General features: G+C 43.5%; 1 protein-coding gene across 1 annotated transcript; it reads right to left on the reverse strand.

Moving 5' to 3' along the window:
* Nucleotides 1-24,209: 24,209 nt before the first annotated feature.
* ST8SIA3 (ST8 alpha-N-acetyl-neuraminide alpha-2,8-sialyltransferase 3) lies at nucleotides 24,210-60,090 on the reverse strand. Its single transcript, XM_082353745.1, has 4 exons — nucleotides 40,520-60,090; nucleotides 38,997-39,116; nucleotides 36,014-36,571; nucleotides 24,210-33,472 (listed from the first exon to the last, which is right to left on the reverse strand). The coding sequence occupies exons 1-4, from the start codon at nucleotides 40,696-40,698 to the stop codon at nucleotides 33,190-33,192; spliced, it is 1,140 nt and encodes a 379-aa protein (XP_082209871.1). The 5' UTR covers nucleotides 40,699-60,090; the 3' UTR covers nucleotides 24,210-33,189.
* Nucleotides 60,091-72,089: the final 11,999 nt, after the last annotated feature.

A 72,089-nucleotide genomic window follows, 5' to 3' on the forward strand; every position in this document is an offset into this window, starting at 1 on the left:
TGGAGAGGAACTGATGCTGGCCTGGCCTCTGGAGTGGTCATTTACATGGGGGCGGGGGGTGGAAATTCCAAGTTTCACAAACAGGGTTCACAAAGGGGGTGCTAGAAACTAATGTGTATTACAAAGGCATAAATAGGAAGTAAGATTTGAAGTGGCTCTGGGAGAGAAAGCTGATTCATAGACTGGGGGTGCTAACATAGATAAAGAGGAGGAGAGGAGGGCTAAGGACAAAAGTCAGCCTTACTCATAGGAAGGGAATACAGAGATTAGGGCTGTTTAAAGGTGAGATTAAATGGAATGGATCGGATTGATGGAGTTGGACTGATCATCCTGATCTGGCATTTGTCTGAGTGTTTTTTGAATTTTGATCTGTGTGTTTCCTTATAATACATATGCCAATACTGAAGTGGTTCAGTGACTCAGGGATCCAAATTCATGGACTCACTTTAAGGAGACAGATAGATGGGTTTCCAACCTTGCAGCTATTTGGCTACATTCAGGTCCCACTTAAGAATATACCCAGATTTAAGATAATCCTCAAAGGATTTTGGTTCCATTAAAAATTCTGAGCACAGGATAGATGTAGTCCTTGATTCCTCATTTAATAAAATATAAAGGGAAATGGGTGCACACACCAGAATCCTGAGATAGCAGATGATTAGAAATAACTTGACTGGAATACTTTCAGACAAATAGAAATACATTTGAAATCTTTGGGTGACTTTTCATGTGGATTGGAGAAATGTAGTTTCTCTTTTCCTTTTGTACTCTGATACCAAAAAAAAAAAATCTCTCTTTGACAGAGTATTATAGAAGCATTTATACTCGCCAATATTTATAGGGTGCCAAGGCCTGGTATTACGGATTCCTGTCTTGAAAGTCAGGGAAAAGATTTTAAGCATCTACCCAGCGGCAAACGCTGCACTAGTTGCTTTGAAGTTAAAAGAACTGGAAGAGAAGGATCCTGTTCTTGTTAAGGAGACAAGTCCAAACCTCTGAAAATATATGAAATATTACATATTAAATATATTGTGCTGTAATCATAATTGCTGGCATTTTTGTACCATGTCACAGTTTCAAAGTAGTTTTGCAAGCTTCTTTTCATTTGATACTAGCCATATGTGGAGTGTTTACTATGTGCCAGATATCATAAAATATTATCTCATTTAATCTTTCTAAGAATCCTCATTCTAAGAATTAGGCAGATACTGTTATCTTTACAGATGAGATCTTCATGGCAGTTCTGATGGTAGTCCGAACAACCTTTTAACATAGTTTAGGAGACAGGCTCATGGAGGTTAAATGACTTCCTTAGGGTTATTTGACCTTTATGACCTAGTCTTTCTTAACCTTTTCTCATAGGCTAGTCTACAATGATACCAGCATGTGAACTTTCTGACACTAAATGTCTTTAATGTACTATCTTTATACCAACACTTGGTTTATATCTTTATATCTAAGTCTAACATTTTATGTTGGAAGAAGCAGGATACTATGCAGTGGATTTATTCAGCAATCTGTGTAGCCTCATAGCTTCAGAATGAGACATGGAGGGAGAATTACTCCTCCAGATTTTAAGAGGGCAGGTAGATTTGATTAAATGGAGAACTTTCTTAAGGAGATGGACCCAAGATAAGAAACTTCTCCCATTATCTGTTCCAGTGCAGTCTGTTTAGGCCATGTGATGATGTGTGTGAGCATAGCTATCTTAGATTCGGTACTTGGAAATAAACTTTGAGACAGAGTTTCATGCAGAAAGTTTACTGCAAATGTATTCAGGAGAGACATCTGTAAGGCAGTGGGGAAGGCAGGATTCAGCTGAGGGAGAAACCTACCTGTAAAATTGATACAGCCATTATGGAGAACAGTATGGAGGTTCCTTATAAACTAAAAATAGAACTACCATATGACCTAGCAATACCACTACTGGGCATATACCCTGAGAAAACCATAATTCCAAAAGAGTCATGTACCACAATGTTCACTGCAGCTCTATTTGCAATAGCCAGGACATGGAAGCAACCTAAGTGTCCATCAACAGATGAATGGATAAAGAAGATGTGGCACATGTATACAATGGAATATTACTCAGCCATAAAAAAGAAACGGAATTGAGTTATTTGTAGTGAGGTGGATGGACCTAGAGTCTGTCATACGGAGTGAAGTAAGTCAGAAAGAGAAAAACAAATACCGTATGCTAACACATATATATGGAATCTAAAAAAAAAAAATGGTCATGAAGAACCTAGGGCCAGGATGGGAATAAAGACGCAGACCTATTAGAGAATGGACTTGAGGACATGGGGAGGGGGAAGGGTAAGCTGGGACAAAGTGAGAGAGTGGCATGGACATATATACACTACCAAATGTAAAATAGATAGCTAGTGGGAAGCAGCCACATAGCACAGGGAGATCAGCTCGGTGCTTTGTGACCACCTAGAGGGGTGGGATAGGGAAGGTGGGAGGGAGACACAAGAGGGAGGGGATATGGGGATATATGTATACATATAACTGAATCACTTTGTTATACAGCAGAAACTAACACAACATTGTAAAGAAATTATGCTCCAATAAAGATGTTAAAGAAAACCCCTACAATTAAGGCAATAATAAAGAAATAACCTAGAAATAGTAAAAAAAAAAAAAAAAAAGAAACTGACCTGTATTTCTGTGGCAACGGGGCCCCAGCTGACGCTACAGGGAGCTCTGGAGCTTGGATGGCCCTTTAACGTTGTCCCATGTTGAGGCATGGGGACCAGACCTTTGTTTCCCTTCATAAGCCAGTCATTGACCTTAGGTCATCCCCTTGGAGGGGCTGTGATCCTTGATGAGGCAGATCCCTGCAGCGGAGGGCAGTCCCCAGAAGGAGCTCAGCAGTGAGTCAGCAGCACCTAGCCGTCTTAGCAGCTGGGGCGTGAGCGTGTTCATCCTGCAGAGGGGATGTGGGTGGAGTGCCTGAGTGCGCACTACCGTCCATCCCTTGTGCTACGCGAATCCACTTGATGTTTATAATAAATTTACCCTATCTGGGAAACTTTTTTTTTAAAGATTTTTTTGTTGTTGTTGATGTGGACGATTTTTAAAGTCCTTATTGCCTCTGTTTTATGTTTCGTTTTTTTTGGCCACGAGGCATGTGGGATCCTAGCTCCCCAACCAGAGATCGAACCTGCACCCCCTGCATTGGAAGGCGAAGTCTCAACCACTGGATCGCCAGGGAAGTACGCTGGGAAACTTTTTTTTTAATCAAATTTTGATTGGTCTTGCTTCCTGGGAACTTACAAATGAGGTTTAGTAGGAAATACTACAGCTCTTGTGGGAATAGTTGATCTCAAGGCTGTAACTAATGCTTGCTATTATCCTTTTTTATCATTCATTCTAGATTTCTCTCAACTCTGGCTAACGCCTCTGCTGGGCTAGGTGGCTTACCTCCCAGAGGGTCCTGAACCCCTGGTTACTGTGCCCTTCTCGGGCTCTGGCTGCTGTTCTTGTCCATTTACCATTAAATGGTAAGCGTGGGACACGCAAGAGACTCCCCAGTGGACCACCTGATTGCCAGACACATTCTTCTCTACTTCCACTGTGTAGCAGAAGCGAAGCTCCCCCTGTGGGCCACGGTTAATTACTCTTGCCAGTATGATTGATTCCTTTGCTTGCTTGCTGGTCTCTTGGCATGAGGATCCCAAAGTAGTCGGGTGGCAGCTGTAGCTTAAAGTTCGAAGGGACTCCTACTGTGTCCCCAGGTAGGAGCTTCCGTTCTCTGCAGAGCCTAGACTTGTGTGGATAGCATGTGGGTTACGGAGGCAAGGGTGGTAAATAGTTCCACCTCTTGGTTCCTGGACCCGTGTATTCTACCTGATGGGGACACAGTACCACGCACGGGGCATTTAGAGTATATACTGAGTCCTGGAGGATCCTGTGCCATCCTCACAGGATATCATCTCCAAGACAGCCCCTCAGCTGTGTCACTAAGAAGATGTTGCACTGCTCGTTCAGGCCAGAGACTTCTCAGTGGAACAGTATGTGATAGGAGCAGCAGGTCCCGTGGTCACACGCCCGCTGCCACAGCACCTCTGTCGTGTAGTGGGTCCCTTGGTCTGAGGTAGTGTTTTGCAGAATCCCTTGTCGGTGGGTCAGATACTCTTGGAGGTCTTTGGATAGTGATACTGTCTACACCTGTGGACAGGAAAGGTAAACACATACCTGGAATAGGTGTCTATCCTATCCAAGTTGAATCACTGCCTTCGCCAGGGTAGAAGAGGTCCAACGTACTTGATTTGCCACTGAATGGCTGGCTGATTTCTTTGAGGGATGGTGCCGTATGTTGGATGTTTGGTGATATTTGGTGCTGGCACTTGGTAAGTGGGAGCCTGTGCTCTTGGTTTCATGCTTAGGCTTCAGTGATCATGGCTGCTGTGTTTCATGCATTGTCCCAGCACTGGGGTGGCTGATGACACAGATGGGTCAGTTCGCTCTGTCCACCTGATTGTTTAATGTCTGCCACCAGAGATGGTCTCTGGTGAGAATTAACATGTAATTCAAAGGTCTTCATTGTTCATGCCTTCTCCCACAGGTCATCCAAATGCCTCTTCCTAAACCTCTTTCTCCCCAAGCTTCCAAATTATCTCCTGGCAGGCCCCTGACTAACCAGCCAGGCCATTGTCCATGAGCTAATGTAAATTCTAGCCTCTGACTGCTTGTCTTTTTGCACAAACTGGAAGACTGGAGTATCACTTGAAGCTCTGCCCTCTGGGAAGACTGCCATCTTCTGGGCCTACTGAGTGGGCTGTAGTACAGCAACATCATTGGGTCCAGAGAGTCCGTCATGCAGCCATAGGAGAGGTGCCGGTGCCACAGTACCGGAGGGCGTATGGATCTGTGCAACTTGCTCACACAGCCTACACGTACTCTCTGAACTTGCTCATGCCTGATCCCTGTTGGACCACTTCCATGTTTTAACAATTCTTTTTTTTTTTTTTAAAAGAGCACTAGATTCTTTTTTTTTTTTTTTTAATTTATTTATTTATGGCTGTGTTGGGTCTTCGTTTCTGTGCGAGGGCTTTCTCTAGTTGTGGCAAGCGGGGGCCACTCTTCATCGCGGTGCGCGGGCCTCTCACTATCGCGGCCTCTCTTGTTGCAGAGCACAGGCTCCAGACGCGCAGGCTCAGTAATTGTGGCTCACGGGCCGAGTTGCTCCGCGGCATGTGGGATCTTCCCAGACCAGGTCTCGAACCCGTGTCCCCTGCATTGGCAGGCAGATTCTCAACCACTGCACCACCAGGGAAGCCCAACAATTCTTTTTTGGTCTCAAAAAGATATGATGGTACCATGACATCTGGGAAAGTTCAAAGACCTAATATATTCTGTATTTCCTGGACTAAAGGTTAAATAATAGCTTGTAAGAAAAAAATGTTGGTATCAGTTACCCATAGTTCAGCTGCATCTGGGAAATTCGGCCACTCACTAGAAAGAGAATTTCAGAGAGTGCCAAAATACCTCCAGTGTCTAAACAGATATGGCTGGCCAAAACTAAATTATGAAGGAGACAAAGTTTGTTTTTTCTTTTTATACAGTTTTGTACTTGAATGTTTTTATGGTAAAAATTGGAAAGTACTTGGGTTTTTGTTTTCAAAAGACATGGATTAAAATACTAGCTCCAGTGCCTTCCAGCTGTGTGACATCAGGCAAATTATTCCTTCCTTCCTGTCTGAGGCTCAATTTGCTAGCTAAATATTGTAATTAGTAATACATACCTCATAGGGAGAGGATTAAATGAGATATTCTTTAAAATCATGCCTGGCATAAAGGATGTACCATTTACATGCTGAATAAATGATTGGAGAAATGATTGTTATTTTGAGCTAGTGTGTGTGGAGTACCCAGTGCAGTACCTGTTGTGAAGGAAAGGTCAAGGGGAAGAGGAAAAAGGAACAAGGTGAGCTGGAGTTGGCTCAAATGTCAGAGTCTCTGCAAGCTGGGAGGTGGCAGGTACTGAGAATGTTCAGGAGCTCTGAGCCATCTAGAATCGTCACCCTAAAATCACTGAGAAATTACAGGGAGATCTGGAGGCTTGTGCAGAGGGGGTGAGAATGATGGGCAAGACCATTTTAAGGGGTGATCCTTGTGACATATTTATATTCCTTGAAACTCCTCTTTTCCCCAAATCTGTCTTGCGTTTGAGGTCCCTCCATCTAGACTTGGTCAACATGATGTCCCACCCCTCCTCAGCCTACTCCCTGGTTTGCTCAAGCTCTCCTCCTCCTCACTTCTCTTTCCTGCACCTTTCCCGGTATGTTTCTCCTATTTGGATGGACCTCATGCCTCTTCTGTTCAACAAAATCCTTCTTATTCCATTTCCTCCATTCAGCCTTCTGGGGTGAATCCCCCTCATGTGAACCCTCTCCTTCTTACTTTGTACCAAATAGTCAGGCCCCCCCCGCAGTTAGCACAGGATGGATCTCTGCTTACCTCATTTATGTATCCCTCATTTCTGTGTGGAGAGTTTCCGGAGAGTAGCCATCACCGTGCTCAAAAAAGAGTACTGGCTCGATACATATTTGCTGGATAATTATCATTTGTCTATTTTTACCTTCCAGCAAATTAACAGGGAAGTCCCTGAGTAGAGAATCCTGATTCATTTTCAGAGTGTCTTTGGGGACACATGTTACTTCCCTGAGCCTCAGTTTCATGAATTGAGAGCATTGGGTATGATTACTAATGTCCTTTTCAGTAAGAAAAGTACATGATTCTATGAAATATGAGGCAGTAACACATACGATATCAGTTCTTTGCATGGCTGGCTTCTTGTCATTCAGGTCACCTAGTCACTTAACATATGACTTCGGCTTTTAATTTTAGATAGTGATAAGTGCAAGGAGGGAATTGCCTTCCTCCCTCTTGCCTGCCTTCCTTCCTTCCTTCCTTCTTTCTTTCCTTCTCTGTTTATTTGTTTATTGTCTGTCTCTTCTCACTGCAGTGTGAGCTGCAGGAGGTCAGAGCCCATGTTTTATTCATGGCTGTGTCCCAGCATCTATAACAGTGCCTAGCAGGTGCATAGTAGGTGCCCTGTAAATACTTGTTCAATGAATGAATGAGGTCCATAAAGTGGATCAATCCAATTATGTTTGCACTGTTAGTGGCCAGACTTCTTACCACTAGAAGAGTTCATCCCAGATCCCACCTAGAGCTACACATAGGTTGGCTGGGTAAATGGGCTTCCTCATGGCCAGCAAGTCCCAGGGTGGGAGCTGCCACAGCACCTTGTTGTTCCTTTTGACTTTATATTGTGCAGTGGCTTCTCACAGCCCCAGCTTTGGGAACCATATGTGATGGCGGCTCTAGCTCTGTGGAGAGGGTTTGAGGATTTGTTTCAATTTCTGAGTTCTTTGGACCAGTCTTCTCTGCCTTTCACAGCAAGTCTGGAACCATAATTTAGTAAACCCTGTTGATACCTTTTCATCTGCCACTGGTTGGTTCATTACACTGTCTGGTTTATATGGGCTCCCAGGAGATTGTCAGCTCATTCGTATAGCGCTTCATTATTTTCAAAGAAACTAGTATTCACCGTTGAGGATGGCTGCAGATCTTGCTCTGCTGAGATTCTGGAGATAAAGCAGCTCTGCAGAGAAATGCTTGCTTGAGGCCCAGGGCTAGTGGAATTTAGTACGTTTCTGAAATTGAGTGTTTTGGGTAGGGTGGTTGTCTGGAAGAGCTAGGACACCTAGGGTGGAAACAAATGTCAACTTTAGTTGAATTGTAGAACAAGGGCAAGGAGAGGGTGGGAAGAATGACGAATACATACCAGAGACTGTGTTATGCACAATTATATCATTTACTCCCCTAGCAAAACAAAGGAGAAAACCAGTGCTCATTGATTTAAATACCTGCCAGTGAATAGATGGAGCTAATGACTCAGCACAGACCTGGCTGACGTCAAAGGCCGTGGCTTTTTTCCCTAGACTGTGCAGTGCCCAGAACAGTGCCTGGTGCCCTGGGGAGTCTTCACTGAGTGAATGAATGAATACCCACCAAGCTTGGTTTGCTTTCTGTGTGACTTCCATTTTGATGCCCTCTTTTCCACTCCAGAACTGTGTGGCTGCTTCGCTGTCCTTCCTGACTTCGATGCTCCCCGTGGGTCTGTCACTCTCTTAACTCTCTGATCTATTTTTCACCTTGCACACCCGGCTCCCCACCCATCCAGACCTTCTGGTCATGTTCTTCCTCTTTTTAGGACCTTTGCTAGGAGGTTGGGAAAATAACGTCTGCCTCAACGTTTACGGTGCTCACTATTCACTTACCTCCTGGAAGAATTGCTTTTACACCAAGGTGCTTCTCTGATGGCAGTCATTTCAGGGGCAGTTGCAGTTCGGTAGAGGAGCTGGACTTTGGGTGGGAGGGAATGCAAATGTCTTTCAAATCATCCTAGACCGTCTGCTGCTTGTTCTCCTTCTGCTGAATGAAGTAGAATTGAGAGGGAAACCGAGGTGCAAGGAGAGTATGTGTTTGGGAGATGGGACAAGGGATTTAAGGGGGTTCCAGCTTTGAGGAAGGAACCGTCAGCTGGCAGACCAGGACTTTTAAGTTTCCAGTGAAGAAGAATGAAAACAAAATCTCTTCTCCCGACTTCTTTCCTTAAAGAATTTAATGAATAGAACGGGAATTTTGTTATCCTAGCCCTTTAAGAAAATGTGGCTCTGTAGATAACAATCTACCCCATCATAAGAACCTGTCCATCATTAACAGGGAGGTTTAGGGGCAGTTTTGATGCCCAACTTAAAGGCTCCAAAACCACGCACCAGTGGTGCCCACTTCACTCCACCTCCCAGCCTCCCGGGGGTGTCTGCTTACTGAAGACCAGCCCCAGGATGAGAAAAGTGTAGAAGCCGGCCACTCCTGTCTCCTCCCAATGCAAGAATCTCTCCAGTAGTTTTTGACGTCATCTTGAAAATCTCCCGAGGCAGCCCATTCAATTGCTTTCAAGCCAACGGTTAGGAAATCCTCCTCCTACTTGTGACTTCCACCCCTTAGGCTGTGCTTGGCCCTGGGGAGGAGAACAGATTCAGTCCTCTGCCTCTGCCGGGCACAGCTCCCCAATCTCACTTCCTCTCTCAGCCTGCAAGAGAGTTCGTTATGTATGCAGCTCTTCAGAAGTACAAAAGGCAGTGTTGAATTAAAGTCACAGAAGCAGTGCTTTCTAGCTGATGTCCTCTGACCCTCGTCCCCAAACACATAAATGTGGGTAAAGTATTCAAATGTGGACCACAGTTTTTCTGTGGACTGTATGACCGAGTCTCTGCCTCTCAGCCTCTGCAGCTTCATTTGGAGTTTCTGGCTCTATGTTCAATGACTCTAAGCACCATGGAAATAATCCCTGCTGTGTGTGTGTGTGTGTGTGTGTGTGTGTGTGTGTGTGTGTGTGTGTGTGTGTGTGTGTGTGTGTGTGTGTTGAGTGGTAGGTTGGGGGTAAGTAAGCAAAGAAGGAAGAATGCCAGAGATCTAGATTATTCTATAATTGACAAAGAAGGAAGACCCTTCTGAAGTTGTTGCAAAGTCCTCAAGTAAAGTCATTGCACATAACACGGCCATAGTCACTAAACTTGATTAATCATCGAGGGGAGGGGAGGGTCCAGCTTTCAAATGCTCTCTCTCTGGACACAGCATCATTTGTATATTCAGTTGGTATTTACTGAATGTCCATTGAATGGATAATCCTATTACTGATTCTACATGGAATGCATTATCTAAGCCACCTGTGAGTTTGAGATTGAGAGAAAAGTCAGTGATATTAGTAAAATCATAATAATATTAGCTCATTTAGTGAGTGCCTACTCATTAGACAGATATTGTATAATTCACGTAACCCCCATTCCAGCACCCCTCACTATAACATCCTTGCAAAGTGGATAGTATCAGAGGTTCTAAGAGCAGTCCATGCCAGAGCTGGGACTGGAGTCCAGGCTTTTCTGACACAGAGGCTTGGTTCTCTCCGTGAAGCCACACCACCTTACCACAGGGACAGGAGCAGAAACCAGTCACAAGGCAGAAACAGCAACTTTGTGCTGCAAACACTGAGTTCAGCCTCACTGAGCATGCAAACATTTCGTGGAGTAGGTTTAGTCTAGGCAGACATCCTGGAAGAGGTGTCTCCTCAGCTAAATCGTACAAGAAATCGAGAGCTCGAATTCACGGGGAAATCAACTTGGGCTTGTCTTGGATTTGGTTTGCTTAGGGATCAAATGCACCTGATGAATGGAAAAGCTACCCCATTTCCTCTCCCCTCCCTTTTTTCCTTCAGTCAGGAGAAGTCTAACTTAAAGGAAGTGGCGAGGGGTCCCCTCTTCCTGGGTCTCTCTTTTTGACTGTGCTGACGTAGGAAAACGCATCTCCCTTTCATCTTCTTCCTCCTTCTCCCCTCAGACGGGAGTTCCCATACTGCACTTTGTGGTTTTCACTTAACGAATGTTAATGAGATGGCATTGTAATCACCGGATTTTATAAATATCTCATCCACAAATTGGACCACAAAACCCAAATGAGCCAGCTGAGCATCTGTATTCTGTGAGCCTGTGTTTTCCCCACAGTCTTAACCAAAAGATGTAAAACATGTTCTTGTTTTGAAGCTGTTCAGGCCCATGGGTGTTAGATGCTGAGGACAACTGCTGTTTGCCTGGCCTTAACTCAAGTGGCTTGTTGGGCATGAGCCTTTCACACAGTCCTGGGTGATGTAAGGGATTTAGGCTTAATCAATTATACCCTTTTCAAGTTAACGCTAGAAAAATGAGAAATTGATTTTTTTGACGAAACAATATTTTAGAAATTCAGGATATAAAAATGGGATTTGACCTCTCTTATCAAGTCAGCTATCATCATGATGATTACAGTCTACAATTATGCCATATTTTGTATGTCATGGCCTAATGCGATCAGCTTGTCAGATTTGTGCGGGGAGAGGGTAGAGCCATGATAAAGCATCCAGCTGTGACTGCTTTGTGGTGTGAAGGGGAGAACCTGGAGGATCCATCTTGTTCAGCAGATCTGCTGGAGTGAGCATCGTCAGACCTAGGCATCAGAATCTGACCGTCCTGCTTAATCTCTCTGCAGAGATCTAATAAGCAAAAACTATACTGAATGATTTTTCTGGCATTTCACGTTTTACCGGATATTTCTTATTTTTACACAATATGCTTCTATTACTGTGCCCAAATCATAATCAAACAATAAGCGAAGAGATGGCATATATTGCAGACAGCCTATTGACTTACTAATAGGTTAACAGCATTTTGAAGGTAGGGCTAAACTTTACTCACTTTAGTATCCTCAGCACCTAGCACAATGCTTGGCCCATAGAAGGGACTTAATTCCTGTTCATTGAATATTTGAAAATAATAGTCTAGCTTGGAACTTTCTGAAGACTAGTTCCCAGGCTTCTCCACTGCAGTAACGTGAAAGAGATCCCAATTCTTAAAAATTTACCGGTAAAAAATGTTGCTTGCTTTGGGTAAGTGACTATGTGCAAGGTGATGCGTTAATTTGAATGACCTGGTAAATGAAACAAAAGGTAAATCTAATGGGAGGAGAACATGAACGATTTAGTTAAAAACCACTACCACCATACCTCTTCATATCTGGGAACATGAATGACTGTCACTTTAACTTTCTTAACTATTCACTCCCAGACACTGGGCCTTTTTTTCAATGCCATTTATTTGCTCACTGATTTAAAATGTCGTTATAATCACATACTGAATTCTTGGATCTGCTCTCAGAATTTCTGTTCTAGAACAGAATATATTGATTTTTTTCTGTCTACTCATTCACTAATAATACACTTTTAATTATGGTAACTTTCTATATGTTTTAATATCTGCCAAAGCTAGTGATTCATTACTCATTGTTTTCCAATAATTTTTTTGGTTGCTTTTTGCATAGATAATCTTTAGGCTGAATTTAATAGTCACTTTGTCAAGTTAAGTTGTTTTTTGCTTGCTCTCTGCCTTCTATTCCCAAAATCTGGTTGGAACTCTTATTGGAACTGTGTTAAATTTATTTATTAATTGGTGAGAAAATTGACTAATTTATGATGTTACATCGCTCAGTTTGTATATCTCCCACTGTGGAGGCAACAATACAGAGTATAGCATGGAAACAACCAAACTAAGAATCAAAGTGTGTGAATTCTAGTATCTGCCAAGTTATAACTCTGTGCCTATTTATGCTGCAGTTTTCTCATCTCAGATGTGGAAAAACATAAATACCCTTACATATCTGAGGTTTTAATACTTCTGGGGCTTTTAATGATGTATTGTCCATTGTTTGATAGAATATAGGTACCCTCCCCTCAATTCTAGGATTTTGTGTTGATAAAAAATGAGATTATAGCTCAATACATAGAGGACTTCTAATTCTTGTTAGGGAGTAGGAAGTTACAAGAGACCACTGCCTCCACCCCAAAAGGTGAATAAGTTAGATAAGCTATAAAATCATAACTTTAAAAACTCATCAGACACAAGTCTCCATGAAAAACTATTAGAAGTAATAAATGAATTCAGTAAAGTTGTAGGATACAAGATTAATATACAGAAATCTGTTGCTTTTCTATACACTAATAATGAAAGAGGAAGGAAGAAAATAATCCTATTTAAAATTGTATCAAAAAGAATAAAAATACCTAAGAATAAACTTAACCAAGGAAGTGAAAGACCTGTACTCTGAAAACTATAAAACACTGATGAAGGAAACTGAAAATGATACAAAGAAATGGAAAGATACCCCATGTTCGTGGATTGGAGGAATTGTTAAATATTGTTAAAATGTCCATACCACCCAAAGCAGTCTACAGATTTAATGCAATCCCTATCAAAATATCCATGACATTTTTCACAGAACTAGAACAAATAATCCTAAAATTTATATGGAACGACTAAAGACCTCGAATAGCCAAAACGATCTTGAGAAAAAAGAACAAAGCTTGGAGGTAACATACCCCCTGACTTCAGACTATGCTACAAAGCTACAGTCATCAAAAGCTTTTTCACAGCAAAAGAAACCATAAAAAAAATGAAAAGACAACCTACTGAATGGGAGAAAATATTTGCAAATGTTATGACTGATAAGGGGTTAATATCCAAAATACATAAACAGCACAAAAAAACCTCAGAGAGCTGAGGACAGAAAGAATCTTAAGGGAAATACAATTCAGAAGTAATAACCTGTTTCTAGGAGGGAAGAGCAGGGCAGTGGGAGGGAGAGAAAGATGCTAGAGGCAGGGATAGGAAGCCAGCTTAGCTTCAGATAACTTAAAAAAATTAAGTGTTTTATTGATCTATAATTAACATACATTTCAAATATTTGAAGTGTAAAATTTGATATGTTTTGACATTATTATATACCTATGAAACTATCACCACAATCAAAATAATGAAGTTTCTTTGTGTCTCCTTTGTAATCCTTCCTTCTCAACACACCCCCCTCACCCTCCTGCCTGCATCCCCAGGCAATCAATGATCTGCTTTTTGTCAGTATGAGATTAGCTTGTATTTTCAAGAATTTTATGTAAATGGAATTAAGCAGTATGAACTCTTTTAGGTTTAATTATAATTATTTTGAGGTTTACCTATATTGTTGAGTGAGTCAATAGTTCATTCCTCTGTATTATGGGGTAGTATCACATTGTATGGCTATACCACAGTTTTTTTCAGCTTGTGTAAGTCTCTGGCAAAATCTTTTTCCTGGAGAGTGGACCTTTGTTATGGATAAGGCTCTGGCTGGGTATATTCAAAATGATCACTCTTCCTCACCCCCTTCTAGAGCTATAAACTGAATGATTCCTTTTGTATGAAGTCTAAGAACAGGGAAAGTAATCCATGGGGATAGAAACCAGATTGTGTTTGCCTCTGGGGCAGGATAATTGACTGAAAGGTGATAAATGGAAATTTCAAGATTGACTGAAAGATTTTATATGTTGCTTTGGGTGTCAAAAGTCATTGAACTAAACACCTAATATTTGTGTACTTTATTATATGTAAATTATACTTCAAAAGAAAAAAAAAGAAAAATCCTGCCTATAGATATGGAAAAACACAGTAATGTTAGCAAAGTGTCTGTAGCCATGGAGATACTGATGAACGGAGATACCAGCACAAGCCTAGATGAATAGCTCGGGAGAGGGAAGTTGGTGCCCACCACTCACTCAGTGAGCTTGCATCAGTCACTTCACTTCCCTGGGTTTTAGTTTCCTCCTCTATGGAAAGAAGTGGCTAGAACAGGTGATCAGTAAGTAGGATGATCTTATATATTGTCCTCATCATGGCATTCTTGAGAGGGAGGTGAAGCTTTCATACTAATGAAGCCAGGAGAAGAGTGGTAAACTGCTCCTGTCCCGGGCAGATGGGGAGGAATTATTATCCTATCAGATAGGATCTCTTAAATGTCAGAGTGACATTTTGTGAGGTGACAGCCTCGGTGTCAGCAGCAGTCTAGATCTAGGAATTGTATCTTATGTGTGATCTCATGGCTTCTGTTTGATCTGATGGTGTGTCAGGATTTGTCAGCCTAGCTGCTTGCAGGTCAGTGAGAGAGGTTTTTATTTAGAAAAGCCTCTAGTTCTTCCAGTCAATGGGCTGCTGCCTTCCACTTCTGTGGAATAATAAAGACTTTCTAGTAGTAAGACATTGACATTTCTAGGTTAAAAACTGTTTTTGAAATGAAGCTAATTCTCAATAGGATGAAAAATGGATCCTGCTTTCACCTGTTCTGATAATATGAAAATAATGGGCCTCCTTTACAACAATCACCTTTTTTTTTTCACTCTTTGGAGGCAACCGATTAACCTGTATTTATAAAACTCATAGAGATTATAAGCTATTAGGGTCACCTCTGTGCTGCCAAAGCTTTGAAGGGACTGAGAAGAAGGTTCTAAGTGACTAGGGTTCTGGCCACTCTGAAAAAGAATAATGTCAGTTTGATGGGATTCAGTTCTCTAAAGGAGACATCTCACTAGAATCCATTCCTAGAAAGAATCCAATGGGTGCTATACACTTGTATATAGAAGTGATAGGAACTAGAAGACATCTCGGAGGTGACTGGGAAATGCTCCCAAAGTTAGTGAGCGTCCCTAAGGTCCTAGGAAGGGGGTGGGATTTAGATAAATAAACAAATGTATTTATAAATAAATCTAGTCTCTCAGATAGTCAGAGCAGGAGGCAGCCTTCCCATTTGTATGCTGCGAAATAGGACCTCTTTGTCCCCACACATGCCCCAGTCGGTGGATCCTGTTTTGAGAATCAGGAGGGGAGATTCGAATTCTGGGTTTGCCCTGGGAAGGTCAGATTGCCTGGTGGTTAAGTGCATGGACTTCATTAGCATGACCTTTGGAGGTTAGTAACCACCTGAGAGGATGGTAGAGGAGATAAAATGAGATGTTTCAAAATCCTTTGGCGTACTCCGTGGTACATCGTTCTGTAAATGCCAGTACTAGAAAGTTAGATTCTCAGGCTCTGCATGGCGGCTCTACAGTCCTTAACCTTTTTTGTGCTGTTGGATGTCTTTGACAGTCTGGTGAAGCCTGTAGACCATGTCTCATAATTTAAAAAATGCAATAGTTATATTGCATATAACTATCAAAATAGTGAAAACAAAAATTTTGATATAGTAATATATTTTCTTAAATTAATACATTAAATGAGATCTAGTGGTGACTTTAATACCCATTTATTTCGAAGTAGTGATGAACATATTTTAAAATAGCTGCTGCAATTTAATGTATTAAAATATCTGGGATTTCTATTGGTAACAGAGTCACAGATACTGCTAATATCGCTGTGATTTGTTGTCTATTTTCATAATTGAAAGCAATTTGTAAATTTCAATTAGAGACTAGTCAAAATAAAGATGTAATCTGTTTTGCATCTAGATTCAGCGACCTCTTGAGTTCTGTTTAGGGAGAACAGCTGCTTCCCAGGACTCCTGGGGGTAGTCCTATGCAAACTGGGACACTTGGTCACTTGGACCCCAGGTTAAGCTCTGGGAGCTTCATAGTAAGATGTAAATTTCTTTCTTAAAGGCAAGATATTACCCTACTATTACCTTTTCATCTATCAGGAGGAATTTGAATTAGCTTCAATGACCAGACTTATCCGATGATATGTTTCCTTTAAATCTACTTTGCTTTAATTAAAAAAAAAAACTTTTTTGTTTTAAATTTGCAGTAGACCCTATTGTGTTTTCATTGTTGTTGTTGGAATGCTGACAAGTCAATCACTAATTACAGATAACAATGGTTGTTTCAAATCTAAGCAGTTGCCTTTTGGTTAGAGGAGTCTGAAAGCCAAGTACAGCTTAGGGGTGGGCACAGAGAAGCCACGCAGCCCACTACGGCAGGGGACGGAGGAGGTGGATGCCGACAGGGGTGCAGGAAGCTGAAGGTGCACTTCGTTTCTGATGTCCTTGTGCTTTTTTCATCACGATCGTGCAAAGGGGCTGAGAGTAAGAGTCAAGGGACTTAGATTGCAGTCTTGCATCTGTCATTTACAAGCTGTGTGACCTAGGAGAAGTCAGTCACTCCTCTGAGCCTCTGAAGTTCCTTCCAATGTTAATATCCTCTGCTTGTCAATCTGAGAAGCCATTCACCTGGAGCATATCATCCCTGGGTGTCCTGTTTCTAGATGGAGGAGAGGAAGTGTGCTGGGGTTGCTTTGACCAAGACATTGTCCTCCTCACTCCCCACTTTGAGCCGGGTCCCAGAGAGCCCTTAGTCGTGGTTCTTGGAGCTGCTGACTCCTGTTCTGCAGGCTCCCCACAGGGAACGCTGTGGAGAATGAATGGGGCCCCACTGGCATCTAGCTGAAGTGAGTTATTTGGGACAATTCTCTGTGGAGATTGATATTCCTGAGTGTGGTTATAAAAGTGTGCAGGCCTGTTGGTTTTTCCTGTTTAGCTTCCATTGTTTGGTTGAACATTAGCTGATGGATAAAGATGCCTCCCTCTGGGGTCCCAGTGCTTCATCCAGTCAGGGTGTTTGCTTATGGAAAGCGCTGGGCCATAGGCCAGGTCCCCACATCCCCTGCGGAAATCTTAAGATTTTTAAAATTGTGTTCAGAATGGAATCATTGGATTTTCTGAGTGGGAGAGGAAAGAAACAAAATAATCAAACATTTTTTTCCCTGATTATAAAAATAAATGTTCATTGGGGAAAATTTAGAAAATTACAGAAAGGCAACAAAATTTCACCATGCGGGGAGAGCCATTGTTAATTAATACGCTGGTGTCTATCCTTCAGGTAGGGATATGAGGGAAATGCCATAATCAAATATCTGAAGGGATTTCTGGATATATCTACTCATGAAAACTATCTCTATTATTCTGAGAGCGTCACGCTGAAATTAAGTAGTATGTGCTGACTCCTCAGAGCTATTTACTTTAGAAGAAAAGCATTAACAACCACAGTAGAATATTCTGGCTGGGTGGGACGGGCCGACCACAGAGGAGTAAACTCCCCTACATGAGGCTGTTCGGTGCTAAGACCATACACGGAGCCGCACTGTCTTCCTGTCTCTGAAGCTGAATGAAGCATTTCCTGTTGATAGAAATGATACTGCCAAGGTGACAGGACTAGCTGCTGCAGGAGCTTCACAGATGCAACTCTAAGGGGAGCCACAGGCAAGTCCGAGCAAGTGTGCAGTTAACAAGCACCGAGTACCTCTTGTAAAAGCGTCAGAGTAAAGTGCACAGAGAAGTATGGGACGTGGTCCCTGCCCTCAAGTAGCTTACATTAGTTGGGTTACAAGGTGCAAAGCAGAAAATACAAAGCAGGATGAGCTAAAGGTCAAAGAAGTAGCAAATACAAGGAATGCCATCAATGGTGGGGATTTGAGGGCAGAGTAGGAGGGAGAGCGATCTCATTCAGGATGAGGAAATGGGAGTGGGGATGGGAGTGGGGATGGGAGTGGGGAATGGGAGTGGGGAATGGGAGTGGGGATGGGAGTGGGGATGGGAGTGGGGAATGGGAGTGGGGAATGGGAGTGGGGAATGGGAGTGGGGATGGGAGTATGGAATGGGAGTGTGGAATGGGATTGGGGAATGGGAGTGGGGTTGGGAGTGTGGATGGGAGTGGGGAACGTGAGTGGGGAACGGGAGAGGGGATGGGAGTGGGGAATGGGAGTGGGGAATGCACAGCTACCTGTGGGAGGTGGGATCTGTACCTGGATACCAAGAGCTTAAACTAGAACAATTTCTATACGCAAACCATCTTTTGGTGATACCCGTTTTTGAAAGTTTAAAGTCTAAGGAATCGTATTCATCTAGGTTATATTTTAGTAATACATTAACCCCCAAATCTCAGTGGTTTAACAGCTTGGCTTGGCTCACTTGGACACTTCTGGGAATGCAAAAATCATGAATAGGTTTCTGAAGATGCCAGTTTTCTATGAGGCTGTTGGGAATCTGTCCACCCCAGCTTCCTGCCCCTCTTCCCATAGCCACTTTCTCCCTCCCTAGAGGGACTAAGTCTGTTTGTCTTTTTTCATCACAGTGCTGCCTCCTATTTTAACCCTTGAGCTTCTTCTGTGTGTCCCCAAACTGGCAGCAGAGGAGGCCAGACTCCTAGTTCCAGCTCCCGGGGTTATCCTGATAACTCTGTACTTACATGGGCTGGGTTTTGGGTGCTGTGAGCCTGCCGAGTCATGTTCCAAGGGCCTGGCTCGGGGGACACCATCACAAGCCGGAGATTATTGTGGTGTGTGCATCTCAAGGGCAATCCCTGGTTACAGAACAAGGTGAAATCTGGAGTTGGCATTACTGTATCCAGCCAGGGGCAGATGAGGACACCAAGCTGGGATCTGAGTGGGAGGGGGACTCTGGGGAGTTAATATGTGAGGAAAGTCAGTGCAGTTAGACGGAAAGGAAACGAGGAACTTCCCTGAAGCAGAATGCTGGGACCGTTTAAAGGAGCTGCCAGACAGTTAACAACACACAACAGGGGAACAGTCTAGGTATTCAGCAAAAGAAACACAGGGAATTACAAAGATGAAAGAGAATGACAAAGTTCTCTGGTCCCTTGTCCCTGGTTGGTAGCTCAGGATTCTCTTCTTTAGATAGTATCCAGATCAACGCAGCCTTCCTCCTTTTATACCAAAGACTCACGGAACTTACCTCTTCCATCATTCATTCTTTCTGCTCCAGTGTTTGCTGTATTCATCACCTGGAAAATTCCCTCTCTTAGTTAGGGCTGGATCCAGAGAGTGAGAATGGACAGATCATGTGGTGTTCACTGGCACCCGTGGATCGTTTCCTGGTCTAGAACATCTAGGTGAGGGTGCGGGGATGTCTTCCATCTGGGAACCCTCCGCTACTAACAGGAAAGACCGTTTAGGCCATTTAAGCCTCCACATTTCATGTAAATAATCTTGTCTCCTAAGAATGAAGCCTCCAAGTAGTCATTCTGGTCTTGACATAATTTAATGCCGAAAACTTTCTTGTATACGTTCCATTCTGAAGGATGTAATGCTTCCAAACTGGACAAAACAAATCTATGTCGCCATTTCATTTTCTGATTTTCTATTTAACTCTGACCTTTCTCTCCTTTAAGTCGCTCAAGCACCCTCCTTTACTATATCTACACTTCATTAAAGATAGTTTCAGTGTGTTCCATTTCTGAGAAAAATATCTCCAGCTAAATTTCCACCATAGGCTTTGTTTACTGCTTAGGTCACAAAGATTTCTGGAAGCTAAATCAGAAGTATTCGTGTTTGTGACTAAAGTTGTTGAGATCTATATCTGTATATCTGTGATGTCTGCTGCAAGATGAGAATGAGTTTTAAATTGATCTTTAAGTGTCAAACAACTATGTCCACTGGAACATTTTAGACATCTCTTCTGAACTTACACTTCATGTCATGGGTTGGTCAACTTTCATGTTTTCTCCTACATGTTTTTTTCTTTCAATGTGATGCATGTACCCCAGCCAGAAAACTCACTTATACAAGACCAGTTTCCCTGGTACTGAGCATCTCCTTGGTGTGGGAAATGAGTTCTTTGTATACTAGGAGCTTTTTTAGAATTTGTTGATTTTGGTGGTGATGTTTGATTTGTTTCTGAATCCACTGTTGGAAACACATCCATTTATTGTCTATAGATTTCAGAAAGCTTTATAAAATATGATTTAAGAACATAATTTCTACCACCCAGTAATGCTGTTGGGCTCTTGCAGTATGGGTTTGTTCATTTTAAAGGGGAATAATGGCACCAGGAGCACATGTGAGTCTGTGCATCACTGAATTGTGTTCCATGGGTTCTTCTCTGTGGATCCTTGAATTACTTGGTGGATGGGGTAATATTGTAAATGGATGTAGTGGGTTGAATTGTGGCCCCTAAAAAATATGTCCACCTGGAATGTGACCTTATTTGTAGTAAGGATCTTTGCAGATGTAATAAGGTAAGGACCTTGAGATGAGATCATCCTGGATTAGAGTGAACTCCAAATTTCTTATAAGGCAAGTCCTTATAAGACAAGAGAATGGGAAACATATAGACACACAGAGAAGGCCGAGTGAAGATGGAGCCAGATTGGCGTTATGTAGCTAAAAGCCAAGGAATGCCAAGGGTTGCTGACAGCCCCAGAAGCAAGTACAGAGACATCAAACAATTCTTCACAGAACTCCCAGAAGGAATCAACCTTGCTGATACCTTGAATCCAGACTTCTGGCAGAATAAATTTCTGTTGCTTTAAGCCACCAAGTTTGTGGTAATTTATTATGACAGCCCTAGAAAATGAATACAATGAAAGTTATCAAATGATATATTTTACATACAGGAAGGAGCATGTTACTTAAAGCAAGATTTGGCAAACCATAGCCCCACAGGCCAAATCTGGCTGCTGCCTGTTTTTGTAAATAAAATTTGTTGGAACACAGCTGTACTCATTCATGTACCATCTCTAGCTGCTTTTGTGCTACAATAGCAGAGTTGGGTAGTTGTGACAGAGACTGTGAGACCCACAGTGATGAATATACTTACTCATTTATTTTGGGTGCAGATACAGATTTACTTAAGAGGGGGACAGTAATAGGGAATAGGGAGTTCTATAGTTATTTCATTGGCTACCCTTAAATCTGCTTTGAAAATCTGTATGTTCTAATTTTGAATTTGCTTTTAAAGTCACATCTCTCCTGTAGAAGTAGAGATATTGATTTTAAAAAGTTCAACAAAACAACTGGTCTATAGGATTTGTGTAGCCTCAAGGTAGATTATTTACCTCATCCTACTCACTTTGACTTCTTGGACTTAATGCGAACTGGAAGCACCGTTGAGTAAGCAGTAAACATACTCTCAGAATAAGGAAAAGCGCCACCTATCGTTGTATTGAAGGTCCGTCTCTCCCAGATGGTCCTGGGTGCTTCTTTTTTGATTAGCAACGAGGATGTGATCGGATGGGCTTTCTCCATTGATGAGTGAAGTTCTCCCCGCTCCCAAACAAGAGAAAAAGTAACTGAATTAAGGAGAACACAACAATAGCTTATTTACTTACCTTAGCATCGTATATAAATAGGCGTTACTCCTCTGTTGAGGAGTCATCCTCGTTGATGAAGCATGCTTTCCTCCTAACCTTTTTGCTTTTTTAAAGCCTTTTCAACTTTTCTTGTGAAACAAAGATTTAAAAATTTGGTCATTGAACTTCTACTTGAACATTTCTGACTGGCTTTGAAAAAGACTTCTCTTACAAAAATTTGTCATACCTCTTGAAAATCCACTTAAAGGGATTTATACAGGGAAACAGTCATTGATGTTCAAACATTCAGTTACAAAGACGTTCATCAAAGCACTGTTTACAGCAAAGAAAAATGGCAAAGAATGCAAACTTAAATTTGAAACAACAATGGAGAATTGGTTAAATAAGATACAGCTTCCATTCTGTGAGCCTATCAAAGAATATTTAATAACATGGAAAGCTGTTCTTGATATATTTTTAAGTGGAGAAAAATCAAAAGAATGCAACAGTATGCATGGTTTAGAACAAACACACTCAAAAACAGGTGAAAGTTTTAGGTTTTTTTAATATTCTTTTGCTTATCTCTATTTTCTAATATTTTTTCAAAGAATATTTTTATAATAATAAGAAAAAAGAGTTAAAATGACCAGATTTTCCTTTCAAATATTATCATTTAGAATTGAGAATTGTTCGTTGATATAAAAATAACTTTGTCGTTTGCGTCCCAGAAAATTGATAAAGTACTTAAAATGTGGCTCGCTAGGACAATACATTTAGATTAGTCACTTTAACTCCTAAGCCTTGGTTTCTTCATTTGGAAACCAGAGCATTGAATTCATTGAATCTCTAAGTTCCTGGTCACCTATGATGTTCTGAGTGGTGTGAGATAGTGTTCAGAGCAGCCTAACTCACTCACTGAGAATAGCATGCTCAAATGGGGGAAACCTCAGCTATTGAGGCTGGTATGGGCCACCCTGGGCCTTTGGACCCTGTAGAAGGCCCGCTGGAGAAGGAGCCCACACGCTTGCTTAGACTAATGCAGAAAGCTGATTGCCTTACTGACCTGGGAGACTTGGGTCAAGTTGGCCCTTTTATGGGTGGGGTTTCTTTAATTTTCTGTCTTGGTCAAGCTGTGGCAGTGCATTTTCTTAGGGAAAAAAATTCTACTTTTAAAATTTAATTTGTACCAATTGGCCCCAGGCAAAGAGAGCCTGCAATAAGCTCGGTGTCAATTTCACGTTTTGCTGAAGTTTGTGAAGTGTTTTGTTTTGTTTTAGGATAACTTAACCGCTTCTCTGTGAGAGGTGATGGGGGGAATCATCAGCTTGTCAAGTAGTTTTCGGAAAATATAAGCCCTGAGTATTACATCTGGTGTCTAAAGTTTTTATTGCCTTCACTCGAATTTAGTGGGGCATCCTTTACTCTGTTTGCCTCTCCTTTTCTCTCTGTCTGTCACCTGCATCCCAACATTCCCTGGAGCTGCATAGGGTAAATGATATTCCCCTGTAACGTGTTGAACTATTTCCCCAGTAAGACCTTTAAGTTCCTTCAGGAGGGGCATTGTGAGTTTGCTCATTTCGTATCCTGTTCCTATCCTGCCTGGCGTCACACATAAGTGACCATTAAGGACTTTTGATTTGAATTAGAGAGTCCTGCAACAAACCCTCTCTGATGCAACCCTGTTTACCGAAGGTGGGGTCTTTCCAACCATACTGTATTGTTTTTACCCTACATAAGTTCTCCTTTTGCTTAAAATTACAACCAGGGTGCGCTTTGGTGCATTAATATGCTGGGACATTCTTAATGTTGGAGCATAGATATTGAGAAAAACAATTCTGGGACTGTTCATTCGTTCAGCCAACAGATACTTATTCATGGTGCTATCTGAGGCAGCAGAGTCAGAGCAGAGTGAGCACTTTTGGTGTCTGTGGTGGAGGCACAAAGACGGGAAGGGAGATAAACATGAGTGGAAGTGATGTTCAGACTCTATGGTGTATCCATCCATCCAGCCAGCCAGCCAGCCAGCCAACAAATATCAATTGATAGCCTACTAAGTTCCTAGCACTCTTATGGGCATTGGGGGCATAGGCTGATTAAAGCAGGCAAATTTATCTGTTTTGGAGAAGGTAGAGTTTATAATATAGTGGGAGACACAGAAAAACTATGAATAAATAAATGCTATCATTTCAAGTGAGGAAAGAAAATACTTTGAAAAAAATAACACAGGGTAAGGGGATGGAGGCTGATGGGGGCATTCAGGGCAGGTGGTCTAAAGAGAGACTGGAACGGTGTGAAGATGCAATGAAAAGAGCCTTGGACTGAGTTTCTCATTTTAACTCTGCCACTAGCAGTGCAGCATGAACCACGTCCTTAAGCATCCCTCTCTCACCTGATTAGTGATGAAATAAAATGATGTATGTGACTGTAACATTCAAGAGTAATGTATTATTATTTAACAATGTTAAGGCCTGTTGCATGATTTGCATTTAAAGGACCTAGGGGAAAATTGGGCATCGGGGAGCTATTAGTATTTGCGGCTAGTTCATGGCTGTAGACAGCCAAGCTCAACCTTTCTGGAGTTCTACAAATCTCCAAGGAGAATTCCTCAAAACACAGGGAATGAAGAAAGGAGGATGCATTTAATGTCTTCGTTGGATGCAGTGTGTTTGTGTGTGTGTGTGCGTGTGGCTGTGGTGGGGTCTTCCGAACGGGGCAGAGACACCGAGCAGTGTTTTCCAGTGCACGATAAAACAGTTTATTTAAAAACAACGCATTCAGTACTGTGTTTGGCACACGAGGCAATGAGGCAGGCACATTCACGCTTAACAGGTACATTTGGGGAGCTGTTGAAGCAAATCACTGCATTTTCTCCGTAAACTACAGTCACAATATACACGCGATTACCTTTACAAAAGAAAAAGATGATTGTCCTTGTTCACCACGAAGGCAGGAGGTTATTTACATGTTCCTCAGTCCAGCATGCTGGCTTCCTTTAGGTCTCCATGGCCCTGTCAGTCTGGCAGCTTGTTTCTAAGAGCAGCTGAGGCTGCCTCTCACAAGAGACGTGAGTCTGGGTCCTAAGGGTTGAAGCTTCTTCCAAAGAGCAAGAGGTCTTCTGATTTAGCTGGGAAGGAGTGAAGTCTTCAATGCCAGTCTCTCAGCATAAAATAGCATTTCCGGAACAAATGCACTAGGTGCGTGGGGGGAGGGCTGCATGGTTATGACAGCACAAGAAGCACTTATTTTCCCTGACACATGCTGCCTCCCCATTTCTTTAATGACTTACATTCACTGTTCTCCTACCTTTTGACCTTTTGGTTCCATCATTACACCATAAAGATCTTTGTTACTCATCCTACACTGATATAACATTCCTTAAAATGATGCTAAAATGAAATGGTGAAACCAAGTAGTTAAATGAGAGAAGATACCATAAACATTCTTTTGCCTTGTTTTCTGATTTATGCTTTCACGATGGATTGTCAACTTCCCTTCTAAAGAACGGAGGCAGTATGGTGTGGTGTAGTAGAATCAGTGGTGGGGAGACCCAGACTCTAATTCCAGTTAACTAGCTGGGCAGATAAGCTTCCTACTTTCTGAACCTCAGTTGTCTTATGTCCATGTTGAAGATGTTCACCTAGAATCTAGACCTGAGTGAATGTCTAGATCTGTGAAGTTCTGCTATGGACTTAGGTGACTGTCCTATGTGAGTAAATGAAGGAGCATTGGGATGCTTCGGTATTTTTGTTCTGTGTCCTGGGTGAATTTCTGTGCTAATTGCTGATGTTCCGTGTTTGGATCTCAACCCATCAATAAACCCCTGCCAGGGCTCTTGGCTGTAAGGCTGCTTTCTGCCTAGTAAGGGCTTAGATCTGGATCTTGAAACGGGGTGAAAGAGTATTTCTCTCACGGATACCAGTTATACTAAGTCTTGCAAAATGGTCTGGATTCTAGATTTCAGAGGGAAATCTCCCCTTCCTTTTTGAAAATAATTAAATGACTTTATTTCACTTACACACATTGACCAAACCTCTGTCCCATTATCTACCAGATTTTCTCCCCACCCTCCCTAGCTAAAGATGTTATGGAGGTGGCTGGTTCCTCAATGCTGGCTTTGCTGTCAATTTATTCATAATAAAATGGGGGCTACTGTCAAATCCCTTCTTTTTGTAACTACGGACTTAACCTCTTTGGTGTCCAGAAAAGAGCCAGAGGATGAAGGCCTACTTTGTGCCCAGGCTCCATGCAAATTGTTCTGAATACAGAAGAAAACATTTTAACATGTACCTGACTCATTTAAAATAAAATGTAGTGTGTTAAGTATAGAGAAACAAGCTCATTTTGGTAACTGTTAAGAAGAACAGAAAACAGAGGCATACCCTGGCCTTTGGAACATAATATAGAAAATGTCCAAGTTGAGCTTCAAACATTCACAGTCTAGAAAGGTTTTACAGAACCTATAGGATATTCTACTATAGCAAGGAAAGCAGATTTGGTCCTTTATGATCTGTTTTTGATTTACTACATGCAGAATAAAAACCTATGGCCACTTATTGTATGTAAGGATTTAAGTACATTTTTTTTCCCCAGCATTACCTTCCAAAGGATTTAATTAAACCCACCTAAGAATGACTTACATCAGAACACCTTTAATTTGCAAACAAAGCTTGTTCTGTGGCTCACTAGGGTATCTGATTTCTAGATACTCAGGAAATAGGGCTTTCACTTATAAGTAGTGGTGAGGAAGAAGGAGAGTCGTGCTCAGTGCCCAGGGACTGCAGTGGCCAAATGTTTTCTGGTAGAGTTTTTTCAGGTTCCAGCTTTACACTAGCTTAGCTAAGGGCAGGGCATCATAGGGTGCCTTCCTTTACAGTTTTCTCAGTAGTATTCTTATTTAGTGGTGTTTTTAGCCCACTAGGAATTTTCTGAGTGCAGATAAAGCCCAGCCGAGTGCACACTCAAGCCCCAGGTATGGGCATGATGCTTAGCTGAGTGTCCCCCTGGTGAGGTAGAGACATTTGAACTACGGAGCCTCTCCAGGTGTAATGGGTCCAGGTAAGCGTATTGGATGTCTTGTTTTTTCCCCTGCTCCTTTGCAGGCACTAATTTCTGGATGCCTGTCAATCTTGTGCCAGAAGGTTGAGGAGAGGACAGAGAAAATTAGAGAACTGGGGAAACAGGCGATGGACTATAGGATGTAAGAAAAGATCAGCCAAACGTGGTTTCAACTGGCAGTTAAAGAATGTTTACCTGAAAGGTCAACTTTAGAAATCAGACAAGCCATGGCTAGTAATTTCCTAAGGTTCTGAGGAGTTTGTTGAGTGCTTCCTAAGAGTCACATGGCTAGGGAATATTTTGAACACCTTAGGGTCCTTAGCCTCAAGGACCAATAATATACTAAGAATCAGTAGAATTGATCAAGGTGGAAACGCCTCTCTGTGCGGAGGGGGGGCCCTTGGGAGTCCCTCCAAGCCACTGCAAGTCCTCCTATTTGGTATCACTGACTCAGAAATTGTTCAGGCAGTGCTGTGCTGGAGCCAGCTCAGAGTGGCTCTTGAGAACATATTGTGACATTTTCAGCTGGTTGACATCAAGTTAGTAGTTTGAAATCGGCTATGATGAGAGTATTTACACCATGGAAACTGGCAAGTCCTACAGATCAGGGCTTCATCATTCTTCATAGCCAGTTGTTAAACATTTAGCAGCACACCAAAGAGCTAAAGCTGTCTCTTAACCCCACAGCAGGGAACTCAAAGGAGATCTTTAGTATCCCTGATGATTCAAGGCTTTGCATGGGCACAGCCATAGTAAGGAGCCTGGCCACAGCTTCATTAGGATGGAGGCACCTCATTCAACAGAGGCTGGCACAAGGCAGCCAGTGCCAACTGGCCACCTCTCTTGTACTCACTTGGTCTTAGAACTTTAGCTTCTTTTTTTCTTTTTTGATTGGTTTCATTTTAACCCGAAGATGTGTGCATTTGGGGCATTACCTGGGGGTTGAGAAATCAGACCACTTGAGGAATATTTTAGGCTCTGGGAATGACATCTAAGTAGAATCTGAATGAATCGTTTAACTTCCCTGTTTCTCAGTCTATCTATTTATAAATATGAGTGACCTGAGATCTGTCTCTTAGTTTGAAATATAAAGAGTGAAATATAAAGAGCTGGCCTTGAGGTAAGGTATGTTAAAGCTATGTTCCCCGCTCTGACTGTCTTCAGGCTTGCATCCATTCTGACTAAATTAACCAGTAACTGTTCACTTACAAATTAGTGACTGGTCAGTTTAGCCAAAATAGTGGAATGGTTGAGTCACTAAGACTGTGTCTATATTGCCATGATAACTCCAGGGAACAGATGTGATATTAACTGCATGAGGAGTGATAAGCATTCAGCTACTTTGGTCAACATGGTATATATGACTTTGCTCTATATTTTTGTTTCTCAAATTGTGGCCACAACAGAATCACCCGGGAATCTGTGTAAGCTGGGCTTATAACAGGACATTCTGAGTCAAAGGTCTGGGGTGGGGAGCAGGGATTGTATTAGCGTCTCCTGTCATTCAGCTTTGCTTGCCGGTGGATTGGTGGCATAATCCACGTCCTTACCCCATAACCCCGCTGTAATCTTAAATTGGAGTCAGTTATTCCATGACGGGCTCTTCACTGTGATTCCATTGTAATTAACAACAAGAGAGTGAGCTTCACTGAGGATAAAAACATCTGTTCAAACACGTATATCTTCAATAATAAGTCATCAGAATAAAAAGAAATTTTAAGAAATACTGCATAATACAATAATGACATTCTAAAATGTTTCCCACTTCAAATGTTATATCTATGTGGCAAGGCAATCAAAGTGTGAGAGAGGCATATTTAGTCATTTTGGTCCTTGGTATCAAGTCACCTGTGGCCTTGATTAATTGGGCCACAGAGCCCAGACAGGTCCATCAGGTGGCCCAGGGGCTCTAAGTCCCCAGCACCTATGATCCTCCATCTGGGCTTTTCAGCCACATACACATAACCCCAACTTTGTAAGCAAAAGCATAGTTCTACACATTCAGGGAGAAGTAGAGGCTAAACAGAAGCTTTTGCCTGGCACATTCAAACAACTGAGGGGCAAAGGACTTAAGGATCCAGAATTGTACAGAAAATTGCTAAGTCTCTCATTTTGCACATGAAGACCCAGCTCAAATTATTCATTATTATTTGCACATCTTCTTAGCATATTGAACTAAATGCAATAATGTGGAGTCTGCTGTTGAAATTACTTATAATATGGGAGGCATTGACAAAATGTATTTTTACCTCAAGAGGCCTCAACTGAAAATTATACATATGGAGAAGTACATAACCATCTTCAGTATTCAGCTTTTAAATTACCTATACATATTACTAAAACACGATTTTATTAAGACGAATAGATTATTAGATAAGAGTCCATCTGTCAACTGGGAACTGTCAGTAACTGAATTGTGATTTACCAGATTTATCAGAATCATGATTTACCAAGTAGGTTTCCTCTCATTTTAGGGGAGAATGTAGGTTATTACCAGTGGACTGTTGTATACCTAGGCAAGCATCTCCTTTTCCATTTTGCATTGAGAAATAATTTTTTTTTTTGGTGGGGGGAGAATCTTTTTTCCTCTTTTACAGCTTTTATAACTTATTTTCTGTGCCTTGTGAACCCAAGACCATAATCACTTTCCCTTTGAGCCCATTTTTATTTGATGCTGATAAGCCAAGAAGTACTAGATGAGGAGTCAGAATCTCTCCACTGATTTCCTGTGCAATCTTGGGAAAATCACTTAGCCTTTCTGTTTCTCCATGTCTCATTTGGAAAGTCAAGAATTAGGACTAGAGCCACTCAAAGGCTCTTCCATTTCCAGCGTCCTAGGGCTCTAGAATTCTGTCCCTGCTACCTTTGCCCTCAAGTCAACACCTCTTTACTGTCTGTGAGTGTCTAATAATTAGTAATTTGCCCTAAGTCAGAAGAAATGCTCTTCCATTCCTCAGCTTCCCCACCAAGTTAGGTTACTCCTGGCACTCACATTCATGGATAACTGGAGGCCTGGGCACAAGGAGGCTGGGGGAGCCTCTTCTTTTGCACATCCTGGCTGGTAGCCCCATGGTCAGTGCCTGACATCAAAGTTACACACAGACAGCACAGCGGTCACAGTCGGCACTGCTAGGCATACACACTACTAAACGCACGGCTCTTGTACAATGATCGAGGACAGTGAAGACACAGGAGCAAAGGCGGAGGAAGCGTAGACGTTTAATCGTCAAATACGGGGAATGTTTTCTGGGTTTGGGAGGGATTCATGATACCACACTTTAACTCTGTCTCGCCTGGATCTGCATGTCTGCACATGACACTCAGAGCAGCTGATGAAAACTGAGGGACTAGCATTAAACAGGTGGCTAAACGTTTGTGGGTTTTTTTTCCTCTGCAAGTGAATTGGTCATTTGTATTGGTGTCATGTGTAGACAGACTTGGGGGCTTTATGGTGATATTTATTCCAATAGCTGGGGGTGGGCTCTGCCGTGAGTATCTGAAAGAGGAAAGATTCTGACAAAAGGATGCACTTAACCTAGAACCAATAAAGCAAGGGCAATGCAAATGCCAGGGGTTTGTATCTGTAGCTGAATCAGGAGGGAGAACCCAAAAGGCCCGTCTGCCCAATTCCCTGCTCTTGACCACACAGCCCCGGGAGCTCTGGCTACTTACACCACTGCCTTTCTAATCTGGACTCATGGGACCCACCAACCCTTTTGGTCGTGACAGTGGTTCTATAGGTTTAATCTTTGAAACGGTCTTTAAAAACAAGAGGAGTTTTTGTATGATCAGCTAGAGGCTGTTTTTCTCTATGCTGGAACTAACTGTAGGTCAAGGGCGTAACTAACAATAAAAATAACAGTAAAAGCTGCCATATATTATTGAGTGCTGACTACATGCCGAAAACTGGGATAAATGCTTTACTCACATATTGAATCTAATTTTTGCAAAAGGAGGATATAGGCTGCATATAAAGAATTTATAATTATGAGAATTGTGGTTAACCACTTTAGGAGGACTTGGGATTTTCTTCAGAGTTTTTTTTAAAGAAAAGGGAAGTATGGTCTTTTTGGATCAGCTCCAGGAAGTCCTACCTGGAAACAGGGGTTGAGCCTGATCTCTAAGTTCTTCTAGTTCTGGGAGACAGGTCTGTTTCTTCAACATTTTGAGTTTTTTGAAAGTGATGGATGAAATGATGTTGGGAGATGGCAAAGTCCTCTCACTCTAGGTTAAAATGGAGCCAAGAGTGAAGTGAGATTTACAAAATCTCCCTAAACTTAAAAAAAAAAATCCCCAAACTTGCCATTCTGATGAGATCTAATTTAAATGGTCCACTAATAGAACAATTAACTGGTTTTAGGGATTGTGGTCTTTTGTTCTTTTAACCTTCCTGGTTCAAAGTGTCTACACATTTATATTTAGTGAAATCTAATGGGCACATTGGGATTAAAACTCCAGAGTCAGAAGCTGGCTCATATAATATTGGCATTAATATCACTTAGCTGTAACCAAATGAACTAAGTGCTTAGGAAGAGCCAACTAAACACTCCTGTCAGTTATCCATCTCTCAGTGACCCTCACAGAGAACAGCATGAGAACTGTAGTACTTTCCTCTTTAAAGTGATAGGGAATAAGCATGTGGTTTCGGTGCCCATCAAATTATACCATTGAATTTTAAAATGTTTTTAATATCTCCCCTTCTAATTATTTCAAGTATCGAGCTGTTTTAGTGTTTCCCATTTCAAAACATCTATTCCTATTTTTTCCTGTCTGTTTGGATGATTGCCGTTCACACAACATTGTGAGATGTGTCACAATTGGTAACACGTTTGAACCTGTATGATTTTTCTTTCACTGGTTAGTACTGGATCTACGTAACCTGCTCTGATTAGCTTTCTGGAAAAAAATTAGAATAAAACAGCCCCCCTTTAGGACCAGGCAGAACATGAGCATAAGGACTGAGTCTTTCCTTACTGAATTTGGCTTGATTTTAGGCGTGATGATACCTTCTCAAGGAGGGGCAGTGAGCTGATTACTGAACTATAGTAATTATTTGAAACAGTATTTGTAACATGACAAGCAATCTAGATGAAGATTTCTGGAAAAGAACAAGCTACCCCACCTAAATGTATTATAAATGTGCTTGACTGGCATTTGGAAAGAAGAAAGAAACTCTTATTAAAATTTAACATCAACTTGGCCAGGCTTTGGGCTGAACTGGAGGAACAAAGTGGTGCTCAGTGAAAAGCCAGGGACAAGAGTGATGTGATTTCTACTCCTAAGGCTGAAATGATGGAAAAGAGAACGGCTAGTGAATTCCTCTGCAGCAGGCCTATACATCTCCAATTCCAAGGGTTAATTTAGTACCAATCTTGCCACTACACAGTGGCTTTTCCTTTCGAAATGCTTAATTTGTAGGTGTATAGATCCAATTTCCGTGGCAAGAGGGAATATCTGGTGTCTACGATTGTCTTGAAGTTCTGGAGCAGTGCTGACGGACACAGTGATACTCAAGATGACCTCGCCTCAGTGCTATTCACATGGGGACCTGGCCAGCCTCAGAGCATCTTCTCTGCTTTAACCCTGCTGGTTCTCAGAGGCCCTAATCATAGTTACAACACTTTAGGGGATACGGGAGCCATAACAACTTCTAAGTATTCTCCTTCCTCTTCTTCCTTTTTCCTATAAGTTCCAGGTTCTTAAGCTGACTCCTTGCCTCTATATTCTGAGAGAATTCCCAGCCCAGTGCTCGGGTTGGGACTGTGGGAGGCACTAAACCCAGGCTGCAATGCCCTGCAGATGTGGCAACAAAATGATCTGCCATAACAGCCCTCACGCCAAGAGATGAGATGCCGCCCATGACCTAGGCTTTTTTCGTGGTAGTGAAAGAGGCACTGTATTATACACGTCTCACCAGAGAGGAACCACACTGCTGTAGAATGACTTCACGGACTAGTGAGAACTTCATAAGAGGCATTTCTTATAAAAGTAATCATAAGGGGATCCCCATCATGATTTGCTCAGTTTGTCATGAAATATCAAAGTTACCCAGAGCCTTGAACATATCAATTACAGATGCAAGACATACAAGCAAAGCTATTTCAATAGGATTCCTAGCAAAAATATTAAACTCCACGGTGGGGGGGGTGGGTCAGGGGAGTGGTTGGGGGGGTTGTGGGGAGAGAGGGAGAGAGAGAGAGAGACAATATACGCAAGCCAGTCTTTTATGTTATCATTTTAAAGAGTCTGATCCCACCCAGGCAAAACTGAAATCCTGCTCAAATTGGCCAGAGGCCTCTGATTACGAGGACTGTATCTGAGCAAAGCTGCAGAAACTACAGCCCTAATCCTCATAAAAAATGGGAGGCAGTTTATTATTAAAATACAAACATGAAAATACTTCAGACCATTTCGTTAGCAGCATAGTTCCAGATGCAACATTCCCTTTATCAATCAAGTTTAAGTCAGGTGGCTTCCAAGCATCTGTCCTGCTAAGACCCTTAAAAGAGCAGCGCAAAAGGGGGAGAGAAGACATCTTTCCTTTTAAGTGGCAGACAATCCTTATAAGAAATTCTCTAGGGTTCTATTCTGTCGACTATTCAGTGTGAGTTGGGGCACTTTTAAATCAGCCATTTGGCACTTTCTGTTCGCAGTTCTTAGGCACAGCGTGACAGAGTCAGCTTGGTGAGCCCTTCCCCGTGCATTCGGTACAACAGCTGAAACTCAGCAGGCAGCTGGTGGGACTCCTGCCACTTGGTAGTAAATTTGGTTCCTTTTTTGTCATAGTAATGGTATGGAAGATCTTCCCTTGTGTTGGGGTCAAATCCAAAAGGCCAAAATCCATACAAGTGGATCTCTTCACATATTGCTGACGCAAGGGTGTACATAAGAATACCTGTGCTCAGCCGTTTGGGTGACAAATGTTTGTTTTTCCAGTACCTGTGGAACAATAAGTACAGGTGGATTCAGAGGCCAGTGTTGAAGGTTTTGGTCAGCTGGGTCACTGTGACTGGTTTGGGAAGTGAATTTATCCAGGTAACTTAACCAGTACTTGCTTTGAATCTGTCTTTTAGACCACAAAACACCTCAGGGCAGGACCGGCTACATAATTTGTGAGACCCCGTGCAAAATGAAAATGTGGGCCCTTACTTCAAAAATTATTGAGAATTTCAAGAGGGCAACAGCAGAGTATTAAACCAAGCGTCGGCCTTTCTAAGCGTGGGCTCGTGTGTTACTATAGAAGTCACACAGGTTTGAAGCCATCCCTGCTCTGGGTTGTCCTAAAGAGTGGTGTCTCTGACTCAGCGGTGATGCCGTAAAAGCCCACCAGTGAGAATGACTGTGCTTCTCACACATAAAGGGCCCTTGGGCTGGGGAGGAGGTTGCTTAATCAAAGGGGGCCTCCTCTGTTAATTCCTTATCCAAACTTAGAGATGAAATCTGTCTTCTTGGGTTTGGAAAGATTGTAGGGCCTTATTTTTTTTCTACCCGCTCGTAAAAAAATCACATTCCCTCTTCCTTTGTCTTAACCAAATGCTCCCAAGCCCTTCTTTGGCGTGCCGGAACCTAAGAAAAGTATTTACACACTTTCTGAATTTTAAAAAAGGCTAAATTATGGTTGTTGTTCCTTCCATGTTTAGATAGTAATTTGAAGCCTTCCTACCTAAACTGCCAAATATCTGAGACTGCTGTGGAGTGTGTGTGTGTGTGTGTGTGTGTGTGTGTGTGTGTGTGCACGCACACACGTGTGCCTTTGTGACTGGCTGTGCAGGCAGAATCAAACTGTTCATGAATCAGGTTTCCATGGACTGTACTTCCTCCAAGTTTTCCCTGAACTAGCATGTTCAAGCCCGACCTGCTGAAAGGCTGGGGGCCAGGTGGGCCACACAGGCTGCTTCCTGAAGGTTCTGTCACATGCAGTTCCTGCTTCACTACCTGAAGGCTACACGTGGACATTTCCCTTCCAGGTGAAATTCAGAAGTTCAGTCTTTGTTTTAATATTCTTACCTAAGAAGTTAGAATGGCTTCTGATGTCTCTTTTAGTACAGCTATACTTACATAGAGCAAGAGGGGAGCAAAACGATGAGGTCAAAAGACCACAGGGCAGGTTGGCAGGAGGCCTGGCTTCTAATTCTGGTTCTGCCCATTTTGGGCAGTGACGTTGGGTAAATAACTCGTTCTTTGTACCTCAGTTAATGCATCTTTAAACTTAGGAGTTGGGTTATATTACCTCTTAAGAAGGTAACCATACATCCTGGGAAACTGGAACAGTCCCAGTTTTTGCCTATTGTCTTTGTTGTAATTCTTAATAGTGCCCTTTTTCTTTCAAAGAAAAGGTTCCAGTGTGGACTGTAAATTCTGGCATCACCCTACCTGTTAGATACATACCAGTTGATTACACGATAATTCCTCCTTATATGAAAGGTCAACTACACAGATCTTAAATTTGGAAGACTTTAGAGGACTACAGGTACACTACTATGTACCCATCTACCATGGGATAAAAATTTTACAATCCTTGTTTACCAGACCTCCTAGAACCCACTCTAACTTGCAGTAACATCTGGACAGTATGTTAGGACACTGGGGCTATTCTCATAGGGGAAATTAGAGTTGAGGCAATTTCCTCAGATTATTTAAAGAAAAAAATTCTGCAATTAATCTTGCTTTATAAAATGCCCTGCATTTTACAGATGCCTGCTCCCAATTCTGGCTGCTTATTAGAATCAGCTGGGGAGTTATTAAGACATACCAAGTGCCTGAGCCTCTCTCCTCCCCCACCAGACAAATTACATTAGAATCTCTTGAATTAGAGCCCAGGCAAGAGTATTTTTTAAATCTCTCCAAGTGATTCTAAGGTACAGCCAGAGTTAAGACTCATCGGACTAGACGAAAATATTGCATCCTGGTTAATCTGTCTTTCAAATTACAAGGGATAACGATGAGCTGATAAAATACTTTTCACATGTTTTGGCACTCAAATCTCGAATTATAAAAGCAGATTATACAATTTTGATTTGTCTAGGTGGTTTTCTAATCTTGGACATCTAAAAAACACCCAAATATCAAATAAAAAGGAACATTTAAAGTCAATTGCATCTTTAAAAAAAGCAATTGATTTGTCCACTTTAATCATTGGCATTATTGGGACACAGCTATCCATTAAAAGAAAATTATTGATTTGTGGTGATTTCCATGACTGCTTGTTAGGCTTACCACCAAGGAAGGGGACAGGGAATGGAGAGGAGAAGCTGATGAAACATCAGTCCCTCCATTTGACACTTGGTTACCAGCTGGGGTAGGAGACTGAACTTCTTACCTAGAATGATCCATTCATTCATTACAAAACATAAGCGTTCATTCTAAGGTACTAAGCTAACCGCAACAACTAACTAATCAGTTCGCTACCACCCCCAAGAGATTACAATATTGATTTGCCATCTGGTAGGGTATGAGTTAAAGGCAATAAAATATACACACCTGTTGACATGTTGCATTATATTTCCAGGCCAAGCCAGTTGGACCTTTAACTGACCTCTGTGTTCAACAAAAAAGTCAACTAGTGTCCTGGTAACAGTTGCTGAAGTGTGGAAAAAAAATGCAGGGATCCAAAGAATGGCCCCATCGAGCTTTTTTAAACTGAGAAAAAAGTTGTTACGGTCCTGAATGGTCAAAAGATTGTTGTAATATTTTTCCAGGATGCTGGGGTTGAAGGTGGTAAGGTTGGTTTTCCTTCCAACATCTCTTTGGAAAGCCTCCGTAGGGGCAAAATTGCAACGGAAAACAAAATCTGACTTATCTATTTGTTGTCCACACCGGCTCCCTGTCAGGATCCCACTATTTCCAACCACAGCACAAATATTATAATGCTTATTCACAATGGGTGACACATCTGGAAGCAGCGATCGGAAGTTATTGCTAATAGAGAAAACATATTTATGGCTGGAATAATCATAGTGCATCAGTTGTCCAATCCGAACACTATTCTTGGTCAAAGAAAAATTTTTTATTACATCGACATGCTGAAGAATTTCTTGCCTAAAATAAAAAGAAATTCATTAAATATATCCCATTCAAAAGAATTGATTTTCCATCTTATGTCTTATGCTATTTCATTTAGACAAGAACCGTAGGCACTGAACCCAAGAAAGATTATACATTCATAATTGAAGGAAGAACTGCTTCAGAATTTACAAACATGTGCTAGTCTCTCAAATTCTGGGTATAGTCCTTTGAAGCTTGTAAATGTTGTAATTTATGGTTTTTAGCTGCCAAGTCTTTGGTTTTCTGCTCTACCTGAAAAGTGTATTTGATCAAGGGGGAGGCATAGGCCAAACTGTGTCAGAAAATACAGGGAGACAATTTACACAGGCCCCAAAGAGCTCACATTAATGCACAAACATTGGTGACTAAGAGTTTGTAACTAGGGACTACTTGTTTGCTATTGGACTGCAGCGTTCAAGGAATATCAAACATCACTGGTGTCCAAATAAGAGCCAAACAGATATGAGTCAGTATGATACTATCTATTATTAAAATATGAAAATGGTAATAGCAGTGGGTGTAGTTGACTAATAGAAATGAGATGATAATCTCATTAACGTCCTTTAAATAATGAAAAAGGAACATTTTTCTACTTGATTATATAGAAACCCATTTAAGTTAGAGAAACCTAATTCTTAGAAAAGGAAGCTATTGTAAATCCTGAAAATGTGTGTATATTCTAAGAATTCAGAGGATAAACAAGGCAAGGGTGATACTTAGCACTAATTTCTGGTTGCTTTCCTGTTGAGCATTAAGTGTAATTAAGCGTATCCTCTTAAAGTCTCTGCTATTTAAAATATTTAAGAGAGACCGGTCATATGTTACTCTGCTCGTAGGTTCTTCAGTTCTAAGAAACCATATTGAACCTCCTGTGTCTTTTGCCTAAAAAAAATAGCAGGAATGAAACTAAATGCTTTGCATATCATCATTTTACCTGGAATCTTAATTTTTAAAAATTACTTCATTTGACAAAATACAGAGAAACATAAACTGAAAGCTTTAAGCCAGAACTTCCAAAGTTACTAACAGTGTTCATTACAGACTGTTACAAAGGTAAAGTAAGTTTAAAGTGATACTGGGAAAGTTAATTAAACCTTACCTAAATGGATTAAAAGGAGGGATGTTTTGAGAAGGCAATATTGTTCTAACTGGTTATTTGGGTCACATGGCCTAGTGTGGGAAGAATATTTTTATTGAGTCAGAAACATGTTTGGGGAAAAGGTATACTGTATTCGACCCATGAAAATTTTCTGGGCTGTCTATAAAATTAATATTGGATTAAAACCACAAAAGTTAAAAAAAAACTTCAGAGTTTTAGAATTAATCAATTATTGTCATGGACTAACTTCTAATTAATGTTTAAAAAATTTTAATCATAATCATGTGACCGTGTGTCAACCTTTCATGTAAACATTTTCATGACACCATGGATAGCTACTGAATTTGTTTTAATTCCATCATTAGATTAAAATAAAAGAGTGCAATAACTAGAAATTCTATGACCAAAACACAACACCCTAAATAGAGTGGTAAAATAAGTATTTGTAAAATAAGTATTCATACCCCTAATGAATACACTAGATGGCTCACATTCCATTTAGCAGCATAATAATCCCACCAAAGAGGAAGGAGAAATGACTTATCTGTGATTCCTAAGAGTTGACCAGATATCACTGAGGAGAATAAATACGTTTGTATAAATCTCATCCTTCTTCCCCCACCTCCAAAACAAAACAAAACAAAACAAAACAAAACAAAAACCCACACACATAACACAAAAACTCCTTCATGTATAAATGAAGCTGCTACAAGACAATTAAGAACAATGTTGGGTAGCTTTTGCAATACGTTAAAAGCTATAAAAGTTTAATGAGAAGAAACAGGTAAAAAACCAAAACCATAAAATACCTGCATATATTTGGGCCGAGATTTTCACTAGTAATTTGTTAGGGATGAAGTGTAGTGTCTTCTGTGTTTCAGTGGGACAATACTTTTTTACTTTATTTAAAAAAAGTTTTTTCTAGTCGGGGAATGAAAATGCATTGGGTGGTATTTTTGTACTTAACTTTTTTTTTTTTTTTTTTTTTAAATAAATGGCTTTGGCAGTATTAGCCATAATGTTAACTATACATCGTGGTGCTCAATTAAGCTCAAGTTAGGGAGGATACTGGAAATATCTTTTTTCCCTTCCATTCAAATTGGTGTTTTTGATGTTTTCTTTTTATGAGAGGGCACTACATATTTAAATTAAAAAAGATTACTAATCAGCCTTTGTTCAGTCAGGCCAAGAAGACAATGCAAATACACCTCGGGTTGGGGTGGGGGGGGTAGATGTTTGTTGTTTTGTATTATTTCGTTTTGTTTTGTTTTTGAGCTCCAGAATTCAGAACACCTTTTGGATCTTTTCCCCCTATCCTACCTTTGATGTAAAAACGCTGTCCGATTAAATGTCCACTTAGGTCTGGCTTGGAGTTCATGAGTCAGAGAATGCGGAAAGGGCACAAAGGACGGATCTAGAAGCTTCAGCGCAAACTGTGACCTGGAGAGGAGTATGAGTACACAGACAAACGTGCTGGCCTCAGCCAGGGGAAGCCAAGGTAGCCATTAAAGTCCAGCCGGTTGGGAGCGGGGCGGGGATGGGGCGCGGCTGGAACACGTACTGGCTACGTCCCGCCCCAGAGCCCCTTCTCATCTGGTCCAGCTTCTGCTCCCCACACACACCCGGGAGGAAGGAAGAAAACGAGGGAAATCCGTCTCCATTGTCCATCCCTGCGGGGGCGGGAAAGACCATAAAATGGCCGTCTTGCGGAGAGCAGGGGCGGAAGCCCGGCGCTCTGCTGGAAGCTGATGCGCGGAGAGGACCAGGGAGTCAGCACCGCGGACAGCGGCCGCACCACGGCTCGCCCTACCCGCGCCGCCCCCGCGGTCCGGCCGGATTGATTTTTGTAGAAAGGGCCGATGAACCGGAGACCCAGGGGAAGGCTGGGGGTGGCTCCGTCCTTAACCTCTTCCTTCCCGAGCCTAGGTCTGGTTTCACTCCCTGTCCCCTGACTGGGGACCCCCCTGGAGGCGGCTGGCCAACTCCACTCCTCTGCCCAGGTGGGGCTTCTCTAGGTTTCGCGTTCTGGCCTGCCTTGGACCACAGGGTGCACTCTGTATTTGCTACCCGCCCCTCAGAGGCTCTGCCGGGGGAGCTCCTAGGGGGGCACACTGGGGCAGAGGCTCTCGACGAGCTGCGCCAAGCTTCGCCCGGAGCCTTCTCAGTCCAGCCTTGCGCCCGTTGGTGACTTGGAGCTGGGGCGAGGGTAGGCGGCCCTTAGGAGGCTCGCTTCCCGCAGAGGGCGGGGGAATTGCAGAAATCCCGGAAAGGCGGGTGGAGGGGGGGCGATGGCGCGGTGTGCGGGGGAGGGAGGGAAGGATGGAGGTCGAATACCCCAGGGGCTTCAGGAGGACAGACCCGCGCATCATTTGATGGGGTGAAGGGTTGGGGAGAGGAAAGGAGGAGAGCGCAAGAGGAGTCCGGCGCCTGCGCCATTAAATCGCCCCGGACCGCCCGGAGCCCGGCCGTGGAGTCTGCGGACAAGGGCGCGGGGTAGGCACTCACCTAACGCATGTCCATCTCTCCATGCCCCTTCCCAAATACACACAAGGCCTCTCCCTCCACCATCATTCTCCTTAAACCCTCCCCCCATTTTTGAAATGGGGGAAGGGATGCCGAAGAAGAACTCGAGAATGCAATCACATTGATTAGGACAACGGCTTTTAGGGGCTTTGGGTTAAAAAAAAAGCACGGGAGGGGTGGTGGTGTAAGAATCAGAGAGAGGAATGGAAGGACCACGCAGTTTTCTTGCCCAAAGTGTCTCGGAGAAGGCAAAACACCCCCCTCTGACCTCCCGCCCCCATAAACCAGATACCTGAGGGCGCTCAGAGGCCCGCACTCACCGGAATCCCGCGTGGAACATGTACATTCGGGGCGCCCCCGGGTTGGCATACTTGGGAGTGGTGAAGATGTTCTCCTTTTTCAGGGACACGTAGCTGATGAGCGATAAAATCAGCAGGGCGACGCTGAGCATAACCAGCCCCAGCACACTGGCGACCCGGGCCATTTTGCAATTTCTCATCCCGGGCTGCGCTGGGATCAGGAAAAGCGGGGAAAGCGGTCCATTGAGCGGCCAGCAGCTCGCTGGCGTGTCAGTGTGTGTGAGTGAGTGTGTGAGTGTTCGCGCGCGCGTGTCAGCGTATGTGCCGGGGGGGTGGGGAGGGGGACCGGGCAGGGGAGCCGCGGAGGGCCAGGGCGTAGGGGCGGGCAGGAGCCCCGGAGAGAAGCCAGGCCCCCAAGGCAGGGGCGAGCGGGCCAGGAGGCTGAGCAGGAAGATGGAGGGTCTGCGCGGCGGCGTGGCGATGTAGCTGCGCGCCGTGCGTCTCCGACCGCCGGCTCAGGCTCCCCAGCGCGTTTCCAGCGAGGCTGCCGTCTCCTCTGCCGCCTGCAAGATAAATGTGATTGGAATAACGTTACAGTTCGATCTAAGCACAGGATTTAATTAATGAACTCTAATCTCCCAAATAACCGGGGGAGGGGCGGAAGAGGGAGGGATGAAGGGGAGGTGGCAGAGGGAGGGGAATTGAGGCTGGAAGGCTGCAGCCCACGTCAATGGCCTTCCCAGCTGAGGGTGCGGGCCAGGAGGTGGCTCTGGCCAGACAGACGCCCAAACTTAGTTCAGTGGACAGTTCATTACTTTATAAGTTAATCGTGGAATATAGAGATAAATAACTGGAGTTGCTGTCCTGGAGGATACACAACAGCTGGGTGCTTATGAGATGCAGGGAGAGTGGTTTTAGGAGTGGAGATTTAAGAGCTTCTCTCCTCACCACAGAGCACAGCCCCGGGGCCCCACGGATCAGCACCTGCCCCAGCACCCCAGCAAGGAAGCCCTAAATAGCGGTTGGGCCTTGTGAGCGCTTCAAACCTCCTTGGAATCTTCCGTAATCTCTCCCGTATCTGCTTCCTGTGCCCAGCGCATACTGCGCTTCTCTCTAAAAGATGGGTGGTGCCTGGCAGAGTTGTAAGGTGAGCTGTGAGTGTGGAGGGCCTGGCTCCGCCTCCCTTTCCTCCCAGTGTCTGACTCCCAGCACCCTGCACGTGGGCAACCAGCATGCCCCGGAGGTAACCAGGACTGGAGCAGTTCCCTCTGATTAAACTCTCCATTGCCCACTTTTCTGACTCATCCCTGTGGCCAGGCCTTCAGGATGGGCCACTCAACTTTGCCCTGAAGCTTAGCTTAGCTTAGACCAGGAGCTGGGGCATCATAAACCTCTGTCCATTATAAATGCCCAGAACTCTCTTTTGGAGGAACTCAAGAACCAAGTAAGAGATGCTGCCTCCGAGGGTGGAAGGAAAGCTCACTGCCTAACACTTTGTGTTGCTGTTTCAATTTGTTTTAGCATATTCACATGTTATCTGTTTTAATATACATTGGAAATAAAAGTTAATTCATTTTCTGTCATGCTGTTGGATGCTCAGAAGGCAACCTACATGTTTCTTTAGCTCTGTCCTCTGCAAGTAACTTGTGACGTCTTCCCCCTAGCTTTACCCTTGGCCTGGTCCTGCCAGTAATGGTCAGTAAGCACTAAGGAAAGAAGCTGGAGGTGAGAAATCAGCTTCAGGAGCCTTTTCCAATAAAGCAAGTTGATGTTTTCCAAGGTGGCTATGATTTCTTTCTCTCTTGAACTTCTGGTTTTATGGGCTTTGGTGGACCTGATGTTATGGTCTGTCTGTGGGCTGTGAATTCTTCAAAGCGGTGAGCTCCTGGGCTGTAAGCTCCTGCAGATCCAGGGCCATGTCTTCTTCTGCCCTGTTTCCGCATACTCCCCGCATACTGTCTATGGAGAGGCAGGCTTAATAAGTGTTTGAGGACCTAATGGGCTGCCTATGAAACACGTCTGGTTGTGGAGAGCAGCACACAGATTGCAGCTGTCTTTTTCCAGTGGAACAGAGAGCTAGTAATTTTGCACCTACTCAAGATATTTTACATCAAAATCTAAAAATGTAGGTTAAGAGGACACAGTCCTTTCCCCATGGGACTTTTTAACTATGTAAAAATTTTAGAGAAGTCTTACATGTCTGCGCATGATGAGTACTTGAAGCATATTTTTTGAATAAATACTATTTTATTTTTTTTGAAAAAGAGCTCATATGAATATAGTGTAAAATGCCAAAGGGGATAAGATCTTATGAGAGCTGTCTGGGAATTACACAGATTGGAAAAACTCTTCTTGAACAAGAAGTAGGGGGACACACCATGGAGGCCAGAGTACTGGTTATAGCTCCAGGCTCTGAAGTCAGCAGACTGGACCTCAAACGCTGACTCTGTGACCTTGGATAAGTTGTCAGCATCTCTGTGCTTCAAGCTCCTTATCTACATAACTGAAATAAAAACCTCCCAGGATTTTGGGGAAAATTAAACAAGGCATGTAAAGTCCTAGGTACAGCTCCTGGCTTGTATTAAGCAGTTAATAAATATGAGCTAAACAGCTTGGGCAAGTTTTTAGTGTCTTTCTCTGACCCCATAAATATCCTGCTTCAGAACGCATAGAAAAGGATGTACTTGGTGAGGCATTTTCCTACGGAAAATGACAAAGATCGAGAAGCTCTTTGGTTCTCTTACAGCATTACAGGCTTTCCTGGAACATATGATATGGACTCATTCTGCCTGGATTTAAAAATTGATGTATTACTTATGCTTAGCACACCTCTGCGAACCCTCTAAAGAAAGTCCTACTAGGATAATTCCCATATTGCATATGGATCACTGAAGGTCATGTGATGTAAAGGAACCAAATTAGCCAGAAAATAAACAGGCACGCAGGAATCCTATGCCAGGCCTATAGGTGACAGTGGATTGCTCAGTAATTAGCAGAGGAAAAAATCTTGGGAATGCTGCTTCAAAGAGCAACTGCAGCTACTGAATATGGTATTTTTCAGGCCTGGGATTATAGCTACTTAGTAAATTAAAAAATAGGGTACTTTTACAAAATATCACTTTTTCAGATTTCTTTGGAAATCAGACCTCTATAGTAGTTCAGGAGGGTAAATACAAGAAATACAGAAATGAAAGACTCCTTTGACTTAATATTTTCTAGGGGAGTTGTTATTTTTGGATACAAGTACTTTCCCACTTTTTGTTTGCAAAAAGTACCCACATTTTGCAAACATGGCTCTGTTGCCCTGTGTAGTTCCTCACCAACCCATGTGTAGCTCCTCACCAACCCATACCTACCAAGAATAATTTATAGGCACCACTTGGATGGGACAGCTGGGAGGGACGGTGTCTTTTGTTAGAAATGACATCATTCATTCATTTATTTCTGTTTTCTTTCATCAATTCATTAAATCAAATGTGTTGGTTGTCAGACACTCTGATAGGCAGACTCAGGGGTTATAAAATTATTCTTGACCTCGTAATGCTTATGGTCTTGTGAGGGGAGAGAGGAGTAAGCATTCTGGCAGTACTATGTGAAGAGCCCAACAATAAAGGATTGATGAGAGAACTGGGTTATAAACTCTGTCTGGAGAGGTTGGTGGTGGGGCTCTTCACAGAGGGCAACCTCTGAGCTGGATTTTAAATCATGAGTGGGGTTCATTAGGTAAAGAACTTTAAAAAGGATGTCCCAAGTAGAGGGAAAACAGGAGGCAGGGAAGATTATGGTGGGCTTGGGGAACAGCAAGGGTGTGAATTGACTGCCACAAAGAAGAGCCCACGAAGACTCCCGATGAGATGCCGTATCTTCAGCAGTGCTCTTCAGAACCGTCCAAAGTTTGTAGAGAGGAACGGATCAATCTCATCTGAACCAAATGGGTGTAGGAGCAGCTGGAGTCAGGCCCACGGAGAGACGGAAACAGCGACTGCTCATGTGGACGTCAGCTGATGTGTCCAGTGGCCCACCAGCCTGGTTTGTGCCTCAATTGATGAATGAAAAAAATTGACCATTTTCTGTTATGAAGCACTCTTGAATAAGGCATCATGGAGTTGACTTTTGGAAGGGCAAGTGACCCCTCCAGACGACAGTCCACTGGGAAACTCCCAAAGAGCAGTTTCCCAGTGGACTGTCCCCAAGCCACATGAGATGGAGTTCTTTCTGTACACTGTTGCCTGACTCCTTCATTTCTACTAGGTCTAACAGTGGCCACAGAGGAAAGATCTTGGGGTCCTCTGGATTTCTACCTCCTATTTCCCCACAGAAGATAAATACTTCATGAGTTCATAGGTGGGAAAAGCCATTGTGGTCAAAGAGAGCTTCATGAAAGCTCTCAGATGGAAATGAAACTAGAAAGATACATGGAAGTTTCCAGAGATGGAGATGGTAACAGGGGCAGGGCAGTCAGGGACAACGAGGCTGAAAAAAGATGCAGAGGCAGAAGAGAGAAAGGCGTGTTGGGGCCAGTGAATAAATAAGCCCCCTTGGAGTAAGGTGAAAACAGCCAACATGTATAGAGCACTTATTAAATGCCAGGTGCTTTTTATACATTATCTGTAATCTTTGCACCCATCTGGTGAGGAAGGTATAATTCTCCTCACTTTATAGCTGAAGAAACTGATGTTAAGGATTTGCTCAAGGTGAAACCTCTTTGACTTTAAAGCCCACCCTTTCTACTGCTGCATACTGCTTGTAAGCAGGTCCAGAGACAGACAGCTGGAAATGTGTGCAGGCCTGGGAAGTTTGAAAGCATCATCCTTTGACAGTAAGAACCAGTTAATGCTACTACCATTGAAGATGATGATGATTTGGTCATCTCACTTTTATTGCACACCTGCTATGTGTTGGGTATTATACTAGGCATTTTACATAACTAATCTCATTCAATCTCCGTTCCATCCCTCTGATGGTATAATGACTGCCGCCATTTCAAGAATGAGAAACTGAGGCTCAAAGAAGTTAAGCAACTTGCCAAGGTCACACAGCTAGTGGCTTTAATGTGTCCACTGGTATTCCAGGGCCAAGAGGAAGTGGGCTTAAAACCTTCTCCCTTGGTCATTGTGTCTCAGGGCTACTGAGGAAGAGGATGCATACTAGCCTCTTTAAAAAAGCCATTTAATCACAAGGGTTGGGGGGTGGGTGCGTGGCAACAAGGAAAAGACCACAGTGATACATCTGAAAGGCAGTGGCCTGCTCTGTGGCTGGGAGGAAACTGAGTAGGGCTGGAGCCTGGGCACAGGGGTGGGGGGGGGTGCCCAGCCATCCTGTGGGGACATTCAGGAGACAGCATCTTATTTTCATTGTATACTTTAGTGCCAGCACAGCACCCAACACTGCTGATGCCCGGTGTGGAAAGAAGGCAAGGAGCTTCTCTGCTCTATAGCATACCTGAGGTGCAGGTTAGGGAGAAGGTCGGTCTCCAGTACTGATTGTAGGGAAAGATCATTCACCTTGAACGGGATGCGTGAGTTGGCTTGCTTACTGAAGAGAACACGTTTAATTAAATACAAAATATAAAGCACAGGAGGTATGCACTGTGAACAGTGAAACGCCCTCCTACCCTTATCTCCCTAGAGACAGCTACTGTTGCCATCCAGAGATGCTCTGTGCATTCGTAGGCATTTGAGTATGTATTAATTTTCATTTTATTTTATTCTTTTTAATATATATATTTTTAAATTTATTTATTCATTTATCTATCGTTGGCTGCGTTGGGTCTTCATTGCGGTGTGCGGGCTTCTCATTGCGGTGGCTTCTCTTGTTGTGGAGCACGGACCCTAGGCACGCGGGCTTCAGTAGTTGTGGCTCGCAGGCTCAGCAGTTGTGGCTCGTGGGCTCTAGAGCTCAGGCTCAATAGTTGTGGCGCACGGGCTTAGTTGCTCTGCAGCAGGTGGACTCTTCTGGGACCAGGGATCAAACCCATGTCCCCTGCATTGGCAGGCAGATTCTTAACCGCTGCGCCACCAGGGAAGTCCCCTGTATTAATTTCTAAAACATAAATGCTGAGACCAGTTTGAAATGATTTTTGTTTCAAGGTTTTTATCTGTATCTTTTACAAAAGACATTTTGCATAAAATTTTAACACTTCAGATGTTTGCAATGATTACATTTTCCAGAAGCTGAGGAATTACTCATTTTGCGCCTACAGACTTCTCTTAAAACTCAGTGAAGCATCTCTATGTGAAAGGAATACAAGAACTTCAAATAGCCTTTTCTTCAATGAATAAATAAAATATATTTGGAAAGCCGTCTTAAGGCTTTTTGCGGTCCAATCCCTAGGAAATCGTTGGGAAGAGCTATTATGTTCAATTGTGTTAATCTCCTGGGTCCTTGCGTAGAATTTCGACTTTTCAAATGTTTGCAGCGATTACTTTTTCTAGAAGCTAAGGTATTATACTTGGAGAAGCTACTTGAAAAATAATCTCACAGTTAAGCTTTAAGCTATTCTTATGTCTATTGTGTCTCTTTATCGCACTGACTGTGGGTACAGGAAATCACCCACGGTGAGAGCAGCCACAGTGACATTTCCTAGGTACCATCAGGGGAGGTGTTTTTAAAAAAAATCTCATTTTAACCTTCATCTTGAGTTTTTGGGCAGTTTTTTGTTCCTTGTGCTTCTGAAACTGTAATTGTCAACAACATATCTTTGAGAGCAGGGGGAAAAACACTTTTGTTTGTATATTATTATAACAAAAAGCGATAAAATTTCCGTGTAATTTTAAAAAAATGCACTACCACGTGCTGATTTATTGATGAGTACGGCTTCCACAGAGGAAATGGTAGGAATTGTTGAAGGATGGCCTGCTAAGTATCCCCTCCCCGGTCTGTGGACCCCCTCTCCCGATTATAAGCACATGCCTCTAGCTGAGATTTCTCATATTGTGTTCACAGGGAATTCACAGGAATAAGTGGTCACTGGGCTTCCCAATATTGAAGAACTCAGTCTCAGTAGGGCAGTGGGGAGACTGAGCTACATCATGTTATATACTGTGGACCTCCACGTTCTGTGTCGTGTTCACAGTAATGCTATATGATAGTATTTTATTCCTTGCCGTAGATAAGGGAAAAAGAGACTAAGGGGGATTAAATTACTTGGCCAAGTTCACAGCAGCTATTTTAAAAATGGGATTTTAATATAGGACTGAATGACTGCATAGTTATTCCTCTTTTCACCAAACCTGGTTGCCTTCCATGCCAGAAGCTTAGGGTCTATACACTGGGGCATGAAAGATGCTTCCTCAAAGTGAATATTTCTCATTTAAAAAGGAGCCAAGGATATAGTATCCACCTTGGCTTCTGTATCCCTTTCTCCTCATGGTCAGCTTTTTACAAGGATGGTTGAACATGAGGAAAGTGGCTTCTCAATGGATGAGATGATCGCTGTAAACTTGGGAAGAATCCTTTATATCTTTATTTCAACATTCTATTTTGCTCGGTAGTTTTACATGCAAAGACTCTAAGTCCTGTTGGAGGTGGGGTAAGATGAGGGAGTGTCTAGCTTTGGGTGTCTGTACTAGTGTTTGGAGGAGGGCAATTTTGATGCAAGCCTTTTTTGCAGGTAGAAGAGGTTGGGTGGAGACTTGCAGGCAGATGGAGAATGTAATGACCACCTTCTCCCTAACAGCAACCCGAGTAGAAGGAGCCAGGGCAGGCTCAGAGGCGAGAGGGAAGTACCTGATCTTCCCCAGCATCTCTCCGATGCTTACACCTGTTATCTGACACCTGGCTTAGTTCCCGTGGAGGAGCTTTATTCTTGCTCTGAGTTCAAGCTGCTCATTAGAAAAAAGAAACTCAACCATTATGTATGCCATGTCCTTCACAAAGAATTGTATTGATCTTGTATTTTTCCCAAAGGAAAATATCCAACAAAAGTGAGTAGAAAAGAGAAAAAAAAAAAGAGAAAAAAAAAAAAAAGTGAGTAGAGAGCATGTTGTAATGCTATTTTTCTCATCTGTGATCATCTAGGATTATAGAAAGCCTCCCAATTGGACCTTAGTCACCATCAACAGGTACCACTGCTCACCTGGGGGCAGGTGCTACCTCAAGGGCAATCAGAGTGCGGAACGCTGAGAAGGTTGCTTCATTTCTTGGAGACCTGGCATGACATATATTACGTATGTAGGTATATCCAGGTATGACGTAGGCTCCAAGGCGGTTACTGAATTCTGCTGGTTTTGGCTTAGATTTTGGACAATCTTTCCCCATCTGCCGGGGGAATTAGGCTTTTCTGACCCTGCAGCATTGTCTGCACTCCCAGATGTCCCCCAGTCTGTTCTCAGCCTTCCCCATTCTCTATGACAATTAGGACTGACAACTAAATGGGGACCTTGTAACATCAAACTTACTTTTTAATCTTTACAGCAGCATCCTTCAACTCTTTAGTTTTATGTTGGATGGCTGTGTATTTAGCAATTTTAGGTAGGATTTGCAAAACTGTGGAAACTTCATCTATTATAGATCTGGTGTAAGGCTAGCTGTGAAAAAGTGAGGGTTGCAGACAGCATTAGACCTTTAGATAGTGGCTGTGAGCACTTATCAAAGGATGCTCTCTTTGTGAGCTCAGAGTGGAAAGGGATGCTTGTTCCACGTAGGTCTTTACGATTGATAATCACTATCTTTGGGACAAAAAACTGACAACCATATAAATCCTACATTTTTATAGCACTTCAATCTTTTTTCAAAGTACTCTCACATCTATTATCCCATCTTGACCTCCCCAGGAAACTGTGAGTTGGGCACAGCAAGTATTTCTATCCTGATTTCATAGATAAGACACAAGGAGGTTAAATCCCACAGCAAGGCAGAAGGAGACGGAGACTAAACATCCATGTCTGATGTTAAGACTGCTAGTCTCTCCACACAAAAAACCCTCTCCTTTTCTATTCTCTGCAATCTAGCCTCTACTGTTGAAATCACTTTATTTAGAGCAGTGTTTCTCAACTCGCCCTGCACATTTAAGTCACCTGAGCAGCCATTAATACCAATGCCCAGACCACATCCCAAACCAGTTGCATTAGGATCTTGGCAGTAGCTCCCAGGCATCTGTATGTTTTAAGGCGCCTCAGGTGATTCTGATGCACAGTGAGGACCAAAAACCATTGCTAGAAGCTGCCCAGTGGCAACCCTCCTGTCAAACTCAGTGGCTTTTCCTTCACTACTAGCCGGGAGCCAATGGATGTTAATTTCTTCTTTAAACTCACTCCTCCTTCCATAAATGACATTCTCTCGGTTCCCTGTTCTTCTCTGAGGGCGCCCTCCCAGTCTTATTTCTTCTTCACCATCTTTATTTTGTCTTCCCAAATTACATGACTTCAACCTCTCTCTTTTCTCTGCATGGTCACACAGGATACAGGGAATAGTGTGAGGGGTTGTGCAAAGGGTCACTTATTTTCAAGGGCTTAAACATTAGAAAGCAAGCCAGACAAGAGCAGAGGCCTCATTCTCATCACTGCTGCAGCTCTAGAACCTAGGACAGTTCTAGAACCTAGGACAGACACATGCTCAATAACTGGATGATCATCTACTTGACTGTGTCTCGTATCTGTGTATACAGTCCTGACCTGCATTCCAGTCTTGTCCCTCTAATGCCATCTCTTGGATGTGCCATCTTCTTCAACCTAACTTGTTCGAAACCCAACACATCATCTTCTTTTCCCCTACAAACTAGTTCTTTTAAATGTTTCCCAACCATTTCACCACTCCCAAGGGCCTCATCCTTTTCATCCTGTAAATCAGCCTTGAATCTTCTTCCTCCTTTACCTAGGCTTACATCATGATCTCCCCATTTGGCTGACACTGCCCTGCCCGTGGCTCTGGTAGGGAAGCAGTTTGAGGCTGTGCTCTGGGCACTAACTGGAGCAGAAGTGGGTCCACCCATCCACTGGCTGGTTGCCCACACGGTGACCAGGGAGAAAGGCTCTCAGTTCCCTTGGAACGTGGAGGGAGAACATGGGGAACATTGACTGGAAGAGATTGAGGAACTACCAGAGTGACTTTGGGAGCCAACATGCTTGGACACTGAATGGCTTTCTAGGTTTGGTTCTATGTCCTGTGAATCCTTTATAGACATTCCATTTTCTTAAGATCTGCTGGCATGAACTTCTGTTCTGGTAATACCCATAATCAATTATATCAGTGTTCGTGGTAGTATTTCTTCCTTTGAAAATTGTATGTTTTTTTCAATTTGCCTCTTCCTTTCTTTTTGTACCACCTAACCAAATTCCTAACCATCTCCTACCTGAACCAGGTAATCACTTTCTAGCAGGTGTACTTGAACCTTCTTATCTCCTTCAACTCATCTTATTTGCTGTCCTTTCTGCCTAGACTTCCTATTTCAGTTTAAACACATGGGGAGCTCATGCTTGTCCCTTTGGAAATCTTTCTCAAGATTAAGGAGAACGAATAGTCCAGGGATTAAGTAAAAGAATGGGTCTGGAATCAGCCTGCCCGGACTTGAATCCAGAGACCAGTTAACTAACTTGGTGACCTGGGAAAAGCTATTTAACTTCTCCATGCCTCAGTCTCCTCACCTCAAATGGGAAAGAGTGGTACATATGTCATAGGGCTATTGAAGGGATTAAATGAGTTAATTATGTAATGCACCAAGCTCTGTGCTGGGCATACAGTAAATATCAAGATATCTTGGCTTTGTTATTGGCATCTCCTCTGAGAAAGCATCCCCAGTTTCCTGTTCATTCCCCACTCTCTACCAAAGAGTTAGAATTAGGCACTTGTTTTCTCTGTTCTCATCAATGATATATTTTCCCATTATTTTATAGGCCAGCAACCTTTTGCATTCTGCATTTCACAATGGTCATTACATTGAAATTTGGCTAACTGTGCACCTTCTACCTAATACCTCAGAATGGCGTGAGATTCTTGGCTGGTACCTGGAATAGGCACTTTGGCAAACTCCCCAACCTTCATCTCCTGCTCAAGAACAATTCTCAATGAGTCTAATCTCACTATGGTGATTTTATTCTCTTGCCACATTTGGCTTTGCTCTGGCCAATGGGACATGAAAGGAAGTGTCTGGGAGAGTTTCTGAGAAAGATTACCTCTGTTTTAAAATGAGACCTGAGGGAAAAGCAGTCACTCTTCTTCCCCTGGACATTGTCATGTTTGTCATGAGGTTTGGAATGGTGGCAGCCACCTTGTGACCATGAGGGGAGATAGCTGAGGACAAATCTAACACTGGGGATGATAAGGTAGAAAGTCAGAAGGAACCGGGTCCTTGAGGATATTGCAGGGAATTGATTTAACTGATCTTGCAGCTTCCCTTTACCAGGACCTCTAGCTATATGTGAAAATAAATCTTCTTTACTGTTTAAACCAGTTGAGTCTGGGTTTAATTTGACCAAAGGCATCTTAACTGACATAATGCCATGCCACATTGTTTAAACTCTGATGTTTATTTTTTTTAAAAATCTGGTCCCTCCTCTGATGTCCCTGGGACCTCCTAAAGAGAGACTTTTGAAGTCTTAAAGAGAGGCAGTAGTGCTAGATGAGACCAGTATTTCATTACCCATGGGAAGAGATGAAGGAAAGACCGAAAGAGAGAAAGGAAAATAAAGGGGAGTGGGGAGAAGAGAGTGAGGTGGCACTGCACAGCTCCCTGCCCCCACCCAACCTATGTGAAGGACAAAAGGTCCCCAGAGTTTCTTATAAGGACCCCCAGGGGCATAGCCCAACACCTCCCCTACATGTGGACTCAGCTCTTCCTTTCTGGCTAGCCAGCTCTCGTCAGTAACCTGCCAAAATAACATAAAGCGTCAGGTTAATTTCCCACTTACTTTCACTTAAAGAATTTTATGCTCCTAATACATTCCTCCAAAGCAGGCCTTTGAGCTCATCTGAATAGCAGGCCTTTACCCACTCTTTATTTAATGAGAACATACTGTGTGCCCAAGTTCCGTGCTCTGGGGATCTAGTGGCGAACGACACGCACAAGGTCCCACTCTCATGGTGCTAATACTGTGAGAGTATATGGTGCTAAGTGCGATGTAGAAACTGTAAGAGGAGATGTGATAAAGGGTGTGAGTTTAAGCTGAGGCCTAGAGGAGAGCAAAGAGCCAGCCAGGCATTCCAGGAATAAGGAACAGCAAGTGCAATGGGCCAGGGGTCAGACGTAGCTTGGCTTGTTTGTGGAACAGAAAGGTTGGTGTGGTTGGGAACATGGTGAGGGTGAGGTTGGCACCAGATCCGTAGGGCCCTGTAGTGTGTGGAGTTGGACTTTATCCTGGGTGCAAGGGGAAGCCCTTGGGTGGTCTTAGCAGTGGAGCAGCAGAATTAGATTTATCATTTTGGAAGCCATTCCTGATACCATGTGAGGAATAGTTAACAGGACAGGGACAGGGGTTGAAGCAGGGAGAACGGTTGGGAGCCCAGCACAGTGGTCCAGAGGAGAAGAGGATGGGTGATGAGAGGACTGGGGTTCCTGCCTTCACAGGGCTCATTGTCTGGTTGGGGACGTAGATAAACAAACCTTCTGATAGAATACGTGCTGCAATAGGAAAGCTTACAACCCGGCATCCTGTTGTTCCTCTATTACGCCTCCCGGTTCTGTGGGGACCTGGTTTGCAGGGGACCTAGTCTGGCAAGAGGCCCAGGGGCTGAGCAACTGGAAAGCAAGTTTCTCCTTCTAGTAGGGAGGGAAAGAACTCAGCTTCATCAAGCATGTGTGAGGCACATCTTGTGCTTTTTGATGTGCACATGCCTTGACTTTCAAGTGAGATTTTAGGTCTTTTGCAGTAAGTGATGCTTTTTACTTTTTGTAACCTAAGTGGAAGCTGGTATGTGCTAACCGTTCAATAAATACTAGTCAGTGTTTGTCAATGATTCCTGCACTCAGTCGAGAGATGATAAGAGAGTCTGGACCTTACTGGAAAAGGAACTCAGTCAAGGTCCCAGGAGGAAACAGTAGATAAAACCAAACGAGGCATTTGAAGAGAGTTTAATAAAGGTGTGGGCGGGGATTAGGGAGACCAGTAAGGGATGGTGAAGCACCACAGGGCTAAGGACTGTGGGGAGCTCTTACTCCCCTCCTGAAGGGCAGGAGAGCAAGGGGCCACCAGAGTCTAGAGAGGGTGGCTGATGAGGAAGCCAAGCTGCAGGAGCTGTGGCCTCCAGTAGCCAACTCATGGCAAACAACTGCCCGACTTCATGCTATGTCCAGTCTCTGGTCTCCAGCTGGGGTCTTGCATTAGCTGGACCTAAAGCCAGAAGGCAAGTAAACCCACTGATGCAGTCCAAGTCCAGGCCCACATCCCTGGGCACGAAGCAGAGTTGATCAGAGTGGAGAGTGGCTGTGGGGGTGCAGACAGAAGACAGCTGACACAGGAAACCTGCCCCTTCCCACCTCCCTTCCTTTTGTAGCACTGACTTTAGAACGGCAGGGACTGTGTTTTGTTAGAATCAGAGTAAAGCCATCATCACCATCGTCATCATCATCATCATTCCCATTTACCCAAAAAGGAACCTGAACAGTTCAAGGTAATGCGATTCATCGTGACGGAGCCAGGATAATATCGGAAGCCTTGGGACTCCTGGTCCAGAACTTCCCACCATCGCACCCAGCATCTCCCCAGCCATCCTGCTCTTGTCGCCACATGGATGGCTCATCTTCATCTTCATAGTTAACCCACCTCATGCCTGGCAGGTCACCATAGAGGACCCCTGTACTACAGAATCCCCCGAGTCCGCACACCAGGCAGCTATTTGCGATTTTGTATTTGTACCACAGGCAACATCACTCTAAGCCCCTGGAAACTGGGAGCCCAGGAGCCACACCAGGTCCTAATGAAGTTCCAAGGCAAGGACGGTAATGACCAAGGAGCTACCTGATCGGAATGGTCTCTCCTCTCAGCAAGCGGGACACAGTGTTCTGTGGCCGTGCCCGCTGCCGGCGAAGGCTGCCTTCCAGGAGAGACTCCTCCCAGGCATGTGCAGGGGGACGGCCTCAGCAGGCGTGGCTCCACTGGTTTTGAGGTGAAGGGACTGTTTTCTAGGGTTTCATCCTAAGAACTGTAAAATGGAGACAACGTGGGACTTCACTCAACCCTGTCTGTTAGAAATAGTGACAATTCTTGAATTAAGAATTAAGAGCATTTAGGAGAGTGGCCTAGTAATAACAAATGACAAGCTAATATTTATTGTGTTTATTATGTCAGGCACTAGCTAAGCACTTTTTCGTGTGTCATCTAACTGAATTTTTTCAACTTTATGCCGGAGGTATGGGTATTATTCGGATGGTCCATCTGTATGTCCCGGGTCCTTTCCTCTGCTCCACTCCTGTGGATGCCTGGCTCCCCTTCTCCTCTCTCCCTAAGCCTCCGCACCACCTTCCTCATTCTCGCTCTCACCCGATGACTTCTCTGAGAAACTGAAAGCAACCAGAACAGAGCTTCCGCACCTGCATGTCTTCTACCGCCGTGTTGCGTCAACACGATGCCATCTACCCTCCCTCTCGTCCACTCCCCTGGATGAGCTGCAGCCCTGGAACTTGTGCGCTAGACCGTCGCTGGCCTCGCCTCCTCCAGGGCAGCGGTTCAGCCCCGCTCCTCTCCTGCATCGCCAAGATGTTGCTCTCTGCCGGTTCCCTCCCAGCAGCCTGCCAACACACTTTAATTTCTCCTATTTTAAAAAATTCGTCTCCTCACAGATGTAGCGAACAAACGTATGGACCCCAAGCGGGGGAAAGCGGCGGGGTGGTGGTGGTGGTGGTGTGCTGAATTGGGAGATTGGGGTTGACATGTATACACTAACATGTATAAAATGGATAACTACTAAGAACCTGCTGTATAAAGAAATAAATAAAATTCAAAAATTAAATAAAATTCAAAAAAAGAATTCGTCTCTTGACTCCATTTACTCGTCCAGCTGCCACCCCAATTTTCTGTCCTCTTTTATAGCAAAACTCCTTAAAAAGAGTTGTCTATTCTTTTCTTAGAAAACTTTATTGAGGAATAATCGACAAATATAATTGTATATATTTAAAGTACACAACGTGATGATTTGACATACATATACATTTGGAATGTTTGCCAAGATCAAGATAATTGATATACCCACCAGCTCACATAGTTAACATAGTCAACTTCCGCCCCCGTCTCTCTGGGGTGAGAATGCTTCAGATCTACTCTCAGCAGCTCTCAAGTATACAATACCTTACAGTTAACAGTGGTGTTGTATACTTGAAAAAAGTTATATGTTTTGATGTCTCCAATTCTCCCCAGAACCCACTCTAATCAGGCTTTCCTATTGCTAAATTGAATGGCCCATCTTTAGTCCTAAGCTTACTGGGCCATTATCATCATTTGACACAGACGATCACTCCCCGCTTGGAACATTTTTGTCTCTGGATTCCGGGACTTCATGCTCCTGTGATACAGAAGCATGCTCCTGTTGTCCTCCTCCCTCACTGATTTTTCTTTCTCGGTTCTTTGCTGGATTCTCCTCATCGTCCTAATCTCTCAACCGCGGGGAACCCCAGAACTCAGAACTCAGACTACTAACTTGTATGTACACTCATTCCCTGAATGGACTAAACCGGTCTCATGACCTTTAAATACCTACATGTGCTGACAGTGTTCAAATATATGTTTCCAGCCTGCACCTCCTGCTATATTCCTGGCTTATTTCTCCTCCATAACACTCATCACCGTCTATGTATTTTACTTATTTGTTTATTTTCCCACAGTCAAATGTAAACTCTGGGAGGGAAGGGATAATTTTTTAGAACTTTGTATTATGAAACATTTCAATTATACAATAAATCCCCTATATCCATCATCCAGCTACGATAATCACCAACTCCTGCTGAATCTTGTATTATTTACACCATCCCTCCAACCCCACTGGATTAATTTGAGGCAAATTACAGCCATCATACCATTTAATCTATAAATACTTCCATATGTATCTCTAAGATATAAGGACACATAACATACAACGATAGCAATTCCTTACTACTGTTGAATATCCAGTCAGTGTTCAAATTTCTCTAATAGTCTCAAATGACTTTTTAAATTGTGGTAAAAATATACATTACATAAAATTGACCATTTTAATAATTTTGAAGTGTACAGCCCGGTGGTATTAAGTACATTTACATTGTGCAACCATCACCCTCATCCATCTCTAGAACTTTGTCATCATTCCCATCTGAAACTCTGTACCCATTAAACACATAAGTGATTTTTTATTTATTTATTTATTTATTTTTGGCTGTGTTGGGTCTTCGTTTCTGTGCAAGGGCTTTCTCTAGCTGCGGCGAGCGGGGGCCACTCTTCATCGCGGTGCGTGGGCCTCTCACTATTGCGGCCTCTCTTGTTGCAGAGCACAGGCTCCAGACGCGCAGGCTCAGTAGTTGTGGCTCACGGGCCTAGTTGCTCCGCGGCATGTGGGATCTTCCCAGACCAGGGCTCGAACCCGTGTCCCCTGCATTGGCAGGCAGATTCTCAACCACTGCGCCACCAGGGAAGCCCCATAAGTGATTTTTTACTAGTGTGTTTGTTTGTATCAGAACATGTAAGATCCATAGATTGCATGTGATTATTTCTTTTAAGTTCAGAGGTTCCCCCTCCCTCTTTCTCCCCCCTCCCACTTGGTAATTTTTGTTGAAGAAACTGGGTGGTTTGTCTTGGATCTTGCTGGTTATATTCCCATCATGTCATTTAACATGTTCCTCTGTCCCCTGTATTTCTTGCAAGCTGGTAGTTAGACCCAGAGGCTTCTTCAGATTCAGGTTTGGTCTTTGGCTGTTTGCCAGGCGTACTTCATCGGTGCTGTGTGTCAGGAGTAACATGGTGTCCGGTTATCTCTTCTGTGGGGTGTGAGCGGCCATTGATGATCATGCCCAGATTTATTGACTCAGTGGGCGTTGTAAGATGGTGATATTTTATCATTTCTTTTCTTTACTTTCCAGAACATTCCTGTAGAGTGAAACATCCTCGCATCAACTCTTGAGTTACCTTGAGATACGGCTCATTTAGGAAAGTTGAATTAAATGCTTGATTTTTTTTCAGTTTTCAGAATAATACATCTAGCATCATCATAACGTGGCCATTCAGAAATATCGATGAGTATGAACTGATGCAGTTTTACAAATGTGATGCGTTTCAATCCATTGCCAGTGTTAGTCTTATCGATGCTCCTCCTCAGCTAGTGGGAGTCCCTTCAGTTTGGGTCCCAAGATCTTTTGACAGGACTTTGGATGGCTGCCTTGTTTTCTGGGGTGACAAGATGATCCAGGGTCATCTTGTACATATTCTGCTCTAGACCTGGGATCTTTATCTGTTTTGTTCATTGCTGTGTCCTCAGCATTGTTGTATGTGCCAGAATAGTGTCTGGTGCATAGCAGGTAAAAAACAAATACTTGTTGAATGAATGCATCCATCCCCATTTAATAAGGAAGCAGGCTGAGATAGTTGGGGCTTGTTCACAGGCATGCGGCCAGCACGTGGGAGAGCAGGGTTTGGACTGAGGGAGTCTGCTTTCTGACTTTGTGCTCTTAACTGCAACACAGATGGTCACTCACTGGGCCTTAAGATGGGCCAGAATGAAAATACAAATTGGTCAGGAAGGTGTGGCACACATTCATGAATGGTCAGTCCAGAGGGGCTCCTGTTCCCGTGGGCATCCCCCAGCACTGTTCTCTACAGGGAACTCATATTTACTGTGCACCGAAGTGGACGTTGTCCTGCCCCTCCTTCAGAGACTGGCTCAGACCCCAGGACCTCTCCACTCTTCTGTCATCGCCCTGTGGTCCATCACTTCTCTTGCCTCCTGGCTGCTCCAAATCTGAGTTCTGGGCAGCGGAGGGCAGTGGAGATGGAGTGCTCCGGAGAGCAGACTCCGTGCTCGGGCTGGCCCACCGTACCCAACACAGGGCCAGTGCAGAGCGGTCACTTAGGCACTTGGAATTGTTGCAGAACATGTAGCTGGTCCTTCGAGTTGAGGGAGATAGTTAATCCTCTCAACTCTTCTTCCCACTCTCAGACACATTCATCCAGGTGACAAAGACATTCACATCTGAGATTAATGGCTGAACAGAAGCACAGCACCTCAAACAAAATTTAAAGAACAAAAGAGTAACAGACAACGAGGTTGCTTACAGCTGTGGCCTCCAACCTGGATTGTACCAGAGAATTGGCTGGAGAAAGAAACATTAGATCTTTTATTTGTATTTAATTTTCAACTCATCCTTTGAAGATGCCTATTTTTGAATATGCTTTATAATGTACAAATATATAGGTACCATTGTATATAATTTACAAGTTTTTAGATACACATATATTAAGAGTGCATCTAACATATTTACTAACAGAGATGAATGATCAAAAAACTTTGGAGACCATTGATTTTTGGAAATTCCTGGCTGAAACCATGAAGAAAATTCCAGGCTTCCCCTCCTGGAGTAGAGGGGGAAGGAAACATTATTCTAAGGCATCAGTGCTTTGAGCAAATGTTTTTGCAAAATCTGCCGATAGTTGGTTTTTCCCAAGGGCCCAAATAGCTGGGTTGGCTTCTCTCTGGAGAGGTGGGTCAGCTTCTGGCTGGACCAACATTAGTGGGAGGTGCCAGCCCTTCCCCACCGGAACTGAACACCGTGGTGCCCCTGGAGAGACAACTGGCACAGGTAACGGGGCTGCTGGTTGCCTGCCCGCGCGGTTTTGCCACCACACCTCTCCCAGCAACATCCCAGTTCGTAAGTTGTTCTTTTGTTGCTCTGCTCAACCTCTGCCCCACCCTACCCCATTTTTCATCTTTCCAGCTGCCCTAGGTGTTCTCTTTGGCCAGATTTATCTACATACAAATGTTGGGGGGAGGGGTCTGGCCAGGATGTCCTGATCCAACATTGTCCCCTGGGCGCGGAATTTTGGGAGGAGGTGTCAGAAATGCCCCCTCCTCACTGGTGCTGGGAAGTGGGGTTCTGTGGGTCTAAGGACAGCAACAGGGCGTCCTTTAGAACTAAGCGGGGGGGTGTCTGGGTTGAAGGAACTGCCAAGGCTGTGAGCCTGAGAGATGACCAAATGTAAATGCAGGAGTGACAACTGGGGACCAGAAGCAGGTGCTGAGAGCCAGCACAGAGGGTGGGGGGAGGAGTCCTGAGCGACCCCCTGCTTTGCTGACTGAGCTATATGTACCCTCCATGGGAGGTGTCATATGTGCTGGGGGTACTTAAAGCACAAGAGAAATGCATCTTCCTGGGGTACCAATTTTACTTGAAGAATAAGGGAAAGATTTTCACACTAAAATAAATATGGAAAGAGTATGGAATAAAATACAAAAAGCACATGCGTTTTAAAGGTGAAAACAGATTTTTCCTGCAGATCTTTTCATGCCTCTTCCCAGACCCCAGAGGATTTGCCTCCTGGCATCTGCTTGTGGGAAGCACTGCACCAGAACATCTGCCCGTGGGTCTGTTTGGTGTGAAGGGCCAGAGGCGGAGACAGGCCGCCTTCTGCCCCAGGATGTGAACTCGAGAGGAGCTGCCCTGGCCTCCCACACAGCAGCCCAGGCCGCGAGCAGAGCCTGGGCGTCAGAGCAGAGCCTGGGCGTCAGGGTCAGTCTTCGCTGGGGAAACCCGATCCCACCCAGGCGTGTGGTTTCAGTCTCACCTCTCTGCAAGCAGCTCTTGCTTCTTGGTGTCACTTGCCCAGGGAGCTGGAACTAGGGAGAAGTTTCCACTGTGTCAGAGCCAGGGCCTTTTCTAGGGGAGGGGAGAATTCTTTCTAGACAGGGTCAGGGCTGCTCATTGGGCTGGAGAATCACTGAAGGTCAGAGCAGTGAGGACCTGATAAATCCTCTGCCTAACGCCATTGTCACGTAGGAGCCTCCTGGAGCCCAGGGAAGCAGTTGGCTGGGTAGTGGCAGAGGCAGATTCACAATAACATCTTTTTATTTAATTAAAAAAATGTAAATTGTATTGTGATAAGAACACTTAATATGAGATCTATCCTCTTAACGAAGTTTTAAGTGTACAAATACAGTATTGCTATCTCTAGGCACAATATTGTACGGTAGGTCTCTAGAACTTATTAATGTGGCATGACCGAAATCTTATGCTCATGGGTTAGCAACTCCCCACTTGTCTCTCCCTCCAGCCTCTGGCAACCAGCATTCCTTTCTTTGTTTCTGTGAGTTTGACTATTTTAGATACCTCATATACGTGGAATCGTATAGTATCTGTCCTTCTGTAACTGGCTTATTTCACTTAGCATAATGTCCTCAAGGTTCATCCATGTTGTCACTTATTACAGGATTTCCTTCTTTTTAGAGGCTGAACAGTATTCCATTGAATATACATGCCACAGTTTCTTTATTCAGTTGCTGACGGACAATTAGGTTGTTTCTATATCTTGACATCGTGAATAGCGCTGCTATGGACATGGGAGTGCTAATATCTCTTTGAGATCCTGATTTCAATTCTTTTGGATGCATACCCAGAAGTGGGATTGCTGGATCATATGGTAGTTTTATTTTTAATTTGGGGGGAACCTTCATGCAGTTTTCCATAGTGGCTACACAATTTTGCATTCCCATCCACACTGTACAAGGGTTCTAATCTCTCTGTATCCTCGACAGCGCTTTTTGTCTTTTTTTTTTTTTTTTTTTTTGATAATAGCCATCCTAACAGATGTGAGTGATATCTTCCTCTGGTTTTTATTTACATTTCCGTGATGATTAGTGACATTGAACATCTTTTCATATACCTGTTGTCCATTTGTGTGCCTTTTTTGGAGAAATGTCTGTTCAGGCCCTTAGTCCACTTTTAAATCACGTTATTAGTTTTTTTTTTTGCTGTTGAGTTATAGGAGTTCTTTATATATTTCGGAAATCAACTCTTTCTCAGATATATGGTTTGCAAATATTTTCTCCCATTCTGCAGGTTGCCTTTCCACTCTGTTGATTGTTCCCTTTGCTGTGCAAAAGTTTTTCAGTTAGATGTAATCCCACTTGTCTATTTTTCCTTTTGTTGCTTGTGCCCTTTGTGTCACATCCATGAATTTATTGTTAAGATTAATGTCATGAAGATCATCCCCTATATTTTCTTATAGGGGTTTTGTAGTTTCACGTCTTACATTTAAGTCTTTAATCCGTTTTGAGTTGAGTTTTGTGTATGGTATTAGATCAGGGTCCAATTTCATTATTTTCCACGTGGATATCCAGATATCCCAACATCATTTGTTGAAGAGACTATCTTTTCCCATTGTGTATTCTTGGCATCGTCATTCCAGGGCTGTTTGCACTTCTCCAAGGCCTTTCATTTGAGAGTAATTAAAGGGTCCATCTGCTCCAACAAGGCAGTGGTCAGAATTTCCTAGAAGACTCTTTGCTAGAGATTTATCGTAACAAATAGTGACCCATAGAAAAATATATGCACAAGGATCTTTATAGCAATGTTACGGAAAAAGTAAAATACAGAGACAAATCAAAAGGCAGATTGGTTTTATCCATTATGTAACAACCTTCCAATGTAATAATGTATGTCACTTAAAATATTCTTGGGGAAGAATATGCACTGGCTTAGGGCTTCAGTGATAAATACAGCGTCAGTGGAAACAGTGATGTGATCCTCTGGATGCTGGACTGTGGGTGGTTTCTACTTTCTTTATAATTTTCTGTATTTTTCAAGTTTTCTGCGATGAACACTAATTATATTACTTTCAAATTATTTTACCTTTTAAAATAAAAGTGAAATGTCTCTTTGACTGACTATAGTTACTACTTAATGAAAGTTGCCAATGTGTTCTATCATTTCTGAGTTCATTGGGTAGCCCACATCTTACCTCTAGTTTGATTTTTCTTTTTGCTGAAGGACACCTGTAAGTGATTTATGCAGAGAGGGAGTGTGGGTGGTAAAAAAAAATTATTCATCTTTTGTACACTTAGGATATGTTATTTTGCCCTTACTCTTTCATGATCATTTAGCAGAGTATATAGTTTTTGTTACATTTTCCTTCAGCACTTTGAGAGATATTGCCCTGCTGTCTTATGGCATCCATTGCTTCTGTTGAAAAGATTGAGGTCAGTTTAGTGAGCTTATTTTTGTAGGTAATCTCTCTCTCTCTCTTTCTACCTTCATCTCTCTCTGATAGCTTTTATGATTTTGTCTTTAATATCCTATAGTTTCACTATGCTGTGTCTAAGTGGAGATTTCTCTTTGTTTATTCTGCTTGGCAATTGGTATATACTCTCAATTTGAGGATTCATCATCTCTCACCAATTCCTAGCCATTTCTTCTTTGGATATTGCCTTGCCATCAGTTCCTCAGTTCCCTTCTTCTAGAAGTTTGAGCACATGTATATTTGAGTCTTTCAATTTATTCTCTATGTTTCTTATTTAAAAAAATTGTTTAATTGAGGTAAAATTTATATACAGAGAAATGCATAGACATTAAGTGTACAATTTGATAAATGTATGCACCTGTATAACCACAACCCCCATCAGGACTTAGAACATTTCCATCACCAAGAACATTCCTTTATGCCTCCATCAAGAAATTCCCACCTCTCATAGACAATTGTTCTGATTTTTTCCACCATGTATTAGTTTTCCTATTCTTGAACTTTTTATAAATGGAATCATGCAGAATACAGTTTTTGTGTGTGGTTTCTTTCACTCAAAATATTTTTGAGATTCAATCATGTTGTATGTACCAGTAGCTCATTCTTATTTATTTATCTATCTATTTATTTATTTATTTTAGTCAGAGTAATACTTCATTGTAGAAAAATACCAGAATTTGATAAATCTATTTTCTTGCATCATCTGGGGACAATGGGGTCCATTCTGTTGAATACTTTTATCCTTGAATATTAGTCATGTAAAATCAGGAAAAAAGCTATTGAAGTCAACACTATGTCACTTCCACCTCTCATTTCCTCACTCTCTACCCCCTGTTAGTACCTAATGTTCTTCTCTTACCCAGCTCTTGAGTGTCTCCCCTGATCTCCCCTGTCACCTAGCTGAGGAGAAATATGATTGCATCATTCACTCATATGAGACATTGGGGAATGTGGTAGATAGAATAATGCCTCTCCCCAAATGTCCATATCTTAATCCTCAGACCCTTTGAATCTGTTACTTTATATGGCAGAAATCACTTTGCAGATATAATTCATTTAAGGATTTTGAGATGGGAAGATTATCCTGGATTATGGGGTGGGCCCAATGAAATGACAAGAGTCCTCATAAGAGGGAAGTTAGATGGTCAAAGGCAGAGAAGGAGACAAAGGAAGCTGAGTCAGAAAAGGCAATGTGATGATAGAAGCAGAGAGACAGAGACAGAGGCAGAGACAGAGAGACAGAAAGAGACAGAGACAGAGATTGGAAGATGCTACGATGCAGTTTTCAAAATGGAGGAAGATGGCCATGAGTCAAGGAATGCAGGCAGCTCTAGAAGCTAAAAAGAGCAAGGAACAAATCCTTTCCTAGAGCCCCCAGAAAGAAGACAGCCCTGCTGACCCACTTTAGACTTCTGACCTCTAGAACTGTGAGAATAAGTTTGTGTGGTTTTAAGCCATAAGTTTTTGGTAATTTGTTACAGCAGCAAGAGGAAACCGGTACAGGGACAGAAGGTTTGACCTCCCTAGAAATGTTTGAAATCTAAAGTAGACCCAAAGGAGAAGAATATTACTTAATTCAAATGAATGACTCGGTAATGGTGGGTTTCAGCCACACAGGTGGCCGCCATACCTTACCTACAAGGCCTGCATCTGGGATGTTCTTCACGCGTTGTAATGCCTACGCCTCCTTCATCAATGCCATTGCTTTGGAATATGGCTTTATTTCTCTAAGAAGGCTCCTTCCTTAATGCTATTGAGCTGGGAGGGTCCTAACACTGGGGTAGGTTTTAATTTATTAGCGTCCAGACAGATACAGTGAAGGGAACAGGCTGGGAAACTATGAGAGGTTCTCAGCCTAGAGGCTGGAGGCCTTGTGGGGCCCTGGACACCTCAGAGGGGATGCCAGGTTGGTGGAAGGAGGCACCCAAGTCCTCAGCTTCATCCGCTGAGGTCTCGCCCTTCAGCCTTACAGGCCTAGCGAGGTCACATAACTCCTCTAACAAAGCGTACAGAGGAATGAGTTGCAAGAAGAAACAAAGGTGATTTTGCTTCCGATTCTTCTGAGATAGCAATATGTCAGCAGCCCCCAGAGAGGCTGAAAGTAAATGAATCAGTGCTAGAAAGTGAAGGATACCATCCGTGCTGAATGGTGAAAAGGACTCCTGAACAGTATCTTCATTGATTTTTTTCTATAATTGACACAGCATCTTGGTTTGCCTTCAGGCTTCAGAAGGAGAAAACGGGGAGCCTGTGTACACAGCTTCCTTGGGTTGGAATTTAATAAAAAAAATTCCCCTGAATGAGCTTCCTTCCCTCCATCATTTCTCTTTCTCTTTGTATCTTCTCTCTACTCTTCCCTTCTTTCTGCTTTCTTCCTTCATTTCTTCTTCCCTTTCCAACCCCCTCCTTGCCAGTTAGCCTCTGCCCCAACCCCCGCATTTCCTTTTGTACAAATAAGCGTTTCGACAATAGGTACCACAGTACGAGTAACCTATTTTTGCTGGAAGTGACGTGGAGGACCTTAGGAGGAAAAAAATAGCACATTCCATCTTTTGTCTGCTTAAATCTCATTGGGTCAGAAGCTCATTTTTTTGTGGAAAAATATATCTCTCAAACATTGCCATATCTGAGCACTGCCCCCTGGGGTAGGATACAGGGAGAAGTACCTGGGCTCCCTTCAGGGGCTCCCAGGGGTCCACTCACAGGAGATGGAAGGATCATCTCCCAGCTGATGGGGCAGGCTCCCCACCCGCCCCCCAGGCCTCGGTGGGCAGAACCTTGTTCCTGGCTGTGTTACTGGTTATGGACTTTACAAATGGGAAAAGCAGAGGTCAGCCAGATAATTTTCAGGAGAGCTTCCTGAAATGAGTCCCTCCGTAGGGCAAGTCTGGCTCTTAAGCCAGAGGGAAGAGCTGTCAGCAGATTTATCAGCAGCCACTGGGAAGATCCAGGGAAACAGGATCGGGTGCTGGGGAAGGCAAATCATCTGATAACCTCTCTCTGTACCAGACATGCTTGCCTAAGTGTGCTCAGAGGAATGGGAGAGCATTTCAGACGTTCTAGCATAAAGATATTCCATCAGGCACCAAACTAGTCTTGGCCCAGAAGAGGTTCAAAAATTATTTAACAAAAAGTAAAAACGAACCTGAGGGTTTGTTGTTGCTTTTAAGAGTTGACTTCAAATTTGCCTTTGTGAACCATGTTCACTCATGCAACAAATATTTATAAAGTTCCTGCTAAGTGCCAGGCACTGTGCTTTATGTTGTGAGTATAATGGTCAGCAAGAAATCAGATAGAACATTCTCTTTTACAAGAAAATATAAAACTTCCAGTATGCTGGGTGCTATGGAGGAGAGATGACGGTGGCCACAGGAAGGGTAACAGGGGGGACTGACTTGGTCAGGGAGGTCAGGAAGTGGTGACTCGGTGCTGGGAGCAAAAATCTGCAGGAAGAGCAGGAGTTAATCAGGGGAAGGGAGTGGAGTGTATCCAAGAAAAAAAAGGAAGGCATGTGGGAAGGCCCTGCGGCATGGTGGTTTCTAAGAATGGGAAGAAGCCCCAACTGGTTGACCAGGGCTGAAGGTGGAAAAATGGTAAGAAATGGAGTTGGAGAGTCAGGCCAGGGCCCAGGCTGGGGTAAGGATTTTTTTGGTCTTTATCTCAAAAGCATTTGGAGCCCTTGTTAACAGCTTTAATGTGTGTGTGTGTGTGTGTGTGTGTGTGTGTGTGTGTGTGTGAGAGAGAGAGAGAGCGACAGAGAGACAGAGAGAGGGGGTATCATGAGATCTCAGTGGTATTGGCTGGGACTAGGGTGGTGGTGGAGAGGAGTGGATGGAGTCCATAGACATAGATAGTTTTAAGGGAAAATTGGCTGTATTGGGTGATAAGCTGGATGAGAAAGGTGAGCGAGAGGAAAGAGTTAATGACTTCTGGGTTTCTGGCCTGAGCAACCATGTGGACGGACGGATGGCGGTGCCATTGGAAGATGCAGAGATCCACGGAGAAGGAGTGGATTCAGGATGGGCATGAATTTGGTATTAATCATGTTGGGTTTGAGGTGCCTTTGCAAAATCTAAATGGAGACGTCAGGTTAACGTCCCCACATTCTCCATGGTTCTTCCTGACACTGACAGAGCTACCGCCATACACAGTTTCATCTGACCCGCCATAATATGCAAGTGGGCAGAGCAAGGATTATCAACCTCACCCTTAGGCTCAGAAAGGTGAAGTTGTTTGCCTGAGGTCACGCAGCTAGAAATTTGTAGAACTGGGGTCAGTTTAATTCTTTAGACCCCAGTGTGGGTCCCCTCCCACCTTACCACGCTGCTTTCTAGTCCCGCCATGTGAGTAACGATGGGCTTCCCGGCACTGTGGCAAATTGCTGGGAGAAGATATTTTGGCAGATGGGTCTTCTGCCAGGTGGCCCCGTAGTCTGCCTACCAATGAGGCTGATGCCACAGGACACCCTAAGTGATAGTGGTAGAAACCGATGGTGTCAAACTGCTATCACAGAATGTTTAGTGTGTAGTCAGGATTCGAGGTCAAAAGTCACATTCAAGATTCAAAATTCAACTAAGAGGACTAACATTTATTGTTGACTCATTTATTCTTCACGACCTCTCTGTGGTGTGGTGGAGGTGGGTATCATGATCCCCGTTTTACGGACAAGTAAACTGAGTGACCTTTATATAAGTTACATGTCCAAGGTGGCTCAGCTGGAAAGCGGTCAAGCTGAGACTAAAACTCAGGTCGGTCTGATGGCCAGTCCGTGCTCCTTGAATGAAGCCTCACTGATTCCTCATGAGCTGAGGGGCCAAGCCAGATGGCCTTGAAGGGACCTTCTAATGCTCCCATTTAATGATTTGAATCATGAAAAGACTGTTAGGAAAAAAAGTAGCATCGAACATGATTCTAATGTGAACGGTCTGTTGCTTTATGTTATTTCTCCTTGAATACCAAGGGTCACCTCTGTGGTTGTGTGGAATACTAATGACCATTTTTGCCTGATCTTATAAAAAAAAAATCAAGCTCCAAATAAAGCAATAAAACAATTCTTATGGTGCTGTCTTAACAAGGAGAAATTGGTCTTTTCTACTCCTTTTTCCTTCCTAGCAGCCTGCTTTGAGCTTGGCGCTTCCCTAGGATTTACTAGGGAAGAGTTAGAAGTGGAAAGATTTAGAAGTGGCTTAAGGAACCAGAAGCAGGACAGCTATCAGGCACCCCCTTCGAGTGGGGGGAAAGTTTCCCCAGCCTCTTCTGCCTTCCTCTTGGGACTTCCTCCGCCCTTTCCTCTTACCTGAGTGTGTCCCCAGTACCCCCTCCTCCAAGATGTGGAGAGTGTCTTATATCAGTGAATTGCCACCCCAGCTACACGTTAGAATTGTGTGGAGGACTTTAAAATATATATATATATGATGGGCGCGTCCCAGACCAATGAATTCAGAGCCTCTGGCATTGGGGTGGATGCTTCTAACGTCTCACCAGGGCTGAGAACCACTGCCCAAATGTTTGTGCTCAAAAACCTTCTTGGGATTTTGGGGGAGAGCTAGTTAGGAGGTGGGCATAGGAAGAGGAGCTAGTGAAGGCGACTGAGGCTGTTTCCGAGAGGTAGAAGGGGACGTAGGTGTGACCGATGATGGAGGAGGGTGTGCCAAGGTCAGGGGTGGTCAGTGACGTCTCAGGAGAGAGAGGGAGAGAGCGAGGGCTACTGGGGAGGAGGGAGCGCTGGTTCCAACCCTTAGGAGTTCAACTGGAGTCATCGTAAGGGTGTGAGGGGGGGATGGAAGCCTGCGTGAAGTGACGCGGGATCAGGAGCCGAGAAAGCAGGAATGGGGAGGATTTGCTTCTCTTTCAAGCAAGTTGGTGGCAGAAGGAGAAAACTCTTGAAGCAGTAGCATGCTGTGGACAAGGTGAAGGAAAGCTTTCTATTAAAATGGGGCACTTGAGCATGTTTATGTGCTGAAGTCGGCACCAGCTAGGAGGGAAAAATGTGAAAGTGGTGGACAAAGCTTCTTCGATCTTCCCAGGCCAGGATCTGATTTATTTTCAACCTTGTTACTTCTCTGTGCCTCAGTTTCCATATCTGTGAAATGGGGATAATAATAATAGCTGCTTCAAAGGGCTGTGGAGAGCAGAGTGCGCCTGGCACACAGGTAGCAGCATATGACACGTGCTTGTTATCATCCCTCCCCCCTCCCCCCACCTTCTCCATCATGCTCTTCTGTCTGCTCTTCCGTCCCAGGCCACATCCACCTGGGAGCATGGCGTGGGAAAGTGATGGTGGATGGGTGGCCTGGATGGGTGGTCTGGACGTGCTGCAGAGCACAGGAGGACTATTTAGCTGCCCTGACTCTAACTCTGGCTTTTTGATGATTTCCTTTACAGTCTTTAATAGCCTTGCTAATTTTGTCACAAAAATCTATACTTGGTCCTTGCGGCATATGGTGCAATGACAAAGCTCTCAGTGTAGCAAAGTGAGGGGGAAGGCTCATCGCCACGACTTTTCATTTAAAAAGGTGTTTTAAATGTGGTTAACAACACCCCTAGTCCTTGTCTGGCTGTCAGTTCCCGAGTCTGTCCCTGAGTGTGGGGCTGTGGAAAGACCTCAGGGCTGGGCAACAGATGACCTAGGTTCCAGCCCTTGCCTACCAGCAAGCAGCTGTGTGACCTCAGGCTAGTGGCTTCACGTCTCTGGGTTCACGTGACTTCCTGTAAGGCCACTGGATCTCTGTTCCAATGTCTGACCCCCATTTCTTGACCTTCCAGGGCTACTGCCCACTGCTGCCGCCCACCCTGGGATCAGGGGCTTCACATCTGCCCACCGAGGCTGCTCAGCAAGGCCAGTGTTGGTCATGAGAGGCAGCCCTGAGGAAAGGCAGGGCGGGGATTTGAGGGGATTATAGAAGGCCTGGCAGCATTCCCCAGTGCACCCCCTTCTCGTCAGGGAAATCCATCATTGGTACTTGATTCCTTTTGTGTCAAAGCCAAGGTCTGAGGGAACGAGGCATCCTATTTCAAGTCCTTCCCATCTCAGCAGGGATGAACGTCAGGTGCTTTCCCGAGAGCACTAGGGCCTTGAGGGGAAGGTCAGCGGCGTGGAGAGGGTGCCTGCTCACACAGAGGGGAGAAGGGGGCAAAGGACCAGCTCACAGTTGGTTGGGCCAGGGGAGCGTCACGTCTGTCACCTATGCTGACTGTAACTACCTTTCATTATCATCTGAGTAGTGTCGCCAGTGCTTCAGAGCTGGACAGACTGGGTTTGCGGTCCTGGAACAACTTACAAGCTGAATGACCTTGTACTGCTTCATAAATGCTGCTCTGTGCTTTGGCGTCCATATCCACAGCCTCCCTCATAGTGACAATGACAAAACACCTGGGGGGCACTCGCCCTGGACTGGGGTCTGTTGAGTCCTCACAACCCCATTGTGTTTCAGCTTGGTTACTATCCTCAATTTACAGACCAGGAGACTGAAGCTCAGAGAGGTCACATGACTTACGGCAAGTCACACAGCGAATCACCGTCCGGGCTGGGATGCAAACCCCCGCAGGCCGGCTCTGGCCTGTGCGCTTGGCTGTTAGGCTTGTTGCCCCCTAAAGTCCTGGCATTGATCTTGCGCCGTCCTCCTCTACCACCCGCTTCCGCTCCACGTTGCTGACATTCACCAACCCTGCACGCATCCCCTCGTTCTTGAAGACTTTACCTCCTGCTGGCCGTTACCCTTGCCGATCTTCCTGCCATAATTCTTGGTAGATGATCCTTTCTACCTTAGCCCACCTCCTCCTTGACCTCTCCACTTCCAATCCATCTCACCCTCCACCCTACCATCCTCCCAAGTCATACCCTTGACTGTCATTACCAGTCACCAGCCCCTCATCCCCAGTCATCTTACTCTGTGACCTCACATCACATCTACTCATTTCACTCCGTCTGTTCCCCAAATCTAAGAAGTAACCCTGACTCAGACCCTGCAGTTGATTGAGCCTCCCATCCTCTCTCTGGCCCTCATCTCCCCACATCATGGCCTCACTCCCTCCTTACCCACCTTCAGTTCTGTGGCTCCATAATTATATTTACACCCTTACGTATGTGCTCCCCTTGCTAGCTTCTCTCTCAAAATTCCAACCCTGGTTAAATCCAACGGTCCCCTTGCCCTGTAATTGCACTCATGCAGCTGAACAGGACGGGAGAAATACACACAGCCCCTGGCCTTGAACTCACGCCCACTAACTTCCAGTGGGCAGTTCTACTACATCTCTTGGGTCCACTTACACTTTCACATTTGATGAATTTCTACTTTCTCTCTCCTCAAACCTTCCCCATGTACACTACAGTTGATGATCTTGGCTCGCTATTTCACTGAGAAGGTGGAAGCCATCAGAAGAGAGCTTGTGGGAAAGTAATTCCATGCATTAACTCTTATGCTCTGGTTTAGAAAATACAAGGAAATAACACTTGTAATAAACTCCACAAAATAGGAGATCAAAAATTAATATGGAAGAACAGTTATAGGAGCTTGTAATAGAATCAAATAGATGGGGAAGAGACCTTCGATGACAGAAAACTAGTGGAAAACTGTCCCATGGTCAGGAGATCTTCAGGGAGCTCACAGCAAGAGGAAAGTAATAAAGGCATCAGAATAAACCCAGAAGTAAGAAGAAAGGAAAGAGTGGGCAGAAAGAAAAAAGAGTAGCTCTCAAAGTGAGGAGGAAAATATTCCATGAGGCAGTAGGTATAATCTAGAATAAGAATACCATCTCCAAAGCCTAATGGCTTGGATTTTATCCCAGCTCTGCTATTCAACTAGCTATGTGACCTTGGGCAAGGTAGTAATCTCTCTAAGGATTAAATATGTATATGTGTGATTATTATGGTTTTTGTCATAATAATGTACAGTATGTCCATCCATCCATCATGAATGTATATATATTGAGAGAGAGAGAGTTTTTATATATAGTATATTACTGTGGAAAAAACCAATGGGAGAAAATTTAAATGTAGCAACCAGTTATAGTGGTCAAAAGAATTTTAATTTGAGCCTGCAGGTTCCTAGATATAGAAGAAACAGAACATCCTTCTTACCACACTATTAATAATATTATTAATTATGATTCCTTTTCATTGCTATACTGTGCAGAGAGGGAGCCGTTCAGAGCTCTCTGTTGACTATACCTACACTTTCCCTTCTTGGGAGCTAGTGTTTCCACCAATTTCCTCAAAATGTCACTAAATATTTAGTTTGTTATATTGATGGTTTTGTAGTTGATGATGGTTGCTTGTCCCTACCATGCGGCCCTTTTTCTCCCTTCCTAATAGAAGTTCATCTTTGATCATATGACTATTCCTTCTCACAGCTCAGGTACCTCAGGAGAAGCTGACTTTTCCCCCAGCTTCAAGAGTTGGCCTGACTGGTCTAAGAATGCAGGTGAATTGTAATGTATAAAAACATCTAATCACTATGTTGTACACC

This window comes from Balaenoptera borealis (genome assembly GCF_965194805.1).
Source record: "Balaenoptera borealis genome assembly, chromosome: 14".
In the NCBI taxonomy this organism is placed as follows: Eukaryota; Metazoa; Chordata; class Mammalia; order Artiodactyla; family Balaenopteridae; genus Balaenoptera; species Balaenoptera borealis.

Bases quoted from the DNA above. Each gene is read 5' to 3' on its own strand.
- ST8SIA3 (XM_082353745.1), bottom strand. From the start codon at position 40,698: ATGAGAAATTGCAAAATGGCCCGGGTCGCCAGTGTGCTGGGGCTGGTT. The intron at 39,117-40,519 runs GTGAGTGCGGGC...ACTCCTCTCCAG, and splicing joins ATGTTCCACGCGGGATTCCG to GTCACAGTTTGCGCTGAAGC. The intron at 36,572-38,996 runs GTAGGATAGGGG...TTTTTATTTTAG, and splicing joins ACAGCGTTTTTACATCAAAG to GCAAGAAATTCTTCAGCATG.